The sequence below is a fragment of the Coffea eugenioides genome, chromosome 8, assembly GCF_003713205.1.
Source record: "Coffea eugenioides isolate CCC68of chromosome 8, Ceug_1.0, whole genome shotgun sequence".
Taxonomy (NCBI): Eukaryota; Viridiplantae; Streptophyta; class Magnoliopsida; order Gentianales; family Rubiaceae; genus Coffea; species Coffea eugenioides.
Genome location: NC_040042.1, coordinates 13,643,480 through 13,715,568, shown reverse-complemented (window position 1 = coordinate 13,715,568; position 72,089 = coordinate 13,643,480). Strand labels below are relative to the sequence as shown.

The window sequence follows — 72,089 nt, the reverse complement described above, 5'->3', positions numbered from 1 at the left end:
TTTGAAATACTTGTTTTTCATCTACAATGCTACAGTAATACACAAACAAAAACAACTCCAAAAATACTATATCCAAACAATATATCAAAAATAACTTCAAATATACAAAAATATTTTAATATATATATTTATATATAAATAATGTATACAAAAAAATATATTTTGTTTAATAATTATATATATATATAAATATTAATCCAAAAATTAATATTCATATTTTGTTTAAAATAAATATATATACTTATAAAATTAATAAAATATATACACAAAAAATAAATATATATTTATATATAAATATTAATATATTTTGTTCAAAATATATTTATATATATTTATAAATCTATTTACATATATATTTATGTAAATATATAAATATATTTATTTACATATATTTATATAAATTTATAAATATATTTTTTCAAAAAATAAAATTAATAAAATATATATACAAAATATAAAATTAATAAAATATATATACAAAATATAATTTTTTTTAAAAAATAAAATTAATAAAATATATATACAAAAAATTAAATATATATAATTATACATAAATATTAATATTTTGTTTAAAATATATTTTTATATATATTTTTGTATATATTTAAGTAAATATATATTTATTTATTTATATATATTTATATAAATTTATAAATTTATTATTTCAATTTTTTTATAATACGTATATTAATATATATTAATATGTATATTTCAATTATGTATATTACATTATATATATATAAATTATAGTAATATTAATATATTTCAATTATGTACATTAATATGTATATTATATATACTATATCAATTGAAATAAATATTATATATTTATATATAAATATAAATATTTTGTTAAAAATATATTTATATATAAATATATAAATATATTTATTTATATATATTTATATAAATAAATAATATATTTATTTCAATTTTGTTTTATAATATGTATGTTAATAGATATTAATGTGTATATTTCAATTATGTATATTATATTATATCAATTGAAATAAATATATATATTTATATATAAATATATATATTTTGTTTAAAATATATTTACATATTATTATAAATATATTAATATATATACATTTGTATAAATATATAAATATATAAATATATTTATTTATATATTTATATAAATATATATATTTCAATTTTGTTTTATAATATGTATATTAATATATATTTAATATGTATATTTATATTATATATATTAATATGCATATTATAAAATAAAATTGAAATAAAAAATATTATATTTATAAATAAATAAATATTAATATATAGAAACAGAGCCAGTGTATATTTAAAAAAAATTCCAAAAAATTGTAAATTATAAAAATACTCAGTATTTTTCATATATTTTAAAAATACCTCTAAAATCAATCCAAAAAACATCTACAGTAAATTTTTTTCATATACACAGCTATAGTAAAGTTTTTAAAAAATACGTCCGAAAACAGCTAATTCAAATGGGGGCCAAAGTTTTGATCACTTATGCTTGATAAAAAAAATTCTAAAATAATCTAGTTATTCCCCATATCACCAAAAATACAAATTTTGTACAGTTTTTGGTTTATTATCATTATTGTGATTTATTTTAATATGTATTAGTATATGACTTTATCATTTTTTGTGCATTTGTTACAACTACAAACATATTAAAAAATATACAAAAAAATATTAATCACACTCTACTTTTTATTAAGGGATAATATCAGAAACCTCCCTTCAGGTTTCTCTTAATATCACTTTACACCCTTGAAATTTTAGAAATATCACTTACCACCCCTAATAAATGTAAAAAGACTATATTAACCCTCATTTGACACATAATTCACAACATATCAAATAAATGGAACTCAAAAATTAAAAAAAAAGAAGCAAAAGTCGCTTTCTTATTTTTCCCTTTTCTCCCTCATTCTCTCTTACCCATTTTTTTGGATGACTATGCAATATTTTATTTGTAAATTATAATAAATTGAATTTTATTTATCTTTTATTTTTTGTGATTGTGATAAAATGAGGTATGATTTATTTCCTTATTTTGAGTTGATTTCTATAATGAATGGTACAGTTTAATCATTTGAGTAAGGGTTGAGAAGATGTTGAAAAAAATATAAGTTCATAAGAATGGATTTTGAGCATATAAAGTTAAATTGATGCAAGTGCATTTCTTTTCAAATATATTTTTTTTCAAATTTATATTTTTATGGGTTATAGCATTATGATGTGATAATACTATAAGAGATTGTTTTTGGGGTGGTGGTTTTCTTGAAGTGAATAAAATGATTTAGGAATATTTTTATTTAGCAAGTGAAAAGGGTAGTTTAAGAATTTAAAAATTTTGTGAAACAAATAACAAAAGTAAGGGAGGTAAGTGATATTTTTAAAATTTTAGGGGTGCCAAGTGCTATTAAAAGAAACCTCAGGGGAGGTTACTAATATTATCTCTTTTATTAATCGCATTCCTACTATCATTTTTATTATATAATTTTCAGGTACTAGATTACTATATAGTAAAATAAATGACTAGTGCGATTAACTTTTCCCATAATATAACTTTTAGGTACGATATGTAGACACCAGATTTTTCTTAATCTCAAGTCTACTATTATTTTTTTGTTTTTACTTATAAATTTCTTAATTAATCATATTAACTTTGTTTTTAGGTTTGTGCAGAAAAAAATGGAAAAAAATGGAAAAAGAAAAAAAATGAAAGTTCAAAATTAAGAAATAGTAGAGGTTTGTTTTCTTTTCTTTTCTTTTGCTTCTAACCCAATAGAAACCCCAACAATAAACCCAACACTAAATCCACTCAAAACCCAATTCCTAAATGAACTCACTCGAAACACAACAAAAGCCCACCCGAAACCTAGCAAAAACCTGGAAAGAAACCCATTTTTTCCCCTTCCCTCAATAAATAAATAAAAAGAGTGCAACTCTTCATGTGCACGCGCGCCACTTCTTCTTCACGTTGCAAACGAGAGACCAGTACAAGCTTGGTGCGGGAATTTGCTTTCTTGGTAAGAATTTTTTCCTTTCTTTGTCCTTTCTTTTTTCCCAAGTTTGTTGGTACAAATACAGCTCTTCATATCCAAATCCTATCTTTTAACACCTAACAAAATTTGATCAAAGGGTAAAAAAAGGGACACATCATCCCACTTCATCCTAACCCTCATTTCTAGGTTTTAGGGTTTTTGTTTCACATAAATATGTAATAACAAAGGTTTGGGGTTTCTAGAGAGGGGATTTTAGTGAAATAAGCAGCCACACAAGATTTGTGATGGAAAGCAAAAGAAAAAGAGCAAGAAAGAAAAGAATTTTTTCTGGAAAAAAGAAGACATAGGGCTAATGAACCAACCCTGCTCATCCCTATTTTTCTACTTCATTTGAGGTCTTTGGAATGACATTTCTTTTTCTACATTTTCTAAGATCATGGTAGAATGATTTTTGTTTTGAGAGGTTTCAGGGAAAGCAGCTCTAAGGCCTTCAAATTGCGGCTTGAAGTCACCCTCCTCATAACTCTTGACATCAATATTAGTCACTTGGATTTGCTCCACTTCAAAACTTGTATGTTTTTCCTAGGAGTTTCCACGCTCGATCTGATTCCATAAGCATCAGTGGTAACTGTGAGGACTTGTAAAATCCCTCATATTTTCTTAAAATTCCCTTTTATTTTGAATCAATTACTTTATGATAGTTTTACAACTCATTTACTCCCTCAATAGTTGGAATAAAGAATAGAATTAAGAGTTTCCCCTTTACTTTCATCGTTAGGGTAAATTAGGGTTTTTGCGTCTTTTGGTAGTGTGATTAATCGGTGCAGAGTGTGTACTAAAATTGGTGGTTAAGAGTGAGTTTTAGATAAGAAAAAGTGTGTGATTAGAAGTGATAATAATAAGTTAGTGAATCATAAGTTACAATACTAGTACGGGCGAGTTAAGGAAAATCGGTTTGAACCGACATGTATCGGTTGTTACTGATTGAATACACCACTTGAACACTACTTTATTACCTTAATCTCCTTGCTATTATTTCAGAAATATCAGCCCTTCATTAGCTTTAAGTGGCCGAAAATGTTGACCAAGAAAAGAGGAAAAAGAAGAAAATTTTGAGCTTTAATCTCGCGGTGACACTTGGCAACCATCCATCCAACTTTGACCAAACAAATTCCTATTTTCTTATCTTTCTCTTGGCTTTATTTCTTCTCCATTTCCTTCATGTTGGCCGAGCTTGAGGAGAGAAAAACAACAAGAGAGAAAACTCCAACTTTCACCTTGAATCCATCCTTATTTGAGTGAAAACAACCAAACTAAACCGATTAAACTTCTCTTTTGGTGGTTGGAAAATTTTGTGTGGTAAAAGTTTTGGAAGAAAGGGGTGTGATTTTCACTTACAAGCAATTATTGGAAGGTATCATGACTGCCTTTCCTTTTCTCTTCCTTAATTTTGTTTAAATTTGGATAGAAACTTATGTTCTTGGCTTATTATGGTTAATGATTCAGTTTTGGATGATATAATGGAAGGGTTAGCTAGGGTTTACATTTTTAGCCTTGATTATGATTGTCTACCTAGTAATTGATGGTATTGAACTAGTAATTGATGGTTTTGATGATATCGAACTTGATAGTAATGAGCTAGAATATGAATTTTTAGAGTAGAAGTGAATTTCCAGCTTTGATGATGAATCTGCCCTGTTTCTGACTTGCATATTCGTCCATGATAGAGGCTGAATCAGGTCTTTCTCAAAACATGAAAGTTGTAGGGAATGGAGTTAACTATCTTCCTGTAAAATTTCAGCTCAATCAGAGTACTATATCTTATGAAATAACTAAAATACCTCTGACTGCCAAAAGCCTTATTTCACCGGCAGCTTTCTGTTTTCACTGAGATGTCACATTTTGACCATGAAAAAGCACGAACTAGGTGTTGATGTTTTCATAAGAAATGTATCTCTCTATCTTAGTTTCGAAACGTCATAAAATATACCCCAATTCGATAAGTGTAGCTTCAGCTGTGACCAAAACGCCAGAAGGTGTCAAACCTGTTACTTAGTTATTCTTCTTTAATACTAGTTTCCAACTTTGATTTTAGGATTACATTGCTAGAATTGCTTTGTATTTGGATGACATTGAGCCTAGTTGAAGGGATATTGTGTTAAAATTGTTTATGTGTGAGTTTGGGTTGAGTTGAGGAAAATAATGAAGTCATAAATGGCTGAAAAATAGATAAATATAAAGGGCATGCCACCCAAATTTTCACTCGAGAGTTTGGCATGTGTACTCGCGACTTGAGCGAAGATTTGAGGTCGAGTTGAACTTAGACACTCTAAGGTATTCGAATCTTCTTTCGTAGAGGTATATAAACTAAAATTCGGCCAAAACTCATACCCTTGCAAAAGTGAAAATAGCGACCACTCGGAATATGTTTTCCTCGTCCTTTAGCCCACTTTTCGAACTTAAACGTTTTAACCGCTTCCTTACCAAAACTAAAAGAGCAAGCATGAGTTTTCTAGAGTGTGATAAGTAATATGAATATTACCCAAATGAGTTTCAGTTACTTGATTTTCGTTAAACGAAACGTTTAAGTTTCGAACCTTAGTTGATTTCAAAGTTCTTAAACAATGTTATATCGCAGATTTGGACTCCAAACAAGGAGTAATGCGTGAACGTGATCCGAAAAAGCACTAAATCTTTGGTAAGTGCTTCCAATTACATGATTGAATTTGACACTTGTTTTCAATACTTGACCAATGTGATCGAATGATATTTAATTGGTATGGTAGGGCAAGGGTGTACTTTAAAGCATTTGCCCTAATGTGATATATTGTTGTTCATTGATTGCAATTGAATCGATATACATGTATATGATTCGTATCTTGTCTGAAATTCCAGAAGCCCTGTGGCTAGTTAATCGAGTCGAGCCGGTAAGGGTTTAGTCGATTAGATAACGAACCCTGGGTCTTTAGTTTTGTCGAGTGGAATGTTATCTTTTCGACTAATCGGTATACTCGAGTATTACCACCAATGTTTATCTTGGACTTCGGCCCGACAAGGGGTTTGGTCGGTGGACGGAGATTGGAGTTAAGTGGTGTACTATTGAACTAGTTACCTTACTTGAAAGTTGACAGAGTGTCAACTACTACTTGATCAAGCTATGGTGAAGCTAGTTAGCAAAAGCAGCTGTATCTTTTTAATTGAAATGTTGAATACTTAATGTTTGGCCATTCGAAGCGTTATTGCTCATTTTCTTGACTTGTGATGCTCGTTACTTTGCCACTTTGATACTTTTACTTTAAATTAATGGTCAATTTGCTATTTAGAACCTCACTGAAGTTTAGCTCACTCTATTAGTTTTATTTTTCTTACAGGGGGTACGAGTTAGGAGTGAGACTGGTACTGGCTAACGTAGCCTAGTTTTGAAAATTTTGTAATTGTACTCGCACTAGTTGCTCGATTAGTGTTGAATGTATTTAGAACTCAAATCTTTTGATGTATATGGGATTGTATGGAAGTTTGAGACAGAAATGAATGTATTTGTACGTTCCAAACTTGAAAATTGTTGTTTCATTTATGTTCGAGGTTGTGAATTGTTTTATCCAAAATAAGTGAGAGAGTTCTGGCGAGAGTTGGACAGACGGTCCGCTAAACTCTGGGGTACGCCCTAGGGAGAGGTGGGGTCGTCACAGGTGATATCAGAGCCTAGATTTGAATTGATTTGGGTAGATTGAACAATTTATACCTGATATAACTTGGTTATGATAGTCTAGGGTTTCACACTCGAGAATAGGTGTGTAGCCTCTATTTATTTATCTAACTTGCTCATTCTTGCGATGTTACTTGTAATATAGGTTATGGAGGGTAAAGATGCAAGTGGGGGTACTAGGCCATCTCAGCCTGTACCTACCGGTCAGGAGCACCTTGAGGGGCCAATATGTCGTGTACTTACTTATCAGGAGCATTTCGGTGGGCCGTATGTCGGTGGCCTCCAGCACGTAAGATCCGACACTGCGACTGCTGGAAGATTTATTCCTACCCTGATAGGGTCGTACTCGCGATTGCCGATGAGAGAAGACGATTTGATAGCGCCAATCGTAGGTGCCAGACGGAGATAGAGCGGCTACAGGCAGTCCTCCGAGTCCAGGGTGCCAGGATCCGAGAGCTTGAGATTTCGGTTTTTGAGGAGCAGGAACGGACTAATGCCTTCAGAAAGCAGGCTCAAGCGGCTAATGATCGCCTTGTTCAGGTAGTTAGAGACGTGAGAGACCGGACCGACCATATCTTGACAGAGTGCGGGGCCTCAGTAGAGGATGTGGTGCAGAACTTGGCCGAGGAGGGTCAAGGGAACGTGGTTCCCAGTGATCTCGAGGAGGAGCCGGCTACACCCGCGGAGGAGGCAGAGTCGGTTGGGTAAGTGATTGACTAGACTAGGGATCTAGGATTTGAGGGATTTTGTGAGGTAGTTAGGGACATAGTGGGATGACCGTCACCTTTTGTTTTTGAATTTGACGTGTCCAAATTGATGTATATAGGGTTTGCTTTTGTTTTATGTCCCTTGGTTTGTACAGTACTTTCTAACTTGTTATGTGACTTATTTTGCTATGTATATGAAGGGAATGTTTATTTGAAATGTATTTTAGTGTCCTTCCTTTATGATTGGGAAATATTTTATTTGAGTTTAATGGCTACTTTATACTCATTTTATATTTATATAGTCTATTATTCAAGAAGCATGGAAGATAGAAGAAGTCAGGATAGTGGGACTACCCGAGAGCGTGGTTCTAGCCGTGGCCGTGGGGTAGACAGGCACAGGAATCAGTGCGAGAATTGAGAGAGGAAAGAGGTGCAATGGTTGAGCCGCAACCTGGACTCCGAGTGGAAGGGGGGATCAGGTGGCAACGACAATTCAACAAATGACTAATATTCTTACTCGACTAGTAGAGCAGCAGGGTCAATCCCCTATTAATCAACCCAAGAATCCTGAAATGGGACAAGATAGGGACCTAGATAGATTCCAAAAATTTCTCCTCCTAAATTTCTGGGAGGGGCGGATCTTGAGGTAGCTGAAAAGTGGTTAGAAACAATGATCAATATATTCGCTGCTTTAAACTATGCGGAGCATAGATAGGTGCATTTTGCTACCTTTCAGTTTGAGGGACCAGCCAAAACCTGGTGGAATGTAATTAGAGTTAAGTGGGAGAGAAAGGGAACTGCATGGACTTGGTTGAATTTCGTGCGGGAATTTAACGAGAAATATTTTTCACCGATAGTCCAGAAGAAGAGGGAAGATGATTTTATTAAATTTCTTCAGGGAGCCCTAAGTGTAGCTGAGTATGAGACTTAGTTTACGAAACTATCCAAATTTGCTTCCGAATTGATAGCTACGGAGCAAAGAAGGGTAAGGAGGTTTGTACAGGGACTCAATGTGAAAATACAGGAGGCCTTAGCGGCGACCCAAATTAACACTTTTACGGAGGTTTTGGAGAAGGCCCAGAAAATAGAAATTGCCAGGGCACAAGTTAGAACTTTCCATGCAAAACAGAGAGGGACGCCTGGTGGGAATCAAGGGCCGGCACATAGTGATCGGAACATGCCACCTCCTAAAGCCGATCAAGGAGTTGGAGGTGGAAGGTTTACGGGTACATCGAGAGGAGGTACTCCGAGGGGAGCCCCAAGTGGAAGGGGACAGGGGAGAGGTGTCTCGTAGGAAGGCCAGACATCCGTCCCCCGAGTATCGTGTGGGTACTGTGGGAAATCTAACCATACCGAGAATAATTGTTGGAGAAAGGCTCAAAAGTGCTTAAGGTGTGGAAGTATTGAGTACCAGATCGTCAATTACCCACTGATTGGTGATGCCCAGTCGGCTGGCAAATTAAACCCTAAATCAACCAATGTAGGAGGGACCAGGTCAAGGGTGCCAACCAGAGTGTAATTTTTGGACCAGTAATCGGTACTTGAACCATCGGAGGTAGTGAAAGGTACGATTCCTGTTTTTCATCGTTTAGCCAAAATTTTAATAGACCCTGGTACAACCCAATTTTTTGTTAGCCCCGCATTTATGTTTGAAATTGATGTGAAAGCCGAAAGACTACCATATGACCAAGAAGTGAAAACCCCTACGGGTAACCAATCTTTACTTGCCAATGAGGTGTATAGAAACTGTGATATTTGGGTTGGTAAGCAGAAATTAGTAGTTGACCTTATAAGTCTAGCCATTAAGGGGTACGATGTTATTCTATGAATGGATTGACTAGCTCATTATCATGCTCGGATAGATTGTCGTATGAAAGTGGTTGAATTTTACATATCGGGTGAGGCAACTTTAAAACTAGACGTGAGAGGTATTCTAGGTTCATCTGCTCTTATTTCGAGAATTAGGGTTAGGAAATTGTTAAGTAATGGGACACGGGGATATCTGGCGTTTCTAGTTAACACCCCAAGAGAAAAGTGTAAACTAGAAGAGATGCCGGTGATAAATGAGTATTCAATGTGTTTCCAGATGAGTTGGTGTCTTTGCCACCCGAAAGAGAAATTAAATTTAAAATTGATTTAATACCTGGAACTAATCCCATTTCAAAAATTCCTTATCGAATGGTGCCCGCCGAACTTAAGGAGCTAAAATTTCAATTGCAAGACTTGTTAGAACGAAAATTTATACATGAGAGCGAGTCACCTTACGGCGCTCCAGTGCTATTTGTCAAAAAGAAGGATGGGAGTTTAAGGTTATGCATTGATTATCGAGAGTTGAATGCAATAACCATTAAGAATAAATATCCTTTGCCAAAAATCACTTTTAACACTTGATATGGGCATTTCGAGTTTGCGGTAATGCCGTTTGGCTTAACCAATGCCCTAGCGGCATTCATGGATTTAATGCATCGAGTGTTGAAACCCTATTTGGATAGGTTTGGGGTGGTATTTATTGATGATATCTTGGTGTACTCTAAGACAAGGGATGAGCATGAGCAACACTTGAGAATAATATTGCAAATCTTGAGAGAGCGCCAGTTGTTTGTTAAGTTTAGCAAGTGTGAATTTTGGCTAGAGAAAGTGGCGTTCCTAGGCCATATAATTTCAAAAGATGAACTTACTGTAGACCGAGCTAAAGTGGAAGCTGTTGCCAAATGGAAACGGCCGGAGAATCCTACTGAAATTCGAAACTTTTTGGGTCTAGCGGGGTACTACCACTGGTTTATAAAGAATTTCTCAAGAATTGCGGGACCCCTAACTAACTTGACAAAGAAACAAGGAAAATATATTTGAGATGCTAAATGTGAAAATAGTTTTCAATAGCTTAAGAGGCAATTGACCATGGCTCCAGTGTTAACTTTGCCAAATGGAAAGGATAGCTATACAGTTTATACCGATGCTTCGAGAGAAGGATTAGGGTGTGTCTTAATGCAAAATAGGAATGTGATTGCCTACGCTTCTAGGAAGTTAAAGTCTCATGAACAAAACTATCCAACCCATGGCTTAGAACTTGCAGCAGTTGTGTTTGTTATGAAGAAATGGTGGCATTATTTATACGGGGTGACCTTTGAGGTATATACAGACCATAAGAGTTTTAAGTACTTATATTCTCAGAAAGAGCTAAATCTGAGACAACGTCGGTGGGTGGAGTTCTTAGAAGACTATGATTGTACCATTAATTATCATCCAGAAAAGGTCAATATTGTAGCTGATGCTTTAAGTCGAAAAGCTCAATTAGCAGGTTTAATAGTGAGAGAGTGGAGCTTGTTAGAGGATATCTGTGAATGGAAGCCCCATCTTGAACCAAACAAAGTGATTTTTGAAAATATTGAGGTAAAGTCGATGATGTTGGACAGAATTAAAGAGGGCAAAACAAAAGAGCCAACGGTACAAAAGTGGGTGGAAAGAGTAAAGAAAGGAGAATTGTCTGATTTTAACCTAAGTCTTGATGGGATTCTAAGGTTTCGAAATCGCGTCGTTGTATCCAATGATGAAGAACTGAAAAGGGAGATTTTGGAGGAATCTCACCGTTCTAGGTACACGGTGCATCCAAATAGTGGCAAAATGTACCAGGATCTCAAAAGTCTATATTAGTGGGATAATATGAAGGTAGAGATTGCTCGATTTGTACAAAAGTGCCTTACATGTCAACAAGTGAAAGTTGAGCATAAAAAATCGTCAGGTCTATTATACCTTTTAAAGATATCTGAATGGAAGTGGGAGCACATAACGATGGATTTCGTATCAGGGTTGCCACGAACTCAAAAAGGTCATGATGCGATTTGGGTAATAGTGGACCGATTAACTAAAACTGCACATTTTCTGCCAGTTAATATGAAATACTCCTTGGAGAAATTTGCCAAACTCTATATGAACGAAGTCCTGAGATTACACGGGGTACCAGTAAGTATAGTATCCTATAGAGATCCTAGGTTTGTATCTCAATTCTGGCAGAAGTTGCAAGAGGCTCTAGGAACTAAGTTGAGCTATAGTACAGCGTATCATCCTCAAACCGGTGGACAGTTTAAGAGAATCATTCAAACTCTTGAGAATATGTTGAGAGCCTGTATAGTAGATTTTGGAGGGAGTTGGAACCAATATCTAATCCTGGTTGAGTTCGCGTATAATAATAGTTGTCACTCTTCTATTCAAATGGCTCCATATGAAGCATTGTATGAACAAAAGTGTCGATCACCTATTTATTGGGATGAAGTAGGAGAGAGGAAGATCACAGATCCGGCCACAATAGCATGGGTTGAGGAAGCCTATGAAAGGGTAAAAGTAATTCGTCAGAGGCTTCAAACGGCCCAAAGTCGACAAAAGAGCTACGCTGATCATCAGAGGAAGGATTTGGAGTTTGAGATAGGAAATAAGGTGTTTCTTAGGGTTACTCCATTGAAAGGAAAGATTAAAACAGGAAAGGGGAAAAAATTGCAACCATGATACATAGGACCTTTTAATATACTCCAGCGGATAGGAAATGTGGCTTATCAATTAGAGTTAACCGCTAGTTTATTTCGGATCCATGATATTTTTCATGTTTCTTTGTTTAAGAAATATCACCCGGATCTGACTCACATTTTGCCACCAGAAGATATTGAACTGGACGAGTCTTTAACCTATGAGGAACGACCCATTCGAGTACTGGATAGGAATGTAAAGGACTTGAGAAATAAGCAAATTTCACTGGTTAAGGTTCTATGGAAACACCATGAGGTGGAGGAAATAACCTGGGAGCTGGAAAAAGACATGCAAGAGAAGTATCCTGAACTGTTTACGACTAAAGGTATGAATTTCGAGGTCGAAATTCTTTTAAGGGGGAGAGAGTGTGAGAACTTGTAAAATTTCTCATATTTTCTTAAAATTCCCTTTTATTTTGAATCAATTACTTTATGATAGTTTTACAACTCATTTACTCCCTCAATAGTTGGAATAAAGAAAAGAATTAAGAGTTTCCCCTTTACTTTCATCATTAGGGTAAATTAGGGTTTTTGCGTCTTTTGGTAGTGTGATTAATCGGTGCGGAGTGTGTACTAAATTTGGTGGTTAAGGGTGAGTTTTAGATAAGAAAAAGTGTGTGATTAGAAGTGATAATAATAAGTTAGTGAATCATAAGTTACAACACTAATATGGGCGAGTTAAGAAAAATTGGATTCAAGCGACGTGCACCGGTTGTTACTGATTGAATACACCACTTGAACACTACTTTATTACCTTAATCTCCTTGCTATTATTTCAGAAATATCAGCCCTTCATTAGCTTTAAGTGACCGCAAATGTTAACCAAGAAAAGAGGAAAAAGAAGAAAATTTTGAGCTTTAATCTCGCGGTGACACTTGGCGACCATCCATCCAACTTTGACCAAACAAATTCCTATTTTCTTATCTTTCTCTTGGCTTTATTTCTTCTCCATTTTCTTTATGTTGGCCGAGCTTGAGGAGAGAAAAACAACAAGAGAGAAAACTCCAACTTTCACCTTGAATCCATCCTTGTTTGAGTAAAAACAACTAAACTAAACCGATTAAACTTCTCTTTTGGTGGTTGGAAAGTTTTGTGTGGTAAAAGTTTTGGAAGAAAAGGGTGTGGTTTTCACTTACAAGCAATTATTGGAAGGTATCATGACTACCTTTCCTTTTCTCTTCCTTAATCTTGTTTAAATTTGGATAGAAGCTTATGTTCTTGGTTTATTATGGTTAATGATTCAATTTTGGATGATATAATGGAAGGGTTAGCTAGGGTTTACATTTTCAGCCTTGATTATGGTTGTCTACCTAATAATTGATGGTATTGAACTAGTAATTAATGGTTTTGATGATATAGTACTTGATAGTAATGAGTTAGAATATGAATTTTTAGAGTAGAAGTGAATTTCCAGCTTTGATGATGAATCTGCCCTGTTTCTGAATTGCATATTCGTCCATGATAGAGGCTGAATCAGGTCTTTCTCAAAACATGAAAGTTGTAGGGAATGGAGTTAACTATCTTCCTATAAAATTTCATCCCAATCCGAGCACTATATCTTATGAAATGACTAAAATACCCCTTACTGCCAAAAGGCCTATTTCACAGGCAGCTTTCTGTTTTCTCTGAGATGTCACATTTTGACCTTGAAAATGCACGAACTGGGTGTTGATGCCTTCATACGAAATGTATATTTCTATTTTAGTTTTGAAACGCCATAAAATGTACCCCAATTCGATAAGCGTAGATTCAGCTGTGACCAAAATGCCAGAAGGTGTCAAACCTGTTACTTAGTTATTCTTCTTTAATACTAGTTTCCAACTTTGATTTAGGATTACATTGCTAGAATTGCTTTGTATTTGAATGACATTGAGCCTAGTTGAAGGGCTATTGTGTTAAGATTATTTATGTGTGAATTTGGGCTGAGTTGAGGAAAATAATGAAGCCATAAATGGCTGGAAAATAGCTAAATACAAAGAGCATGCCGCCCAAATTTTCACTCGAAGGTTAGGCGTGTGTACTCGCGACTTGAGCGAAAATTTGAGGTCGAGTTGAATTTAGACACTCTAAGGTAGTCGAGTCTTCTTTCATAGAGGTATATAAACTGAAATTCGGCCGAAACTCGTACCCTTGGAAAAGTGAAAGTAGCGACCAGTCGGAATATATTTTTCTCGTCCTTGAGCCCACTTTTCGAACTTAAACGTTTTAACCGCTTCCTTACCAAAACTAAAAGAGCGAGCATGAGTTTTCTAGGGTATGATAAGTAATATGAATATTACCCAAATGAGTTTCAGTCACTTGATTTTCATTAAACGAAACGCTTAAGTTTCGAACCTTAGTTGATTTCAAAGCTCTTAAACGATGTTATATCGCAAATTTGGACTCCAAACAAGGAGTAATACCTGAACGTGATCCGAAGAAGCACTAAATCTTTGGTGAGTGCTTCCAAATATCTGATTGAACTTGACACTTGTTTTTAATACTTGACCAATGTGATCTAATGATATTTGATTGGTATGGTCGGACAAGGGTGTACTTTATCGCATTTGCTCTAATATGATATATTCTTGTTCATTGATTGCAATTGAATCGATATACATGTATATGATTCGTATCTTGTCTGGAATTTCAGAAACCCTGTGGCTAGTTAATCGAGTTGAGCCGGCAAGGGGTTGGTTGATTAGATAACGAACTCTGGGTCTTTAGTTTTATCGAGTGGAGTGTTATCTCCTCGACTAATCGGTATACTCGAGTATTACCACCAGTGTTTATCTTGGAGTTCAGGCCCGGCAAGGGGTTTGGTCAGTGGACGGAGACTGGAGTTAAGTGGTGTACTATTGGACTAGTTACCTTACTTGAAAATTAACGGAGTGTCAACTACTACTTGATCAAGTTATGGTGGAGCTAGTTTGCAAAAGCAACTGTATCCTTTTAATTGAAATGTTGAATACTTAATGTTTGGCCATACGAAGCGTTATTGCTCATTTTCTTGACTTGTGATGCTCGCTACTTTGCCACTTTGATACTTTTATTTTTAATTAATGGTCAATTTGCTATTTGGAACCTCACTGAGGCTTAGCTCACTCTATTAGTTTTGTTTTCCTTACAGGGGGTACGAGTGAGGCGTGAGACTGGTATTGGCTAGCGTAGCCTAGTTTTTGAAAATTTTGTAATTGTACTTGCACTAGTCGCTTGATTAGGGTTGAATGTATTTAGAACTCAAATCTTTTGATATATTTGGGATTGTATGGAAGTTTGAGACAGAAATGAATGTATTTGTACGTTCCAAACTTGAAAACTGTTGTTCCATTTACGTTCGAGGTTGTGAATTGTTTTATCCAAAGTAAGTGAGCGAATTCTGGTGAAAGTTGGGTAGGCGGTCTGCTCAACCCTGGGGTACGCCCTAGGGAGAGGTGGGGTCGTCACAGTAACTCTTACTTCTCTTCTCCTTTGATTCAAATTTGTATGAAAATCTAAGTCCATTATATAGGAGTTCTAAGTTCTTGCTTTTGACTAGGCTAGATGATCTATGTTATTCTCTTGTTGATGCCCACTTCATGATTACCAAAGCTTATAATGGCCTCTTTAGTCATCTGATGCATTTCATTTATACTAGGAAAATGCCAAAACTAGGAAATTGACTTTTCAAATCATAAACTAGGGATTTTCTTTGTTTTGCGAATTTGGGGCTGATTTCATGTTTTATGTTCCTCTTATATGAACGTTTTGGATCCAAATATTGACAAGTTTTGCTCCTTACCATCTCAGTAACCCAATCATGTAGTTTCCATTGACCTTTGTTTGGTTTTAAGAAATAACATGGGAGTGGAATCAATGTTGTGGTTTTGAAATTTAGATGTTATTTTGCATGTTTTATATTATCTCTAGATCTTGTTTGATGTTTCACATGCTTTCATGAAGTTGTAAGGATCATGTTCATGCCAAAATTTAACCTTAGAAGTCTTTGACAAATTTTTCGGCGAGAATTCCAGCCAAGTGCCCGGAAATTTTCCAGTTTTCGATAGAACATTTCTTTTTTTTTCATTTAGTTATTGCCTGTCCTTTTAAATTTTTTCCATTTTGTCTTTCTTGTTTTGATCTTCCAAAATTACTTAGTTGCTTATGGATCTTGTTTGAAGTAAAGAAATAGGCCAATGTTAAAAATGGGGCCAAGCTTTATACCATTTTAAATTAGGCTTGTTGATAATATATCATTGGGTTTGAATTCTTTGTGAGCCAAAGTGTGGTTCTTTAGTTTGGGTTTACTTTCATCTTTGAACTAGGCTCTCCATTGAATTTTTGCCTGGGCTAAGACACTAAAGCCTAGACATCTGGCCTAGTTAATATGTGATGGTTTGGAAGTTGGCTTATTTTATTGTTGGCCTTTTCTCATTAAACCATTTTCTAGGATTTTCTTTCAAAAAAAAAAAAAAGGAAAAGCAAATGAAGAGGATACTGTTCATTCATGTTGTTGTAAAATTTTAGTTGTTTTTATTTTGAATCGGTCACAAGAAATTTGCATTTTGGCCTCCTAACTTTTGAATAATTATACTAAAGCCCAAAAAATTGTGAAAATGAATAAATTTCTTCCTTTTAAAGTCTCGATCTCTTTTATATATTTTATGCATGTTTTGGGTGAATTAATTCTGTTTTTAAGTATAATTAGGGTTTAAATAAAATTTGTTAAATTTAGATTTTCAATTTGGCAACTTTAGAAATTAATGCAAATAGTTTTGGTTTGATGGCTCCAAAATAATTTTTGGTGGTTAATTAGCTCAAATCTTATTATATTATGAATAATAGGATAGTAAAAATTATTTTTGCAAAATTTGCATTATAGCCCCTAATTTTTAATAAATTAATACTTTTACCCCAAAAATTTTTAATTTTTTCATTTTAGTCCATAAGAATATTTGTTGCTTTTATTATTAAGATTCCCTTGGTTCTTTGATTCTTCATGCATTGCTTGGAGTGTTAATTTATTAGATTAAATTTTTTATTTTTAATAATTAATTGTCAATTAAATTGGTACATTGACTTGTTTGTTGATTTTAAAAAATAAACAACTCTCCCTTTCCCTCACTTAGCTACTACTTTAAAAGGGAGGTACCACTAATATCCTTTAAATTTCTTTTATATGTTCCTATATGCTCCTATGTGTTTATATATTTCATGTGTTTTTCTTTTATTTATTTATTTTAAGCTTTTATTCATTTTTATGTTTGTTAAATTTAAGTCTTATGATTACTTGGAGGGTATTTAAATGCCCAAATTGTAATTGATAGGTTGTATCCTCTTGTGCAAATGTAATGAGATAGGCAATCTAATAGGTAGGTTTTATTTTTGCAAAAAATATAATTAGCAAGATAAATATAATAGGTAGGTTAGATAGGTTTATTATCTTATATTTCCCCTTTTAGATTGTAGTTAGCACTCCCAATGTAATAGTTAGATCTTATGTGCTTGTGTGCTTATATGCTTATGTGCTTATGTGTTTTATTTGCTTTTCCTATGGTTTTGCATTTAGATATTATGTCTACGTGTTATATGTTCTACATGCTCTATGTACTTATTTGTTTTAATTATACTCCATATGCTTTATTTATTTATAATGAGTGCATGATGTCACCACACTAGTCCAATGCTAGTTGTGGCTTTTTTTCTCGATTTTTCACTAGTCCAACGCTAGTGAGAACTTGTAGAAATAGGCTAATCCAATACTAGATCCTTAAGCCATCTATACATTAAATTCATACTTTGGTGTGATATTTATTGCATTTCATGCATTTTTTTCATTTTTATGTTATTTTCATTTGCGTGATATGTCCTCTTATATTCCCTTATCCCTATATGCGCAAACCATATCATTTAAACTTGCATTTCATTTAGCTAATTAGAAAATAAGTTAATCCATTTGTTTTTCTAGATTAGAAAAGTCACCCTTCAAATATGGAAAATGGGTGAGTATAGCTTCTTAGTCTTAGCATGTTATTACCTCCTTTATGAGAAAGGAAAATTGTGTCATAAATTTTTGTCTCCCGAACCCATTATATTGCATTCCTTTCTTTTATACCATGTTTGTTTATCTATATATCATAATTTTCTTTTCTTCGAATTTTATGTTTTGCATTTTCGTGACCTTTTCAAGGAACCATTCTTGAGCTTCACAATTAATGTGATTGATACTAATTAAACTTTGAAAAGACATCTCATTCCTCCTGATATCTATAGGTATAGGTTTGCATCCATATAGAAGTATTCAAATGTGATAAGTTTAGATATTAGATTAGGAAAATTTTTGACTAAATCTCGTATCTAGCTCTGTTTAGGTTGAAAAAATACCTTAAATTTGAGTCAATCAAATCTTTGCCTTTCTTTTTTTCAACCATCAACCATGACTCCTAAACCCTTTTCTCTCATTTTAAAAAATCTGGAGTCGTCTAAAAAGGTTTTATTTATTTTCAATTGTTTAATATTTTTTTGGGTGACTTGATACGCGTAAATTTGATACCAAGTGACAACTCTCCTTTTCTAAAAACTTTTTTAGACTATTACTTTAGGGCCAAACGTTTGCATTTTCTAAATCTCATTTTAGACCCTTTTTTATTTTCTAAAATTAAAAACTCATTTTTTAATACCTTTCCTTTTATTTCAAAAGACGAGGTGTGGCACGATGCATTATGCTTTACACTTTTAGTATTTCAAATGTATTTTTTATCTCTTTTTTCTTTGAAAAAGTTCACGAAATCATGTGCCTTGCACATGATTAATTTAGCCTAAATTTGGGCTCCGCCCAATTGTATCAAATTGAAATGGTTGTTATAGCATAAGAATAAATTGGTTCAATCAAATATCCATCGGGGCAATATGCAAAAAAAAAAATATTTTTTAATAGAGTTTATTGGAATTAACCAAGTAATCTATTGTCAATCTTTTGTGCTCAAACCTTGGCAATTTACTTGCCTTCAAGAAAAGAATAGGGTTAATTACAAAACACACCCTTGACAATGACATAAATTTTACTTTACCTCTATGCAGTGTCCAATTGGATAATTTTGCACCTTAGACCTTTTCAGTTTTGCCACAGTTATATGGTGAACCCAGCAAACCCTCAAATAGAATCCAACTTTAGCATCTTAATATGCATATTTTACATAGATGCATATGTGTCCTCAATGAAGGGAATAATTTGGCAAAAAATGTGATCCCAAATGTACAAAAATGAGAGGGAAAAAAAACCTTCAAAAAAAAAGATTAGAATCATGATTGGAAATAAAGTAGCTGTCGAGCTTATATTTTTGCTCAAATATACAAATTCTTGACTTGATTGAAGGTGTTTTGCATTCTCTTTTCTCAAATATACAAATTCTTGATTTGATTGAAGGTGTTTTGTATTATCTTTGCAAAATGTGCACCTTGCATGACAAGATCAAATTTAATTTATGGTTGTATGCATTGTGAATAAACTTTGGTAGAAGGTATAGATTTACCTGCTTTCCTCAAAGTTAATTGTAGGCATATCAATGGATCGGGTCTTACCTACATCCAACCCAGATCCAATACATTTGGGTAGGGTTTGGATTTAATTTTCAAATCCAGACCATTCTCAGACCCAGACCCTGTGAAAGAGTCATGAGTTTGGATAGGATCTTGTTTTTTAAAATCCATATTCAAACCCAAACCCATATCAAACCCTACCCAGATCCAGGTATACTTAATTAAATAATAAATATTAGTAAATTTATAAAATAATCTAATATTCTATGGCTATTGGATGTAAGACTTCATGACCGTTAGATTAAATGATTCGCTCTTAACCTAATAAAATACTAATTAGTTCCCCCTATGCCTATCTATTGTGTGCCTCCATTGTCTTTCTCTACCTCTCTATTTCGTTTCTTTAGAAATCTTGCAAACTATTTCTTTTGCCCTACCATATCTCAGTTTGTCTTTATTGTTTTACTCTACTAAGTTCAAAGATTGGTAAGTTCAAAAAATATTTCATATGAATATATTATGTAATTTGGTAGTAACGAATCTATTGTAATGTTCTCAATTCGTCTATGTACACATTAAATAGTTTGTGCACGATATGTTAAAGTAATAATAAATGCATGATATTATAAAGCATTGGTTCGTTTTGCTTTATGAAATAATAGTCATCTACTGATTACTTTATTCATAGTACTTGCAAATTAAGGTATATTACTTTTATAGGCATTGAATCATGTTAATAACCAATCTATTATTTTTCTAGAAAATGGCAACGGATCCCACTCTTAATATTGGAGATGAAAATAAAGTGGTCATCTTGGGAGATGAAGAAAAACACATGCCTGTTGAAGGGAAGAAAAAATTAAATTCAAAGGTATGGGATGATTTCGATAGAAGTAATGGTGTTGCAACATGCAAGCATTGTAAGCAAAAATTTGCAGCAAAAACTACTTCTGGTACTAGCCACTTAAAAAAGCATATTGAAACTGTTTTGCTAGGAAGAGAAAAAACCAATCGTTACTTTTTACAGCAAAGAATGTTAATGATGGGACTGTAAAACTTGAGCCTTACAGATTTGATCAAGAAACTAGTAGAAGAGACATGGCCACGATGATAATTAAGCATAATTATCCATTTAATATGTGTGACCGTGAATTTTTTGACATATTTTGCAATGGTTTAAACCCAAATTTCAAGGTTGTCAGTCGAAATACTTTAAGGGTAGATGTGATTAATTTGCATAAAGAGGAAAAGAAAAGGTTGTACAACCACTTGGATGACATCGATCTCTTCTAAAGTTACTTGTACTACTAATATTTGGACATCAGACCACTCAAATATTGGGTATTGTTGCTTGACTGCATGTTATATAACTGAGGATTAGGAATTGAAGAAGAAAATTATTGCATATCCCCATGGTGGTGAAAAGATTGTTTAAATAATCTCTGATTTGATAATAGAGTGGAATTTGGAGAAGAAAATTTTTTCAGTAGTAGTTGACAATGCAACTTCAAATGACTATGGTCAAATACTTGAAATCTTGGCTTGTTGACAAGTCTATGCTATCTTTGGAAGGGGAACTACTGCATGTTTGATGTAGTGCACATATATTAAATTTGATTGTCCAAGATGGATTGGCTGAAATTGGAGGACTGCTTAGCAAGATTCGAGGAACAGTAAAATATTTGAAAAAGTCTGCTTATGTAAATCAAAAATTTGAAAATGCAATTAACCAATTTAAGTTGAAAGGTAAAAGGAAAGTGGGTTTGGATGTTCACAATAGGTGGAATTCTCGCTTCACAATGCTTGATACTGCATTACCACTAAGGGAAGCTTTTGATCGTTTAGACCAAATAAATAAGAACTATAAGTATAATCCATCTCAAAAGGAGTGGGAAGTTGATGTTGTTGTTCATGGTTGTCTAAAACACTTTTATAATGCAACTCATCATTTTAGTGGTACCAAATTTCCAACAGCAAATGTGTTTTTTCCTGATATTTGTAGCATTCAACTTCAATTGATGCAATGGGAACAAAGTGAACATGACTTTCTTAGACATATGGCTGCTCCAATGAAAGAGAAGTTTGAAAATATTGGGAAGAGTGTAGTTTGGTGTTAGCAATAGCTGTAGTGCTTGATCCAAGGTTTAAGATGGATTTGGTGGATTATTATTATAGACAAATTCATGGACATAACGCTGAAAAATACATTCAACGGGTTCGTAGTACTTTTGTTGATTTGTATATGGATTATGGAGGTGAACTTTTACCATCATTAGATCTTTGGAACAGTGAAAGTGTTGAGAAAAGTAGTTCAAGTAATGATGCATTGAGTGACTTTGATAAATGGTACTTCGAGTCTTGCTCATCTAGCCTTCATGCAAATCAAAATTCAGAATTCGATCAATACTTGGAAGAGCAAAAGTTTCCAAGAAAGGACAATTTTGATATTTTAGAATGGTGGAAAGCTAATTGTCCAAAATTCCCTATTTTGGCAAAAATGGTAAGTGATATATTCGCTGTTCTGGCCACTATAGTTGCATCAGAATCTGCATGTAGTGTTGGTGGTAGAGTGATTGATGAGACTCGTGCCAAATTACTTCCAGATGTGGTTGAAACATTAGTGACTATTGATGATTGGATTGAATCAAAGAAAAAAAATGAGTAAGTATATATAAATATTCTTATTCTATTATTTATTTGCTATCGGTTTTTAGTCAAATGACTTTTGTCTCATTCACTATTTTAGGGCTCGATTGCGAGACATCTACCAATATTGAGGCTTAAATAAGAAAAAGAGGTACAAAATTACATTTTTTCAATAAGGTTGAATATTTATATATGTTATGATTGTTTTCTTTTTTAAAAACTAATCGTAGTTGTAATTGGTGTAGACTTTTTCAGGAAAAGGAAAAAAAGGTAAAAGCAAACAAATGACAGATTGGATGTAGATGCTATTAAATCTTTGAACATATACACAAGTAGTCAATTATAGTTCTTTCTTTAACGTCATAATATTGCATTCAACTTGTTAAATGTTATTTTTATTATTCGAAAACAAAAATTGGATGATATTTATATTATTTATGACCTCGATACATTTTTAATATATTTTTACTTTAGTATGTTCAAAAAAATATTTATGGATACCCAGATCCATGAGGGTTTGGATATGGATTTACTTTTTCAGATCCAAAAATGTTTGGATCTAGATGGGTCTAACTAAATTAAATGGGTTTGGATTTAAATCAAAGGAATCTAACCCAAACCCTACCCATTGACATGTCTAGTTAACTACACATAAGGTATAAATGACATAGTAAATGTAAAAAAAAAAAAAAGACAAAGTAAATATAATATATTTTCTATTACTAGACACTTGCTCCACCAGAATGTAAAGTGCAATATTTTCTCCCCATTCACTTTCTCTTTTTTAGGTCTGATTAAATAGACAACCAAAGAGTCTCAAGATGGTTTCTCAGCAACTGTCATGGACAGGAAATTTTAGAAACGTGACAAAACTCATGGAGAAACATTATATATGTGTTCATTTTTACATTTATAGAGTTAATATTCACATATATTATTTCAAAATTGTAATTGCTGAGATTGTCCCATCTGTCCCAACTTATGTACAAAAAAGTTTTGAAGTAAACATGGGGTTAACTGCACTAATCCTCAGTCAACTATGCGTTGAATTGCAGTTTACTCATTGAACTTTATTGCACTTAACACTATTTTTTGATTTGTGCAAACAAAAGTACTCCTACTATCTTAGCTATTTTCCCTTTTTTTCCCCAATTTTTTCCTCTTTTAATCTCATTTTCTACCTTTTCCTTTTCTTTATGTACCATTGTCTCACGCTACTAGCTATTTCCACCTTTCTGCAAGACACTTTTTTTTTCCTTTTGCAAACTTACAATATTTACTTAAGTCATTCTTTTTTATCTTTGCAATTCTTTTTTGGGTTAATGTCAAACTCTATATTAAAATAAGATATATGGTTCATATATTGCAAACCATATCCAACTAAAATTAAATTATTTAAATACATAAAAGGTAACTAAAGCCTGCAATTAATCAACTATTAATGATCACATGTAACCAATAAACATATGAAATATGATTTTTATCCATGTTATAATTAAGCTTTATTTTTATTACAATGCATGTATATGGTACTTTTACTATTTATTTATTTTTCTTTAGCAAAATGTAATTACTATTTTCTTTTAACTTTTATATGTGCTTAAGTAATTTAATTGTCAGACAAAGTGTAAGAAACATATTCTTGTTTGGACTTACATATTTTAGTGACCTATTAATAGTGCAAAATCAACAAATTACTAAACTAAAACACAATTTGAAGAATGATTTGAAAACTTAAAATTGTTCTGAGCATATAAATCATAACAGCACAAGGAAGGAACGTGCTGTTGGTTTGCAGGAAGGAAAGAACAAAGAAAAAGTAAAGGAAGAAGGAGAAAGGGAAAAAAATGGGAAAAAGGAACACACTAAGAAAAGAAAAGAAAAGAAAACCAAAGCAATTAAGATATTAATTTCTTTGTAAAGAAGGGGTTAAGATGCTAATTAAGATAGTGGGGCTAACGTTATCCCAAGATACTTATAAAGAAGGGGTCAAATGCTTATAAAAACTGGTCAAGAGGGGAAAACTCCAGTGTATAATATAGGGGCTTGTAGTGCAATTAAACCCCAAAGGTCAATTGCACGAGATAAGGCCACCCCCGGCTATTTTCCTGGCTCTTTTTCTTCTCCCTCTGACTTGCTGTAAGATTTTCATTGTTCTTTCTTCCATTTTTCTGAAGCAAAAGAAAGAAAAAAATCCCATCCTGGTTTTGCAAAGTCTTCCAAATTTCCATCTGCATTCTTTGCTACAGTGTTCCAACTGCCATTTTATTATCTAAAACCATCATTCTTCAACTTCACGTCACTGTTTTTCTGTCTTTTACGGCAGTTCATTCATGGTTTTTTTTTTTTTATTGTCTTATTGTTTCTGCAGGGGCTAAGATGATGAATTCAACATTTTTGAATTCGCCTTGCAATGCTGGACCGATCAAGTTTGACTGTGTCGGTATCTCATTCACTCCAGCTGGCTTAGCGGACTGCAGTTTCTCCTGTTTAAGGCCATCTTCATCAGTTAGACTAAGACGTCGAAGCTATAAAATCAGAGCAAGTGATGCAGAATATGAAACTGCTGTTGTGGCAGGAAACATGCCCGAGGCATCCCAGGTCTCACCCAAATTTTGTATTTTATCCCTTTTCTTTTACTTTTTCCCAGAAGGGTTTTAAACTATAATGTGCTGCATGAATTGTTCTTATGAATGCTTGGTCATTGCTGTTTCAATGTTCTGTTGAATTTCTGAATTTTTCTACTCTTATATTATGGCAAGAGACTTGATATTAGCAGCTACATCTCCACTTAAGTTGTAAACTTGTAACTGCAATAAATAGAAAAGGGAAGTGCCATTAACAATTACAGCAGTGTGTGTCAATATCAGCTCCCTTTAGATTAATTTGCTAGAAATTGATGCCATGTAGAAAGTTGAATTGAATAGAATTGAGTTGGGATGAATAAGTATTTGGTAAAATTATGCGAGGATGATGTTGCCTGATGAAAGTGGTAGCTGAGGAGGAGAAATGTTGAGATTAGTATGATGAATCGAGGTTTCTGATACAAGATGGATTGAGAAGGTTTGTTTAATTATTTTAAACACAAATATAAATAACTAGTAATGGGCGATTAATCACGTCCCAGGGATTTTTTGTAAATTATAGGTGAAAAGGATGGAATTTTCTCTTTTGAAAATGAAAATTAGTAAATTACTGTTAATGGAGCAATGTGATGAAAATGAATCTGGTTTGCCTTTTCCAAGAGAAAATTCTACACCAGGTGAATTTGGAGCGATTGCGTTGAAATTGCTTTGGATTACTAGTTTCTGCCTCCAAACAAGGCAACAGGTAAAGGAGGACTAGCAGTGGAATTTAGAAAATGGTTCTAATAACGGTATAGAGTGGAAAAACTTTAATTTACCACAAATACCAAATCATTTTCAGCATCTAGTTCATTTTGCAAATCTTTTCTGCTTGGGATGGAAAAGTAAGAGATGTGATGCTGTTTTTCTAAGGGCAACCTCATGCTATCTAAACTTTTTGGACAATGGTTTAAGGGAAAGAAACAACTCTATTTCTCAATAGTTGGGAGTTACAAAATGCAAATTATGCACCTTAATTGAATTAAAAATGCAGTTTGTGAGCTTCTGTCAATCATCAGAGAACAAACTATTAACTAATTAACCAACTAAAGAGATATATGGCAACTGACAACGGCAAAATATTATGCGATTCACGTAGGGATTGAGGAAATCGTTTAACAAGAAGTAAGCTGTGTTTCAGAACTTACAGACTAATTAGTGACTCTTGATGAATATCAAGGTTGTCCACTTTGAATCTAGTCTGTCCAGTTCCCCGTAGTAGGGACTGAAACCACTTCTAGTAGTGCTTCTTTTTGAGTTTTAGCATAATCTGTAGGAAAATGCTTTCAGCGTTAAGTTCTTTTAATTGAAAAGCTAGCTTTTAGTATATGACTGGCAATATCCCCATAATAGACTAACTATCAAGGAAATTCAAATCTGTAGGAAAATGCTTTCAGCGTTAAGTTCTTTTAATTGAAAAGCTAGCTTTTAGTATATGACTGGCAATATCCCCATAATAGACTAACTATCAAGGAAATTCAAATTAAAAAGCAGATAAACATAATTCTTGTCCAATTCACCAAATTAAGTATACCATATTGAGGAGCAAAGTCACTTGAGATCATCAGTGGAAGGCCCGTAGTCCATTATGAACTAATTGTGAAATTTCCTTTGAACTTGATTATATCTTAAGGCTGTGAGATATTGCATTACTGTGCATCCTTTCAGCTGAAGGGTTTTCCTGGTCTTCTTACAACTAGTTTCTGTACAAGGGAGAGATGAAAAGATGTATAATCCCCAGCAAGGTCCCCATTTTGTTGTCTTAACTACAATGCAAGCGAGATCTACGAGGGGCTTGAAGTATAGCTTGACAAATTTTTAATCCTTGATCCATTCTTCATCCTTCATACTTGTATACCTAATTACCATGGATGTCCTTTAAGTGCTGTGGTTATCCTACAGCTGATCCAAGTAGTCTCAAAGTAGAAGATGAGAGCAGTGGATAAAAAATGGCTCAGTAACTATACCTGAGAGCAAATGGACTATGATTAATGTGACTTATTGTTTTGAACAAGGCTCTTTCATTCATTCATTTTGAGGATAATATTTGGGTTTGTAGGTAATAGAATGCCAGATTTCAACATTGTATGCTCAAAACTTTCTGATGTAAGCATGAAATTTTCCCGAATATTAACCTAGACTACAACCTACCAGGGGAACTAGAGGATATTGAATTAGAGTACTCAATACAAATTTGTAACTTGAGTTATAGCTTCAGTATAAGACAAAAATCTATAATAAATTTAGAAGGATAAGCAGATTTTCAGAGATTATGAACCCTCTTCAGTCTAACATTTTCAATTATTTATTTATTTGGTTTGTGAAAGGGGAAGGGGCAGGAAGAAACTTTTATTAGGTGGTAACCTAAATCAATAAAAAAGAAGTTTACGGCTGTAATGTCATTCTTTAGTTCAGGTTCATTGGTCCACTTCTGTGTCATTGTGCCTTTTTCTGCTTCAAGCCAACCTGGTAACTGCCTGAACTTGGATTTCTTGTTTATTCTGCTTTAGGGTTTTCGCAGAAATAAAGATGCTTTTAGACTTTTAGAAAGTTTAGCAAGGTGAAGCAGAAGCTTTACTAACCTTACAGCCCTAAAGTTCAAATTTAGTTCCATTAGTGAAGTATATTGAATCCAGCATGTCACTTCAAAGAATTGGGAGACAGAAAATTAAGCTGGTTAATACTTTTTCAACTAGTGTATTAATACCTGCTGCTGAGCTTCCTTGATCTAATTTAGAAATGTAAAAGGAGATTTCAAGTGTAGAAAAGGTGATTACTTTGGCTAAAGTAACATGCAAAATGGCATGGAATTGAATGAACATGATGTAGGCTTCTGCAAGGGGAAAGAGGTGAGGAGACTTCCTGGTGGTTTCCCACAGGGTAGGCAGTAGCGAGGAACAAAAATGTCCTCGAGACCTTTTCTCTTGGCAAGTAAAGTTTTCATACTAATAGGTAAGCTAAGGTTTTAAAAGCATATAGTTTAATATGTATACATGCAACCAATTTTTTGTGGGACGTCAAACTATTTCCAAAAAATCCACTGTCATTCAGTGGGGTACGAGCCAAATCAACCATCTAAGATATCATTCTATATGTGCACCTCTTTTCTTAATATTTTGTCCTTTTGAAAGCTAAACTGTTGAGCAACATGTTGAGTTTGTATTCCTTGTAATGAGGAACATGAGTAAAGAACAGTCTAAGATGTTCTATCCTGGCTGTATCTCTTTCTCTACACACAAAGATTCTTGGCCACAAAACCAGCTACTATGTAAAGTAAATATTAGCTGCATTCACATGATGGTGTGGACATTTGAAAGGAGATACTTTTTAAGCAGACTTCTTGCTTCTTTGAGGATCTGAACTGGTTGTGTTTTTTCCCATCCTTTAACTTAATGATACTGTAAATTTCAGTTTTGCTGCATTTTTCAGCTACAACTTAACTCTTTACTTGTTTCATTTATCTAATAGGATGAGAGGGGAATTATGTGTGAACCTTGCGGGGGCAGAGGATGGTTAGTTTGTGATTTCTGTAAAGGACAGAAGACTAATGTCAAAGCGGAAAATAGGAGGATATATCGGCGATGTCCATCTTGTAGAGCTGTGAGTGCTTCCATTCCCAATATCTCGTTTCTTGCACCTTAATTTTTCTGCTTCAGAAGAAAACAAAGTTAATTAGGTCATGAACTTAAAGATAATAATACAATGGCATCAAATTTGATAGTGGGAAGTAGATTTACTTCTGCAATCATTTGAGTCAAAGGTTTCGAGTATTAATTTTGTACATGTCAGTTCTTAGTATTCAAGTTCATAGATTGTTATTTTGACAAAAAAAAAAAAAGTTCATAGATTGTTATAGGTCCCTTAACTTTGCATGCAGCCATTGCATCAATAAAGCTGTGGAAGTTCTGTGTTGAGGGGTTATTGTTCAGTTGACGGTCGAACCTTTTTTCCTCTCATTGAGGTTCAAATTCACAGGTTCAAGCAGATTCAAATTCATGATACTCTGATTATCTGCTGAGTATATTTACATTTTTCACAGGTTGGATACATCCTCTGTTCGAAATGCAAAGTTTTCAAGTGTGTCACATTTCCAGATGCTAGTGATGGTGTGGATCTAGTTCTGTGACCCTAAAGTTCATTCCAATTTGCTGGTGCCATTTGGCATACTTTTCCAGTTAGATTCATTTAGAGTCATATTCAAGAACCACAGATTCCACTTTAATTCTCTTTTACCACCTCACTTCAGAAATTTTTGGCTACCTCTATTTCTAGTCCTTTATAAGTGGTTTGAGGGATTTTTGGGTGGGATATTATGTATATTGGTAGCAATGTCTTGTTAAAACATATTGCAACTATTGTATAGTCTTTGGGTTCTCTGCAGTTGTGCAGATAAGCCATGATAGACTCCTGATCTCCTGACTACATTAGTTTTACAAGTAATTAGCATTTGGTCTTTTTGATAGATGGCTTGCTCTCAAAAAGAAACACAACTCTCTCTAGTTTGCCTGATATTTATCTGTTTACTGCACTTATCTTCTATGGTAATGAATTCATGATTTATGAGAAGTATTGTATCATTAGAAGAAAATTTTGAAGTTAATTTATTTACTTACTAGTTTGAAATAAACATGATCTGTGGCCAATTGCAAAAAGATTGCCATAAAGAGAAAGAAGAGTAAAGAAAACTTCAAAACTGGTATATGTATGTACAACTGTCACTTGGGCCTTTTGGACCAAATAGGAAACCCCAATTCCCCGGGTCCAGTCACCGATTCATCTACCAAGTTTGTCATCTTATACCTTCGGGCTGGGGTTGATGGGGCTGAACTCAAGTTTTTTATGTTTGTCATGCTTTTAAAGGACAACTTACTCATAGTAAAATAATACAACTAATTAGAACAAAAGTTTAAGCTTTGTTTATTTTGAAGGAATAGGAGGAGAAGGAAAAGAAAGGAGAGGAAATGGAGAGATAAGATTTTTTAATGTTGGATTGTTCTTTGAGAGGGGAAAAAAAATAGAGAAGGAAAGGAGGAATAAAATTTAGTTATTTTTCATTCGGTTTGTCTAACGGGTGCCCACATGGCACTCATTAAGATATATTTCAGGTGTTAGATGTTTAGAAATATAAGATTAATTAAGAAAAGTATATAAATTCAAGGGAATTAATTAGAAAAAATGTATAAATGCAAGAGAAAATAATAATTGCTAGTGTGCATATATACATGGTAGGTTAGGTGGAATGTAGGTGTGTTAACGTGTGCCCATAGGATATTCGTTAGAAAAATTCTTCATTCCATCTAAAAGTGGGTAGAAATGGAGGGAAAGAATACTTAAATTAATGAAATTTTTAAAATTTTCTAATACATCTATTTTTTTAAAATTTAGACTTTTCAATTATGGATAAAAACTTAACTAACACTTAATATTTTCCCTTCCTTCCCTAATCCAAACAACAATAGAGAGTGTGTTTGGAGAAACTTTTTTGTGATTCATTTGTAATAAAAAAAGATGGTTGAGAAGATGAAAAAAAAAAAGTGGATTGAAAAATATAGGGAAAATTGTTCAAAATGTTCCTCACATTTCGCCAAATGAATTTTTTTGTCCTTCACCTTTAAAATAGTAACTTTATGTTAAAATTAAGTCGGTAAAATTTAGTTCCAACCTAAAATTTTATCTTTCGTACATAAAAATGACTACATATGGATTACATAGTGATTTCAAATTAAAAAGTTATCTGACTTAAATTGGGACAAATTTTACTAACTTGAATTCGTAAGGGACGTAAAATGAATATTTTAAATGTAAAGAAAGAAAAAAATTATTTGACAAAATGTAAGAGACATTTTGAACAATATTTCCAAAAATATATTTCTAGTGCAATCAAATAAGCATTCATCTCAAATAAACACTCATCTCAATTCTCAAAAGGAAATGATTTGAGAATCAGGGGAAAAAAAACTTCATGTTCACCTTACAAAAATAAATAAATAAATAAATATTTGCAAATAAACACTCATCCCAAAAGGAATGATTTGAGAATCAGGGGAAGAAAAAAAAACTTCATGTTCACCTTACAAAATAGGGATAATTTCAAAAACCTCCACTGAGGTTTCTGACATTTTCACTGGCCTCCCTTGAGGTTTTAAAAATTACACTAATCTCCCTTGAATTTAAAGTTTTGGTAACAAATCAGTCCAATTCAGAAAAAGTACTATTAAAAAGTATTTTGAGGAGTGAGATGATAATTTTCTTCCATATATGCCCTTTTCTAATTGTCCTCAAGTTGTATTAGTAAAGAATAAAATAATTAATATAAGTCAAGGGATATACGTAAAATTTGGAAAGATGTAGCAACAATAGTCTCTGCACATAGCTAGTGCAAATTGTAATGGCCATAACTTTTTGTCATTGGCAACTACATATAAAAGACACAACTAACTCTATAATGCTATTAAATTATTAGTATAAGCATCCAAATTTGGGTAAAAAAATAATCTTTTTATTTTAGTTGACGAGGTAAAAGTAAAAGTATTGGTGCAAAAAAAAAAAGTCTTAGTCAACAAATCAACAACAAAAGGCATGAATAGTTTTGTCTTAACACAAGATTCAACAAAATAAGTCAATCAGAAAATTCTTTTATTTTTCTTGCTCATAAGATCTATCTGTGCAGATTATATAAGGTTGTCTGTCCTGCCCATTGTCAAGTGATATTAATCACTAAAATAGCACCATCTTATAAGGATGGGATAATTTCATAAACATCCCCTGAGATTTCTAACAATTTCACCAGCCTCTCTTGAGGTTTGCAAAATTACATAAACCTTCCCTGAACTTAATGTTTTAGTAACAAAATTAGTCCAAATCAGAAAAAGTGACATTAAAAAGGTATTTTAAGAAGAGAGATGAAACTTTTATCCCATAACTACCCCTTATACATGTATATAAGTTGTATTAGTAAAAAAATAAAAATAATTAAAAATTAGAAACAATTAACACACACGCATTTCATTACTTATAAAGTTCATATTCAATACATTAGATAATACAAATAAGTAATAAAACTACACTAATGATCATAAGATTCAGTAAAATAGACCAATCATTGCTCTTAACATTAGTTTGCTATGATTCTTGTGATTTTGAACATAAAAATTTTTTGACTTTTGCTTTTCTTTTCCCTTCTTTCTCCTTTACTTCCACAAAATTACTTTACAACTATTATAATTTTAAGAGTTTCAAAGAAAAATTTCTCATGAACAATCTTCTTTTGCCATGTGTTTTTTCTTTTACTAAAGTTCTTCCTCTCATATTGTGTACAACTGGTTTCTGATCGTTATCAAGTTTTATCAATCATAAAATAGTGCCATTTTGTATATCAATTGGTCTTATTTTATAATTGCAAGTCACCGTTCATCATCAAAGATATTCTCAATAGTTATTTTCGTTAATTAGTTATTAATAGTTAATTAGTACTCTAATTACTCAATTGTTATACATTACTTTCTATAAGACATAATGTCCTAGGGTATATGAGTAATTTCTCCCCATATGGTGTAAGTAATTGGGCCCACAATTCTACCAAAAGAGGTAAGTGTAATTTTATAAATATTAGGGGAGGCTAGTGAAATTATCAAAAACCTCAGAAAGAGGTTTCTGAAATTATCCCTCTTAGGACAGCAATTGATGCCCTTTTTTTATTGTAATTATCGTTGCTAATTTGAGATGAAATAATCATTTTTTGGTTTAATTAGTTTATCTTATTTATTTAGTGCCCTAACCTTTTTTTTGTCAAATATCTATTTGTAATAATGCATAATGTCTTAGGGCAAAGCAGTACTTTCACTATATCTTAGATAAGTAACAGGTGGGTAACTTTAGAAACCTCCCTTGAGGTTTTTGACAATTTTATTCAGCTCCCCTAAGGTTTCAATAATTACATAGACCTCCCTTGGTCTAATCAAATGACTAAAATATCCTCCACTTAATAGTTAATTCATAAAGGGACATTTAAAATCGAAAATAATCCTTATATTCTACTTGTCATTTCCTAATCTCAAAAAACAATCTCCATCAATTTCTAATTTTCATCTCTTCCTCCCTCCCCCTTTCATATTATTCTCTCTTTTTCTCCTACGATCGCTTCTCCCTCTCACCAAATATCGCGCTCCATTATTACCAACCACACCACTATCAATTTTTTACCATCTCTAAAATTTATTTGTATTTTTTTATCTTCCTGTCTCTTTATTATTATATAAATTTTAGACCCTTTCTTTTTTTTTTTCCCAACAGTTTTACTCTTTACAAATGTTAGCCAATTGAAGTTACCAAATTAGCAAGGTGCAAACTATGGATTTTATTGTCAAACTAGGGAAAGATGAAAAAGGTGACAGTGATATAGGGAAAAAAATGAAATTGAAAGTTGGAACATAAAGAAGTGACTACTATGTTTGTTAAGCAAAAAAGTTCAGCAATTACTCATTGGTTCTCTCTTTTATTTATTTATTAATTGTGATTTTACTATAAATGTAGAATTTTGTCTCTATATCTAAGAGTGCTAGAGCAATGATGAATTATGTTCTTAGGGACATGGGGCATTTTTTAGTTGGATTAATCTTTTATACATTGACAGTATATATTATCACCATTGGATGCATGACAACTTATCTGAATTTAAATTTAAAATCCAAATTTTACTCACGTGTCATGCATCCAACCGTGATAGTGTATACACTATCAGTGTATATAAAATTTACTCTTCTTGGTTTAGTATTGGTAGTGGTGGTAGTAATTGCATAAAGCAAGAATTAGCAAGTAATGAATTTTGAGATGAGTTGGAGCGACTGGATTTTGTTTGTTTTAGTAAGTATGACACGTACATGAAATTAAAGATTAAAACCTTATTTTGTTGTGTCTTGTTCTCTGAAGAAGGGTATTTTAGGATATTTAAGAAAAATTATAGGCTATTGGATCTATATTGTTATGTAAATCTTAAAAGCGAGGGAGGTAAGTATAATTTTTGAAACTTGAGAGAAGATCTCTGTAATTGTTGAAAATCTCAAGGAAGGTTTATGAAATTATCCCAAGTAATGGATCCAAATTTCTAAGAAGGAAAGTTAGTGTAATTTTTAAATCCTTAGGAAAGGTCGTAAAAGTGTTAGAAACGTCGGGAAGGTTTTTGAAATTATCCCTAGAAAATAAATACAAATGTACCTAGTAGCGTAGTAGCAGTGTAAGACTCCAAAACGTAAATGAACATTCTTAGCTCATCTTAAACGAGTTCAAGACTTTCATTTGTCGGCACAACTCTGACTCCGGATTCCCATATCCGGATCCATAAAACCAAAAAAAAAACAAACCCCCAGTCTGAAGAGTCCTCAGGACTCAGGAGCTGTCGGTGGAATTACTGAATTAGTTAGTGGGTCACTCCCTCACCATCTCCCCTTTGCTTGATTCCAAATCCAGCCTGGTACACGTTCACCATCCACCCTCCATTCCCCAACCCAAACCCCATCTCGACCGTCCATCTCTCCATCCCCAGAAAACGACACCGCATCTAACCACCGCTTTCCTTACCTTGCATCACACTCTCTATAGTCCAAGGCCCCTTTCCAACATCATTCCAGCTCTTCTTTCCCTTTCATTTCTTCAATTTTATAGCTCCAAAAATCCCAGCAGAAAAAACCGACCGTTTTAATCCCTGCTGCATTGTAAAGAAATGTTGAATTTCAAGATGTTTTTGCCGGTTATTTGTCTAATTTTGATTCTTTCACCGGCGATTTCCTACGCCGACGAGTCGGCGGTGCCGTCGAAAGTGGTGAAGGTTGTGAAGGGGAAGAAGTACTGTACAAAGGGGTGGGAATGTTCGACCCCATCTGTTTACTGTTGTAATCTGACGATCTCGGACTATTTTCAGACTTACCAGTTTGAGAATCTGTTCTCCAAGAGGAATTCGCCGGTGGCTCATGCCGTTGGGTTTTGGGATTACGAATCTTTCATTCACGCAGCTGCTCTTTTCCAGCCTTTGGGATTTGGTACCACTGGAAACAAGACTGCCCAGATGTTGGAGCTTTCCGCATTTCTTGGTCATGTCGGTGCCAAAACTTCTTGTAAGTTCCTCTCCTTTTTTTTGATGGATTTAAAGTTTTGTTTGTTTTTATATATATGCATAAGAATTTACCATCCATTTTACCTTTTTTTTTTGGTTGTCGGTTTCGAAGGGGTTAATTCAAAAATGGATGGCTAGTACTTAATATCAAATATAGTATCATGTTTGAAAAGGTAAGGAGATGATATGGAATTATAGCGTGTTTTCCCTAATTTAGTTGAGTTGCGTTTGGTTCTTCATGAGATTTGGAAATGGAAATTTGTTGTGTTTTTTAGAAACTCTATTCTTAATTTAGAGAATATGACTCCATCTTTCATTTCATTGATTCCATTTCTTTCAAAGAACAATACACGAGCTTGTAGGGATGCTGTCTAGGTTGGACATGTTTGTCGGTGGATGTAGATTTGTGGCTAGAATTATTGGTTTTAAGAGACTTAGTGTATCGTGTGGAATTACTCAGATTCTTACTGATCTTGGAATGCGTATTACCTAGATTGAGTGTATGGATAGAAGTTCTTTCTTTTTTGGGGCCAGAATTGAGATCTGACATGATAGTTTGTGATTTAGTGCTGTTTTGAACTGATTTATTTGGATCTAAAAGTTTCATTATAGGAGGTTTATATCTGTTGTTTTCTTTGCATATAAGCAAAAGATGGATGTGATGGTACAATCACTGTAGTTTTCTTTTCGCTGTGAACATTCTTTTGAACGAGTTCTAGTCAAAATAAAAAAGAATCTCAGATTAGTTTAGTCATTTCTTATTCAGGTACATTTAAGACTCGTAAAGTAGCATGAAAACAGAGTATGCAAGTGTTACCATATTTTGTGTATGTGATGCAAATTATTTTCAGCATTGTTACTGAGCACAAGAAAATTTTTTAATTCTTGATTTTCATTCTCCTATATATGTAATGTGTCGTGACTTTCAAGGAAATATATTTCTTTTAGAATTGTAAGATTTAGTGCTGAAATCCCCCCCCCCCCTTTTTTTTCTCTTTCTTTCCATCCCCATTTCTTAAATCCCATCCTCTCCCTTGCTAAAAAGGAAAAAAAAATTAAAAAAGGAAGTGCAAAATTTAGTTAGCATTGCCCATTTTTTAACACTTTCATTGCTCGCCTATTCTTAGCATTGCCCATTCTTAGCTCGCCTATTCTTGCATTTAATGCTCCTATATCTCACCTTCTTTGCAAGTACTATGTGTGTATATATGATTAGTATCTCTATCTATAATACTATTATAACTAAGTCCTACTGTTATGTGGATATTTTTTTTACCATCCCTACTGTTTGCTAGTATCTGTGAAGACAGACTTAGAAAATGAGTAACAATGAATAAAGTTGGAAGTGTGGTGAAACAAATAAATCCTTAGGCAAATTTGTCTATCTAAACTTATGAGATAAATTTCTCCAATCAGCATCCAACTAAATGGTGCCTTGAAGCTGAAATTGAGATTTGAGGAAGTTGCTCACGAGGGAGAAATTTTCTTTGATTTTTGGTTGCATTGACTTCATTTTCTTGCTTAAGTCCATTTAAAGTTGATGCTTCTGATAATGGTGCAGGTGGTTATGGGGTAGCCACAGGGGGGCCCTTGGCTTGGGGTCTATGCTACAACAAGGAAATGAGTCCTAGCTCAATATACTGTGATGATTACTTCAAGTTAACCTATCCATGTGCTCCTGGAGTTAGTTACCATGGTCGTGGTGCACTACCTCTTTATTGGTATGTGGTGGTGTTCTTTCTTCCCTTACTTGATTGTTACTTTTTACAGGCTAAGTGAGGTCTTTGACATGATCAGAGAGAGAGACAGTGAGAGGGAAGAAAAAAGCAGTACCAGTGATTTAGATATGCTATTTATGCCTCGAAATTTCAGTTGGATGTGGAACTAAATGCCATTTGCTTTCTGCAAGCTTTGTTGATTGTTTTATGGAAATAGTCCTTAATTATCATCTGCCATAATTTAGTTCACTGATTCCTACTGAATCAAGCTTTCTTAACAAAGACTACACAAAGTTAATTTGTTTTCCATTCTAACTGTCCCTGTTTCTTAGAATTGTAAAGTCTGTAATGCTCGCATGATGATTATAGATATTGAAGGGCTCCATGCTTAGAATTTTTTTTTTGTGCGGGTTTGTTTTTTGGTCGGGCCGCCCGGGGGGGGGGGGGGGTTTGGTAGTTTAACTCTGTTACATTTTAGTAATTGCTTCAGTCATGCATATTTTTCTGACTGCATCCGTGTATGTTGTCTTAGGAACTACAACTACGGGCCTGTTGGTGAAGGCCTCAAGCAAGATCTTTTGAACCATCCTGAATACCTTGAACAAAACGCGACTCTGGCTTTCCAGGCTGCAATATATCAATGGATGAAACCCCAGAAAAAGGGACTACCTTCTGCTCATGATGCATTTGTTGGCAACTGGAAGCCCAACAAAAATGATACTGAAGCAAAACGAGTTCCTGGTTTTGGGACAACCATGAACCTCCTCTATGGAGATTCTGTTTGTGGTCAAGGTGATATTGACAGTATGAATATCATTATCTCCCATTATCTAAACTACCTTGACCTTTTGGGAATTGGGCGAGAAGAGGCAGGGCCTAATGAAGTACTCAGCTGTGCTGAACAGAAAGTGTTCAATCCTTCCTATACCCCCTCAACTTCTTCTTGAAATGTAATGAATCTTAGCAGCCAGTGTCATTTTGTGGACCAAATTATCTCTGGCAAAGAACCATATAATAAAAAGAACAATTATGATTTGCCTTGATTGTGTGAAGATCAGTTAGTTGGAAACACAGCATGTTAAAAGCTGTTTGATGTGTTCTTTATATAGACTTTTGGCATAATTTTTGTCCTGTAATATTTGTTAGTATAAGAGATTTGTTGAATTCATGTACTGTATCATGTATACTGTAATATAATCATGAAAGTTTGTGAAAGTTGTGAAAGTTTCAGTTATTTTCCGTCTCTAGCTTTGCCTGTTGTGCAGAAATATGATGTACCTAGGAAAGAGCTCTGCAATTAGTTTTGATAGGAATTTCCCATTATTAATTTTTTCCCTACTATTTGTCAATTCTGCAATGCAGAAAATCAATCACCACTCATAATATAAGCACTTATCATTATGTAATATCAATACTATCCTTGTTGAGTACCGAAGTTTACCCTAATTTTAACCCCTATTCTTAGCTCTCGTTATATCCCATCCATTTCCAACTCCTTGAACCGATGGGAGTATTTCTTGGGGACGTCAAAATCGCCTTTCTGAACAGCAGCTCCCAAGGGTGAAATTTTTGTGGACTTAACAGCCGTAGTCCTACTTCCTCTTGCCAACCCGGGGCAGCTCTCGTCGTTCAGGATTTGTCTAGCGCGTTATACCTCTCTGTGTGGTTAACAAGTTATTGTATGGATGGAATTTATCCAGTGTGTACTCTTGGGTAGCGGCTACGAATTTCCTTGTCAACCAAAAAACAAAATAAATAACGGTCACCTCTATCCGTTGCATTTGGCAGAAATCGAATTATCTTCGTCAATGACATAGTTATTCCTTACATATGGAGCAAAGGCAGATGTTAGAACCAAAGATGGTTTCCTGCCGCTTGAGTTGGCTCTTGAGTCCTTAGCAGAAGCGTTTCTTGGAATATTCATGAAGAATCAATTTATACTCTGCTGTTTGATATTTGTGGACTTAGATTGCATGCTTGGAGTGTTAAAGCTTGTTCGTAGGCTTGTAAACTGTTCATCTGCCGCTGAGTTTTCTGATTTCATAAGCCGTTAAGGAATGAAAGGGGAAGACAATTGAGTTGGCCACTTTGCTTGTTATAGCGCCTAAAAAGTCTCTTTGGATTGAGAATGTGCACGTACCCTCTGATTCGGCTGCTAACCTCTTCAAGAAGACGATATGACATTATGTTCTTGATCATATTTTATCACTTGCAAATGAGGAGCAATTATTAGGGCTTCGAATCCTCTTGCAAATGACCAGATCATGTATGATCAACAAGACTCTTTTTTGTTAAAAGGAAAATAAAAAAAAATTTTTGAGTTATCTGTTTTAATTGATTTTGAATAAACTTATAAACCGATTATTATCGGTTTATTTAAATTTGGGTTAATAAAATGCTAGAGACACGTGGTGGCTATACAAATAAGGGACAGTGGGAAGAGACTACTTTGGGGACAGGGGATTCGAAGCCAATTATTAGGGGGCAGAGGACCTGGCCGGCTAAGCACAATTATAGTAAGAAACTGCTGCAGACTACAATGTTATTGGCTTGTTGCTTGAAATTTTTCCCAGGATAGGGGCTGATGATACTTTCATTGTCAAGGCTGTGGTGCAATTGCTTCTTCTTGCAATATTATTTTAAGAATTAGCTTTTTATATACCATCAGTGATTTTTTTACGCTAGAAGTTTGAATGTTTTTAGAGTATATTATATGTGCATGAGTTGAATTTTAAATTTAAATTTATACTATATGACATAATCTAAATGTGTTAATCTAATTATACCCTCATGATATATAAAAAGGTTATCCCTGTTTTAAACCAACAATAATTCTGTAGAATGGTATATTGGCTTGTACCAACCCATTGTTTTGGAAGAAGCACGTGAGCAATAAATTTTACAGTGAACACTTGTCCGGCGGCAGGATGCTGGCCCCCCAGGAGCCAGGAGACGTTCAATGACACCCTCACACCCAGCTCCCGGTTGCCTTGCTATTACAGCTAAAAGAGACGTAGAAGGAGTTGCTCCCGACATACAAGTATCCTGTGTTTTTGTTTAATGAATTGTTATCGTTGGGATAGCTTCAGGAACCTCCCTTGAGGATTTTAACAATTTTATTTAGCTCTCTCGAGATTTTTTAAATTACGCATATTTTACTTGTTATTTAAAATGATAATATTACTTTTAAATATTTTAATAAAATTCTCTTGTTTGATATTCTTATATTTAGAATGACTTTTAAAATTATTTTTTCATTCTTTTTCCTTCTCATTCCTTTTTATTTTAATTTTTTGACCAATAAAACTGTAGAACTTTTACTATTATCTCTAATTTCTATTATAATCAAATGTCGAACTAGTGATTTTTTGATGAGTTGACTTTATATGTAATCCAATGTTTTTTTTTTTTTTTGCTAATCTTTGTTTTCTATTTTTTGGTATTAAAATTAACAATAAATCAAAAAGAAATGACCCAAAATCACTACTAAATTTTGATAATCCCACTATTCGAAAAATTCATAAACTCTAAATCAATTATTTTAAAATTTTCTTTTCTATCTTATAAATCTAGATCTATAATAAAATACCTTCAAAAGTATCCTATCATAGTGATAAAATTATTATTATTATAATTGTTTATCAAATAGTAGGTATGAACATGAAAAATTCGACACTTTTTTCTTATATTTACACTGGATAATCTTATAATTGTATAGGAAAGTAAATTAAAACTCATTACACAAGGGCATTTTTGGATATTCATTTAAAAATTTGACTAAGTCATTATTATTTTAAAGCTTTATTACTAAAACTATCAAATCACAGGAGGTGGATGTAGTTTTTTAAACTTTAAGAGAGTTCCGTGGTACTGTTAGAAACCTTAGTGGAGGTTTAGGTTTCTTAAATTATCCCAAAAAAAAAAAAAAGGCACGTTGCTCAATAATCATAATAAAACCTTCCCGTGAGGACAAAATTTGGTCACGAAGTATCTATTGGCGTTTTGTTAAAGTTCAAAGCCACAGAAACCTCTTTAAAGTTAAATATGTGGTCCGTTTTGCACAATCAGGAGGGGACGAAATTAACACTGTGGCAATCTACATACTGACTACAGTACCTCTTTAGCCTCTTTTTCATACAGTATATAAATGGCGTCTCTCGCCTTCACTTCTCACTCGTTAGTCTACCCATCTTCTTCTTCATCAATCTTCTCTCAAATTCTGCCATCAAAAGGTAATCATTCCTTCTTTGACAATCTATATTATTTTGTGATGCGAAGCTGGTGAAGATCCCAATTCGCGATTCCAGTCAACGGAGAATGTCCGTGGAAGAATAGGGAGGAGGAATTGTACTATATTGAGAATCAAGGAGAGTTACAGGAAATGTTTGCTTTCTTAATTGCCTTCCCTTGCTGTTACTTATCCTATCAATTACTAATTAAGAAGTAACCGCAATTTTGACCACCTTGCCACCTCGGCGATGCTTAGTAATTAACTACTATCATAACTAACTAACTATTACAATCAATTAGCTGCTGCTAGATGTGACTGACTGACTATTATACAATCAATTAGCTGGTAAATGATCACAGCTTAGCATTATTGAACGGTTAATATCTCATCAATCAATCCAGTCATTTCCTTGCAACTGCATCAGTTTGCTTCTTTTCACAGTTTGTTTATGATTGTTTGCTGCTTGATGATTTTGATTTAGGTTTTTTTTTTTCTGTAATTTATGGATTCCACCCCTAAATTAAGGAATTAGGTGCCGAATTTAGGGTTGAGGGATTACAGCTTTTTTTTTTGGCTAGCAATTCCGATTATTTATCTTTTGGTATCCCCCGCCCCGCCCCCCCAACGGATGCAGATGTCCGTGAAAGCTCTGACACTCAAGGTTGGGATCCCTGACGCTGGTGAGCCAATTACCCTCGAGGTTGAAAGCTTTGACACTATTGACACTATCAAGGCTAAGATTCACGCCAAGCAGGGTATTTCCCCAGACAACCAGATGCTGTTTTTTGCTGGCAAACAGCTTGAAGATGGGCGGACCCTTGCCGATTACGATATTCAAAAGGAGTCTATCCCTCATTTGGAGCTCAAGGTATGTTTGCTTTCTTAATTGCCTTCCCTTGCTGTTACTTATCCTATCAATTATTAATTAAGAAGTAACCCCCTTTTTTACCACCTTGCCACCTCAGCGATGCTTAGTAATTAATTACTATCATAACCAACTAACTTGCTAACTATTACAATCAATTAGCTGCTGCTAAATGTGACTGACTGACTATTATACAATCAATTAGCTGGTAAATGACCACAGCTTAGCATTATTGAACGGTTAATATCTCTGCAACGGATCTTTTGTCCCATATCCTGTGTCACTCTCTGTACCACTTTTTATTATATTGCTATTTTTCCTTCATAAACATCATGTTTTAGTTCTTTTTTGTTTTCTTAAAATCCAATAACTATTAATTCAGTAAAAAATAAATACAACAGTTTCAAAAAAGCAATATATAATAGAAAATTAAAAAATGCAGCAGAAAATTCATAAAAAATCTTTATGTAACAGTTTCATAAAAAGCAATATATAACAGTTTCATTTTTTATGTATTTTGATTTTTTGAGTTTGTTAATCCAGTCATTTCCTTGCAACTGCATCAGTTTGCTTCTTTTCACAGTTTGTTTATGATTGTTTGCTGCTTGATGCTTTGATTGATTTTAGTATTTTTTTAAAAATTTTCCGGTAGTTGACGGATCTATTGGGATTATTTGGTTGAACGAGAAGACTTTCCATTTTTATATTTTTAATATAATTAATCCAATTTAGGCTGGAATAAAAAAAAAGAAGAAAGAAGGAAAAGATTTTGATTTAGGTTTCTTTGTCTCTGTAATTTATGGATTCCACCCCTAAATTAAGGAATTAGGTGCCGAATTTAGGGTTCGGGGATTACAGTTTTTTTTTTTGGGCTAGCAATTCCCATTATTTATCTTTTGGTATTTTTGCTAGCAATTTTGAGTTTAAAGATTTGAATTTGATTAGATTTGATCGAATTTGCTAGCATCCCACTGTTTCTCCACTATCATTAGTTCATTTAAAAAATATTTGCTATCCAACATGATACTAGGGCATACTTATCTAAACATCTTTACCTATATCTACTTTTCATGAGCCACTTTGCTTACCTTTTCTCTTGCTATGTGTCTCAGTTTATCTGAAAGTGATCACCCATAAATACCTGGTAATAGTATGTACACCATAAGGTTTGATTGTTTACCCAAAAAAATAGAACCTTTTAAAATTTTCTGTTCTTTTACTTGCCTAAACCTCCTCACTTATTGTGGAAAGTTTCTCATATAGTTCGTATAATGAATACACCGTTCTTTTTATTCTGGAAACTCATGGCTCCTGATTATCTTCTACCAGCAATTCCTTCCAATAATTGGTTGGACAGCTATCATTTACTTTCTCATGAACACTTGTTGTGCAAAATTTTCTTCCACTTTCCTCCAACATATCTAACTCAAACCATTCATACAGATTTTCAGAACAAACTTTCTATTTTATTTTTTTTATAGCATTTCAATCGTGTGCCTAAAACAAGTACAAGTAAAATTGTTCCACACCATTGTTAAAATATGCAAATTATGTGATAAGCTTGCAATATTATTACTTGGGTATGTCTTAGCTCAGTCTTTGCCCCGGATCCCCCTATCTCCCACTTTACAATTCGGATTCATCTTCCCTAAGCTTTTTTAGATTTCACACTTCCAAGACTACCACTATTTCTTCCTTCTCCTCATTATAATTTCTGTAAGGTGACAGCATATTTTCACCATTTTTCTTCTTTGCCCACTTTTCTATTCTGCTATGTTATTTTGCCATATGCCATCTCGCCCTATTTTCTAGAGTTATGGATAAATGAATATTGGCAATTATTTTGGAGGGAATGCAAGGGACTTTGATTTAAAAAAAAAAGAAGAAGAAGAAGGAATAGATTTTGATTTAGGTTTTTTTTTCTCTGTAATTTATGGATTCCACCCCTAAATTAAGGAATTAGGTGCCGAATTTAGGGTTGAGGGATTACAGTTTTTTGTTTGGCTAGCAATTCCGATTATTTATCTTTTGGTATTTGTGCTGGCAATTTTGGGTTGAGGGATTGGAATTTGATTAGATCTGATCGGATTTGGCTTTTTTTTTTTGGTTTTTTTCCCCCTAACAGATGCCGATCTTCGTGAAAGGTCTGACAGTCGAGGTTGAGAGCTTTGACATTGGTAAGCCAATTACCCTTGAGGTTGAAAGCTTTGACACTGTTGACACTGTCAAGGCTAAGATTCACGCCAAGCAGGGTTTTTCCGCAGACAAGCAGAGGCCGTTTTTAGCTCGCAAACAGCTTGAAGATGGGCGGACCCTTGCCGATTACAATATTCAAAAGAAGTCTATCCCTGATTTGGTGCTCAAGGTTGGTGGCGGAATGAAAATTTTCGTGAAAACTGCTACTGGAAAGACCTTAACTCTGGAGGTGGAGAGTTCTGATACCATCCAAAACGTGAAGGCAAAAGTTCTGTCTATGGAGGGAATCACACCGGAAGAGCAAAGCTTGGTTTTTGCTGGTGGGCCGCTTGAGGATGGTCGCACTCTTGCATACTATAACATTCTTCACGAGTCCACTCTTGACTGGGTGTTCTCTACTCGCGGTGCTTAGGAGGCTAACTTTCACGTGGTGGCTTCTAAACGACAATACGCTGATTGTCTTGATTTTAGGAATTCTGTTTGCTTTGCTCGTGTGTCTTTGCTATCATGTTGAAGACAATCTTGGTTTCAAGACACTCTTGAATTGGGCTGTTTGTAGTTCTTGTTTTTTTGGGATTGGCTTTCCTCGTGTACCGAGAGAACTTATGAGGAATAAACCCAGTCTTGTTTTAAGACTGTTTTGATTAAGAATAAACTAGTCTTGTTTAAGAATAAACCTAGCCTTGATTGGGCTGTTTGTAGTTCTTGTTTTTTGGGATTGGCTTTGCTCGTGTGTGAGAGAACTACGAGGAATAAACTGCAGCATGCCCAACTAGGCATAAATTATTCAAACCTGCAGCATGGCTTTATATGTATCGAAGTAATTGCATAAATGGTAGGAGAGCAAATAGAAGTAATAAAGTTTGTAATGTTAACAAAAAGGGATAATTTGAGAAACCTCCCCTGAGGTTTTTGATAATTTCACTGAGCTTTCCTAAGGTTTGAAAAATTACACTTACCTCCCTTGTTTTGATAGTTTTAGTAACAAAACCTTAAAATAATATTGATTTCGATAATTTTTTAAATGAATACCCAAAAATGCTCTTTTGGAATGAGTTTTAATTTATTTCCCGATACAATTATAAGATTATTTAGTATAATTATAAGAAAAATGTACCAAAATTTTCATGTCCATATCTGCTATTTGATAAACAACTATAATAATAATAATTTTATTACTATGATACGAGATTTTTTATGGTATTTTATTATGGATTCAAATTTATAAGATAGAAAAGAAAATGTTGAAATAATTCATTTAGAGTTTATAAATTTTTGGAGTAATGGGATTATCATAATTTTAGTAGTGCTTTTGGGTCATTTCTAAGTATAAGCATACCGAATAAGAGAATTTCATTAAAATATTTAAGGGTAAAATTATCATTTTAAATGACAGAGGAGGTATATATAATTTTTCAAATCTCAAGAGAGTTCAATGGAATTGTCAGAAACCTTAGGGGAGGTTTTTGAAATTATCCCTAAAAAAATTAAAATAAGCTTTAGAATGACCGCTATGTACAAATCTTCATTTTGACATTTATTTTGAACAGTGATGAACCATATTGAGAGCACAAGAAAAATTTTCTTGTTCAAGAGAGATATATATGTTTTCATTGTGCATGATTTTGTTATAATAGAAGGATTGTAAATAACTATCCAAACACAAATCCTTTTATCTAGCGTTATTTTGTTAAATTAGCAAGCATTAGGTTAAATAAGGATTTCAACATGTTCATATGTCATTACATAAAATTTTTTTCTGAACTCACTACAAGAACTATAGCAAAGAGGATCTAATAAATTCAATAACGAATTGTCCTATACTAATTGCACTGATAAATAAGAAAGCATTGAAAAGTAAAATACATCTTTCCCCCATCCAGAAGCAAATTTTGTTTATGCTGCCCATGGCCAAAATTGCTAAGTTCTCCCGTGACAACTTGACCTTGAAATTATAACCATAAAATCTTAGTATACATTCCATTGAAGTTAGTAATGGGACTTGACACCTATACATGGAAATTAGAAATGGGTCAGGCGACATTGATTGATCCCATAACAAACAAGATAACTGGACTAACCTCAAAACTTGTAATATTCGTACAAAACCTTAATCCCTAGGACCTTTTTCCCTCTTAATATTCATATATGAAAATTCTGACTTTTTACTTGAAATTAATACATGGAAATGTTCCTTTTCTAAATTTATAACGGATGTATAGCCAAATTTAAGTGTAATTTCAAATTCTTAAGAATTTTAATGACACTCCATTTTTGCTATTAATGACAGTGTATACACTTCAAAATTTGATTTTGAGATTCAACTTTTGCACACATGTCATGAATCAAACGGTGATAGTGTATACACTGTCAGTATATATAAGATTTACTCTTATTATTATTCACATTTTTCTTAACCCTTGCCCTATGTAGTACTTTCTTTTGCCTTCGCCAAAACAAGCTTGACATACAAAACCGGCAAACACATCTATTTCGTGTTCTTCTCTTTTACAAATTATAATTTCAAATTTGTTAAAATATATACTACCAATTAGCTTATTTACACAAAAAGGAAAAAAAATTTAAAAAAAAGAGGAAAATCGAAAAATCAGATCGCTTTCACTGCTTACCAGGGAGTACAATGATGTACAGTATGTAATCGGACGACCCTTGTGAGCCTATCTCTGCCTTTTTGAAACATGATGAATCAAGTTGCTGATTGAGTCGAATATCTAATCAAGCATCACACTGATTTAATTTCTTTTTCTTTTTGAAACAAAGGATCAATCTTGATTAGATCCAGTAAGAGTACAGTCCAATCTAATCCAAGCCAAACAGTTCAATAGAGCACATCTATTCCACTATGGTCAAGTGTTGTACAGCTTCATAGTTGAAACTCTTCGTTCATCAGTCTCTTCCCTTGTTTTTTTTGCCTAAAACCCCTCAAAACTATAAGAACAACTAACTTCAATTTCATCCTAAGGTGGCAACAACAATAGCAGCAAACCCAACCTTTTTCTTGCTCAAACTAAACTTACTCTAACCGGTTCCAACTTTTCTTAATTCTCACAAAATCCCACCTCCAGTTTTCTTCCTTCAAACACATAGTAGTGACAAATTCTCCTCTAACATCATTCTCCTTGATGCCTATGGCCAAGATCAGTGCAAGTGCAACACAACCATCAAGTTTAAAAGAGATGATGATGGCAAAGATCAGTGCAAGTGCAACACAACAATCAAGTTAGCTTAAAAGAGATGATGATGGAATGCCATCATCATCATCAATGGAAATCCAAGAAAAAACAAGCCGACTAATGGAAAAACTTGCTTTTGTCATCTTGTCTAATGCCCTCGAAACTAGAGTGCAAAGATTAATTCTTATTTAATACAAAACTTCCTCATTCTGTTTAATATAATTTATTGCTATCATTGTTTCAACAAAATCATCATTAAGGATGACCTTGTTGATAAGGAAACTTAATTTAAGACTAGATAATCAAGAAAAAAGTAGAAACAAAAAGGAAATACGCTACAACTATATAATTCTATAAATGACACTGATCGAATAACAAGTTTAATTATTACTTACAAGTTTTTTTCCCAACCTAAAAATTCTGGCTTCAAATTAGTAATGACTTTTACCCATTGCCCTGTTTGGGACATTCTTTATTCATTTAACGACCCAATCCAATTTATATTGGTATTTGCTATCAGCTCCTTAAGATGATAACAGCCTTTGCCAGTTACCTTCTCTCAATTGCGCCGCAAAAATATGGACAAAAATGCTCATGCTGAGTTGTACTTCTAATAGACCTTCTACCTAATATACCTTCTAATAGAACTTCTAGAATAGTTGGCCATTAAAAGAGTTCTAAAACTCTACTTGAGAGTTAGGTCAAGGAGTGGTGGTTCATTTTCTTCTGAATTTTTCTTGGGTCTCTTCAGTCCCTTCTTCCTCTAGTATAGAGTAAGAGTAGGTCTATCATATCCGAAAAAAAATAAGGGAAGTTCATCCCACTTTCCATCCCACATCGATAGAAGTAGATAAATAGGAATTAATTCTAACTCCCACATAATGAAAAAAAGTAAAAGGTCCCAAGAGGAAAATAATCCTATTTGAGCACTGTACATTGCTAACATCAGGAAATTAAATCATTGAGAATCCTGTAACCGGCCAAGCTGCTAAAGTCATTAAAGTGGTGATGAATCCCGTTAGTAAAATAGGTCCCATAGAAAGTCCGTCTGTTCCTAATCTCCAATCGAAAGATGAAACATAAATCATGGATCAAACAAACCCTATTAGGGATTTTCTTAATTTAAAAAGGAACCTCATATAAATACCATGGAATAGGGGTTGATCCTATTCATGGAGATTCCCTAAATATTTCATTCCAAAAATAGAAAGTTCGACACAATTGTGATTTTTTTTTTTGGAAAAAAAAGTGGAAGTTCATGCCACTTTCCATCGAAGAAGCAACCGTAGTTCTAATAGGCTTTCTGGCTGCGGTGGGAAGTTCATCTCACTCTCCACCTTAGAAGCAACCCCCAAGCTTCCATTGTTGTTTTGCTAAAAGTTCAAAACAACTGATTTAAGGGCTGTGATCGTTGAAGGTGTACATGAATGGAAATGTTTCATTTGTGTTCTTCATCGGTAGGAAGTTCATCCCACTTTCCACCCACCGCACAAGCAACCCCGGAGTAGTTTCCATTGCACATACCATCGGATTGCTTCATTGCGCATACCACTGCATTGCGTGTTGGTTTTGCGTAATGAAAAGGGGACGAAATTAACACTCTGACAATCAACAGTGCTGACTACAGTATCTCTTTAGCCTCTTTTTAATATACTAGTATAACGATAGTTACTATACCATTTTCCCGGATGTTAAAACTGAACACTTGGATACTAAATTTATATATGTATATAAATATAATGAAGGCTTGAATCCTTTTGTGTTTCGAGTTGCCGCGGAACTACTATGTTTACCTCCACTTTTCCTTCTTCGAAATTATTATCCCCGCACGTATGAGATTTACATTTATTATTTGTTAAAATTTTGATACCTTCTACGCGCACATTTTCCTCGAATACCAAAATGGGAGAAGTGAAGACAAAAGTTAATTAAATTCAAATGAAGAATTGCACGTACAGTTGCTGTGGTGTAGAATTTTTCTCAGGCCTGGCGAGTACTCCTTGCCAAGCGCGTGGTCTGTGCTTCTTAGTCCAAATGGTTTTGGACCACAAACAATTCCACCATGGCTAGACCATGATGTGTAGGAACGGTCAATGCGTTCCTACCATAAATATAGGTATCCGAGCTTTAACACATACACTATGAGGTCAACGACGGAATGTCAGAAAGAAAATATTGTAGCCGCTTTTGATTTGTATACTTCTTCTTCATCAATCCTCTCTGAAAATTCTGCCACGTTCTAGAAAAATTGTTCGCGGTAGCCTCCCTCCCCAAACGCAACCACTTGCTTAATGTGGAAGTAGACGTCTTCTGTTTTTTCTCTATATATGGGCGTCTCTCACCTTCATTTCTCACTCGTTAATCTACCCATCTTCTTCTTCATCAATCTTCTCTCAAATTCTGCCATCAAAAGGTAATCCTTCCTTCTTTGACAATCTATATTATTTTGTGATGCAAAGGTGGTGAAGATCCCAATTCCCGATTCCAGTCAACGGAGAATGTCCGTTGAGGAATATGAAGGAGGAATGGTACTATATTGATAATCAAGGAGAGTTACAGGAAAGGTTACAATAATAAAGGGGAGATAAGTTCACTAGCTTTCTTAATTGTCTTCCCTTGCTGTTACTTATTCTATCAATTATTAATTAAGAAGTAACCGCAATTTTGACCACCTCAGCGATGCTTAGTAATTAACTACTATCATAACTAACTAACTATTACAATCAATTAGCTGCTGCTACATGTGACTGCCTGACTATTATACATCCAATTGGCGGGTATATGATCACAGCTTAGCATTATCTAATGGTTAACATTGATTGGGGTTGAGGGATTACAGTTTTTTGTTTGGCTAGCAATTCCGATTATTTATCTTTTGGTATTTGTGCTGGCAATTTTGGGTTGAGGGATTGGAATTTGATTAGATCTGATCGGATTTGGCTTGTTTTTTGGTTTTTTCCCCCTAACAGATGCCGATCTTCGTGAAAGGTCTCACAGTCGAGGTTGAGAGCTTTGACACTGGTAAGCCAATCAGCCTTGAGGTTGAAAGCTCTGACACTATTGACAATGTCAAGGCTAAGATTCAAGACAAGGAAGGTATTCCCCCAGACCAGCAGAGGCTGTTTTTGGCTGGCAAACAGCTTGAAGATGGGCGGACCATTGCCGATTACGATGTTCAAAAGGAGTCCAGACGTCATCTGGTGCTCAGGCTTGGTGATGGAATGCAAATTTTCGTGAAAACTCCTACTGGAAAGCCCATAGCTCTGGAGGTGGAGAGTTCTGATACCATCGACAATGTCAAGGCAAAAATTCAAGATAAGAAAGGGATCCCACTGGCTGACCAGAGGCTGATTTTTGCTGGTAAACAGCTTGAGGATGGCCGGACTCTTGCAGATTATTACATCCAGGAGGAGTCAACCCTTCACTTGGTGATGAGGTGGAGGGGAAGAATGGAAATATCTGTGGAAACTTTGAGAGGGAACACCTTAACTCTGGAGGTGGAGAGTTCTGATACCATCGAGAACGTGAAGGCAAAAGTTCTGTCTAGGGAAGGAATCCCACCGAACGAGCAAAGGTTGGTTTTTGCTGGTACGCATCTTGAGGATGGTCGCACTCTTGAAGACTATGAAATTCCTCACAAGTCGACTCTTCACTTGGTGTTCTCTACTCGCGGTGCTTAGGAGGCTAACATTCACGTGGTGGCTTCTAAACGACAATACGCTGATTGTCTTGACTTTGGGAATTCTGTTTGCTTTGCTCGTGTGTCTTTGCCATCATGTTTAAGACAGTCTTGGTTTCAAGACTCTCTTGAATTGGGCTGTTTGTAGTTCTTGTTTTTTTGGGATTGGCTTTCCTCGTGTGCAGAGAGAACTTAGGAGGAATAAACCCAGTCTTGTTTTAAGACTGTTTTGATTAAGAATAAACTAGTCTTGTTTAAGAATGAATAAACCTAGCCTTGAATTGGGCTGTTTGTAGTTCTTGTTTTTTGGGATTGGCTTTGCTCGTGTGAGAGAGAACTACGAGGAATAAACTGCAGCATGCCCAACTAGGCATAAATTATTTAAACCTGCAGCATAGCCTTATATGTATCGAAGTAATTGCATAAATGGTAGGAGCAAATAGAAGTAATAAAGTTTCTAATGTTAAAAAAAAAGGGATAATTTGAGAAACCTCCCCTGAGGTTTTTGATAATTTTACTGAGCTCTCATAAGATTTGAAAAATTATACTTACATCCTTTGATTTGATAGTTTTAATAACAAAATTTTAAAATAATATTGATTTGGATAATTTTTTAAATGAATACCCAAAAATGCTCTTATGGAATGAGTTTTAATTTATTTCCCTACACAATTAGAAGATTATTTAGTATAATTATAAGAAAATGTACCAAATTTTTCATGTCCATATTTACTATTTGATAAACAACTATAATAATAATAATTTTATTACTATGATATGATATTTTTTATGATATTTTATTATGGATTTAAATTTATATGATAGAAAAGAAAATGTTGAAATAATTCATTTATAGTTTATAAATTTTTGGCGTAATGGGATTATCATAATTTTAGTAGTGCTTTTGGGTAATTTCTAAGTATAAGCATACCAAATAAGAGAATTTCATTAAAACATTTAAGGGTAAAATTATCATTTTAAATGATAGGGGAGGTATGTGTAATTTTTCAAATATCAGGGGAGCTCAGTGAAATTGTCAAAAACCTCAGGGTAGGTTTTTGAAATTATCCCTAAAAAAAATAAAAATAAGCTTTAGAATGACCGCTGTGCACAAATCTTCATTTTGACATTTATTTTGATCAGTGAGTGATGAACGACATTGAGAGCACAAGAAAAATTTTCTTGTTCAAGAGAGATCTATATGTTTTCATTGTGCATGATTTTGTTATAATAGAAGGATCATAAATTACTATCCAGACACAAATCCTTTTATCTAGCGTTATTTTGTTAAATTAGCAAGCATTAGGTTAAATAAGGATTTCAACATGTTGATATGTCGTTACATAAAATTTTTTTCTGAACTCACTACAAGAACTATAACAAAGAGGGTCTAATAAATTCAATAACGAATTGTCCTATCCTAATTACACTGATAAATAAGAAAGCAATGCAGCATGGAGCTTGAAAAGTAGAATACGTCTTTCCCCCATCCAGAAGCAAATTTTGTTTATGCTGCCCATGGCCAAATTTGCTAAGTTCTCCCGTGACAACTTGACCTTGAAATTATAACCATAAAATCTTAGTGTATATTCCATTGTAGTTAGTAATGGGACTTGACACCTATACATGGAAATTAGAAATGGGCCAGGCGACATTGATTGATCCCATAACAAACAAGATAACTGGACTAACCTCAAAACTTATAATATTCGTACAAAACCTTAATCCCTAGGACCTTTTTCCCTTTTAATATTCATACTAGGCATTGTGCCCCGCGAGTTTCGCGGAGTGCTCATTATTGACTGTTTAAGAGTAATGTAAGATTTATTTAATAATTAATGTTTAGAGTGTTTTATATGATAGTAGGGTTGGAATAATAAATAGAGAAACAATATATTAGATTAATATATTTATAAATAGATATAGTAATATTGTTGTGATTTGTATTTAATTTTTTAAGAGTAACAGGATGTAAATATTATTTAAATTAATGGAATGTAAATCATTTGTTAAGAGTTGAGATAAATTAATAATTCGAAATAATTTCGATATGTTTATTTTTATATTGTTAAATATAAGTGTAAGTAGAATAAAGAAAAATTAGGAAACAGATAATTGCTTTGTGCAAGAAGCTGTAGTGGACACGTTTAATTATGATTGTTGGATAAAGTCTCTGCTGATGAGCTACAAATGATAATTGTTTTCATTGAGCAGGATGAACAGGATGACACTTCCTTCATGTAAGAAGTGTTTTTGTGTGAATATTGGTCAACCTTCTGTTATTTCTATTTCTTCTAGCTGAAAGATCCATCGAGTTTTAGCATGATAGCAATTGATGACTCTTATGTTGTCTGTTAGTATATGCGAGGGTATATCATCAATGAGTATCTGAGATAGAAAATAGGGAAAAAATGTAGTTGTATTATGAAATGAGAGTAGCAATGTAGTGTATGAATTATATTGATTGGAATGTAATTTGTATGAAAATCACCAAAGATTCAAAATCGTGTGTTAGATAATGGAAGAGTTTAGTATTAGAAAAACTAAAAGAAAAGAAATATAGTGAAGAATATAAATTCATAAATATAATATATACAAATTAAGGATTTTTAACAATTTGAAATTATAAATTTAGAATCATATATTTGTATTTATTGATCGAATAATTGTTTTTTGAATCAATAAATATTATTTATTTTTAAGTTTATATATATTAGATACATGTCAAGTACATATGATTTTCATTCATTTGTATTAATACGAAATAGCATAATCAATTTATATATTTGATTGGATACACATGGAATTTGTATTCATTTGCATATATTAGATGCACGCAGAATTTTTAGCGATTTGCATTTTTTTTCATATTTAATATTTTTGCTAATATATACATTTTGGAGAAAATTAATTAAATTTATATACATTAGATACATGTTAAGTACATGTGATTTTCATTGATTTGTATGAATACGAAACAGCATAATTGATTTATATATATTGATTGGATATACATAGAATTTTTATTCATTTGCATATATTAGATGTACCTAGGATTTTTAAGAATTTGCATTTTTTTCATATTTAATATTTTTACTAATATATATGTTGGAGAAAATTAATAAATAAGCAAAAAAAAACATAAAAAGAAGGCTATTGTATGTATTAGATGTGCATAGTATTTTTAGAGATTTGTGTATTTTTTTAATAGTTAATATTTTTTTGTCAATATACATACTTTTGACAAAATTAATAAATAAGCGAGTTAATAAATAAGCGGATAAATATAAAGAAGGAGAGAAAATTATAAATATAGAAATAGTCTCGAAATTATAATTATTTGGCATAAATAACACTTAATTATATGTTAATACAAGCCAGTATTATTAATTTATATATATTAGATATAGGTTAAACATATATAATTTTCATTGATCTGCATTAATACAAAACAGCATAATCGATTTATATATATTGATTAGATACATATAGAATTTTTATTCGTTAGTATGTATTAGATATACAAAGGATTTTTAGTGACCTGCGTAATTTTTTGATATTTAATATTTTTTTCAATACACACACTTTTGACAAAGTTAATAAGCGGATAAATATAAAGAAGGACGGAAAATTATAAACATAGAAATAGTGTCGAATTATAATTATTTCACATAAATAACACTTATTATATGTTAATACAAAGTAGTATTATTAATTTATATATATTAGATGCATGCTAATCATATATGATTTTCATTGATCTGCATTAATACAAAACACCATAATCAATTTGTATATATTGATTAGATACATATAGAATTTTTATTTGTTTGTATGTATTAGATGTACATAGGATTTTTAGCGACTTGCATATTTTTTTGATATTTAATACGAAACATCATAATTGATTTATATATACTAATTGGATACACATAGAATTTTTATTCATTTGCATATATTAGATGTACCTAGGATTTTTAAGAATTTGCATTTTTTTCATATTTAATACTTTTGCTAATATATATTTTGGAGAAAACTAATAAATAAGCGAATAAACATAAAAAGAACGCTATTTTATGTATTAGATGTGCATAGCATTTTTAGTGATTTGCATTTTTTTAATAGTTAATATTTTTGTCAATATACACACTTTCGACAAAATTAATTAATAAGCGAGTTAATAAATAAGCGGATAAATATAAAGAAGGAGAGAAAATTATAAATATAGAAATAGTCTCGAAATTATAATTATTTGATAAAAAACACTTATTATATGTTAATACAAGGCACTATTATTAATTATATACATTAGATATAGGTTAAACACATATAATTTTCATTGATCTGCATTAATATAGAACAACATAATCGATTTATATATATTGATTAGATACATATAGAATTTTTATTCGTTAGTATGTATTAGATATACATAGGATTTTTAGTGACCTGCGTAATTTTTTGATATTTAATATTTTTTTAGTCTCGAAAAATAGTCTCGAAAATGCGAAAGCTTTAAATTAATAATTTAGTAGTTAACAAATATTATGGAATTTATATTTTTGAAATAGAGGGAAATTATCCTATATTTTTAAAAACAATTGGTCGTATTAATGGAAGCTAATACAAAGTGGCACAATTGATTTATATTTATTAGATACACACAAAATTTAAAAAATCATTATTTTTGTCGACATATATATTTTGGAGAAAATGAACATATATATATATATATATATATATATATATATATAAAGGCACACAAATAGGATGCAAGAATATATATAGATTTGGATAGCCCAAAAAAATCGCGTCTACATTAAGGAATGGAAGGTAGCAGCTGCACAACTGCAACAAACAAAAGTAAAGAAACAATAATTAAGAGAGAATATCATCGAAGCAACATCTTTATTATTCAATGTGTGTATCTTGTTTCTTGTATATAAATTAACAATGTGATATCGAAGCAACATATATAAATTAAAGATTTTTAACAATGTGATATTAGAAATTAAGAAATCATATATTTGTATTTATTAATCGAATAATCATTTTTGTATTCTATGAGTATTAGATCGATTGATTTGTAAATAAATGTTGCTGGAAAGAATAGTACTTGCATTAATTTTTTGGGAATTAATAAGATTCTAAAATTTAAAGATAACACAATTTTAAAGAGTCTGTTAGTTTATTGATATTGAAAATTAATAATGCTTGATTGAATAACATATATGAAAAAATATTTATTTAATCATGAAGTAATTTATTTATTGATCAATCAATATCTTACTCAATTTTTTTGGGAATTAATAAGATTCTAAAATTTAAAGATAACACAATTTTGAAGAGTTCGTTAGTTCATTGATATCGAAAATTAATAATGTTTGATTGAATAGCATATATGAATAAATATTTATTTAATCATGAAGCAATTTATTTATTGATGAATTAATATCTCATTCAAAATCAATGAATAGATAATGTACCACATAGAATTTATATTGTTCTGCATAAATTAGATGCACACAGAATTTTTATTGATTTGTATATTTTTTAGAAAATTAATATCTTTGCTAATATATATATTTTGGAGAACGTTAATAAATATAAAAGAGCAGAGGAAAGTATATTTTGAAGAAGGAGAAAGTTAAAGAAGGAAGTTAATAAATCAAATCGATAAATTAATATATTTTTGTCAATAAAGTTAGATAACAATTGCAGCAGCGGAAGATGCACAAGAAACAAAAGGACAAAACTATTAGATAACAATTGCAGCAGCAGCCGAAGGATGGACAGCAAACAAAAGGACCAAATTGAGCATAAAATTACAAAGAAACCAGGACAAGGGCACAATTGGAAGAAGGGAACAAAAGCAGAAATGAGCAAAAAGGGACCAGCAGCCAAAGGGCCTGCACGGAAGCTTGAAAAGGACCAAAAAGGACGAAATCAGCTGGAGAATCACATTGAAACCAAGACAATCAACCGTAGCTGGAGCTTCCCCGCTTTATGTAGTTTAAGATAAGATAAGATAAGATAAGATATGAAAATTCTGACTTTTTACTTGAAATTAATACATGGAAATGTTCCTTTTCTAAATTTATAACGGATGTATAGCCAAATTTAAGTGTAATTTCAAATTCTTAAGAATTTTAATGACACTCCATTTTTGTTATTAATGATAGTGTATACACTTCAAAATTTAATTTTGAAATTCAATTTTTGCACACATGTCGTGAATCAAACGGTGATAGTGTATACACTATCAGTGCATATAAGATTTACTCTTATTATTATTCGCATTTTTCTTAACCCTTGCCCTATGTAGTACTTTCTTTTGCCTTCACCAAAACAAGCTTGACATACAAAACCGGCAAACACATCTATTTCATGTTCTTCTCTTTTACAAATTATAATTTCAAATTTGTTAAAATATATACTACCAATTAGTTTATTTACACAAAAAGGAAATTTTTTTTTCAAAAAAGAGGAAAATCAAATAATCAAATCGCTTTCACTGCTTACCAGGGAGTACAATGATGTACAGGATGTAATCGGACGACTCTTGTAAGCCTATCTTTGCTTCTTATGAAGAATCAAGTTGCCGATTGAGTCGAATATCTAATCAAGCATCACACTGATTTAATTTCTTTTTCTTTTTGAAACAAAGGATCAATCTTGATTACATCCAGTAAGAGTACGGTCCAATCTAATCCAAGCCAAATAGTTCAATAGAGCACATCTATTCCACTATGGTCAAGTATTGTACAGCTACATAGTTGAAACTCTTCGTTCATCAGCCTCTTCCCTTGTCTTTTTGCCTAAAACCCCTCAAAACTACAAGAACAACTAACTTCAATTTCATACTATGGTGGCAACAACAATAGCAGCAAACCCAACCTTTTTCTTGCTCAAACTAAACTTTATCCTCTCAACCGGTTCCAACTTTTCTTAATTCCCACAAAATCCCACCTCTAGTTTTCTTCCTTCAAACACATAATTGTGACAAATTCTCCTCTAACATCATTCTCCTTGATGCCTATGGCAAAGATCAGTGCAAGTGCAACACAACAATCAAGTTTAAAAGAGATGATGATGGAATGCCATCATCATCATCAATGGAAATCCAAGAAAAAACAAGCCGACTAATGGAAAAACTTGCTTTTGTCATCTTGTCTCTAAAGCCCTTGAAACTAGAGTGCAAAGATTAATTCTTATTTAATACAAAACTTCCTCATTCTGTTTAATATAATTTATTGCTATCATTGTTTCAACAAAATCATCATTAAGGATGACCTTGTTGATAAAGAAACTTAATTTAAGACTAGATAATCAAGAAAAAACTAGAAACAAAAAGGAAATACGCTACAACTATATAATTCTATAAATGACACTCATCGAATAACAAGTTTATTACTTACAAGTTTTTTTCCCAACCTAAAAATTCTGGCTTCAAATTAATAATGACTTTTACCCATTGCCCTGTTTGGGACATTCTTTATTCATTTAACGACCCAATCCAGTTTATATTGGTATTTGCTAAGCTCCTTAAGATGATAACGGCCTTTGCCAGTTACCTTCTCTCAATTGGGCCCAAAAATATGGGCACAAATGCTCATGCTGAGTTGTACTTCTAAAAGGCTTTCTGCCTACCGTGGGAAGTTTATCCTAACCAACTACTCCTAGAGTAGTTAGCTACTAAAAGAGTTTTAAAACTCTATTTGGGATTTAGGTGAATGAGTGGTGATTGAGTTCCTTCCGAATTTTTCTTAGATCTCTTTAGGTCCCCCATTTCCTTCTTAGATCTCTTTAGGTCCCCAATTTCCTTAATATAGAGTAAGAGTAGGTCTATCATGTCTTAAAAAAAAAAGGGAAAGTTCATCCCACTTTCCATCCCACATAGATAGAAGTAGATAAACAGGAATTAATTCTAACTCCCACATGATGGAAAAAAAGTAAAAGGTTCCGAGAAGAAAATAATCTTATCTGAGGACTGTACATCGCTAACATTAGGAAATTAAATCATCGAGAATCCCGTAAATGGCCAAGTTGCTAAAGTCGTTAAAGTGGTGATGAATCCCGTTAATAAAATAGGTCCTATAGAAAGTCCGTATATTTCTAGTTTCCAATCGAAAGATGAAACATAAATCATGGATCAATTAAACCCTATCGAGGACTTTCTTAATTTAAAGAGGAACCTCATGTAAATCCCATGGAGTAGGGGTTGATCCTATTCATGGAGATTTTGTAAATATTTCATTCCAAAAATGGAAAGTTTGACACAACTGAGACTTTTTTTTGGAAAAAAAGTGGAAGTTCATGCCACTTTCCATCGAAGAAGCAACTGTACTTCTAATAGGCTTTCGGCCGACGGTGGGAAGTTCATCCCACTTTCCACCTTAGAACTAACCCTGAAGTTTCCATTGTTGTTTTGCTAAAAGTTCAAAACCACTGATTTAAGGGCTGTGATCGTTGAAGGTGTAAATGAATGGATATGCTTCGTTTGTGTGCTACATTCGTGGGAAGTTCATCCCACTTTCCACCCCACCGTAGGAGCAACCGAAGTTAACTGTACTTCTAATTGGCTTTCTGCCTACGGTGGGAAGTTCATCCCACTTTCCACCTTAGAAGCAAACCGAAGTTTCCATTGTTGTTTTGCTACAAGTTCAAAACCACTGATTTAAGGGCTGTGATCGTTGAAGGTGTACATGAATGGAAATGCTTCATTTGTGTTTCTTCATCGGTAGCAAGTTCATCCCACTTTCCACCCACCGCACAAGCAACGCCGGAGTAGTTTCCATTGCACATACCACCGCGTTGCGTGTTGGTTTTGCGTAATGAAAAGGGGACGAAATTAACACTCTGACAATCAACAGTGCTGACAACAGTACCTCTTTAGCCTCTTTTTAATATACTAGCATATCCGTATGGGCGTCTCTCATCATCAATCTTCTCTCAAATTCAGCCATCAAAAGGTAATCTTTAATCTAAATTGTTTTGTGATGCAAAGGTAGTGAAGATCCCAATTCCCAATTCCAGTTAACGGAGAATGTCCGTCGAGGAATAGGGAGGAGGAATTGTACTATATTGATAATCAAGGAGAGTTATAGGAAAGGTTACAATAATAAAGGGGAGATAAGTGATGTTTCTTTTTCACTAGCTTTCTTAATTGCCTTCCCTTGCTGTTACTTATTTTATCAATGAATTAAGAAGTAACCGCCTTTAACCACCTTGCCACCTCAGCGATGCTAAGTAATTAACTACTATCATAACCAACTAACTATCTACTTATTACAATCAATTAGCTGCTGCTAAATGTGACTGACTATTATACATTCAATTAGCAGGTATATGATCACAGCTTAGAATTATCTAATGGTTAATACTGATTCGGGTTGAGGGATTACAGTTTTTTGTTTGGCTAGCAATTCCAATTATTTATCTTTTGGTATTTGTGCTGGCAATTTTGGGTTGTGGGATTTGAATTTGATTAGATCTGATCGGATTTGGCTTTTTTGGTTTCATTTTTCCCCCTTAACAGATGAAGATCTCCGCGAAAGCTGAGAGCTCTGACACTAGCAAGCCAATCAGCCTTGAGGTTGAAAGCTCTGACGCTATAGACAATGTCAAGGCTAAGATTCAACACAAGGATGGTGTTCCCCCAGACCAGCAGAGGCTGTTTTTGGGTGGCAAACAGCTTGAAGATGGGCGGACCATTGCCGATTACGATGTTCAAAAGGAGTCCAGCCGTCATCTGGTGCTCAGGCTTGGTGGTGGAATGCAAATTTTCGTGAAAACTCCTACTGGAAAGACCATAACTCTGGAGGTGGAGAGTTCTGATACCATTGACAATGTCAAGGCGAAAATTCAAGATAAGGAAGGGATCCCACTGGCTGACCAGAGATTGATTTTGGCTGGTAAACAGCTTGAGGATGGTCGGACTCTTGCAGATTATTACATCCAGGAGGAGTCAACCCTTCAGTTGGTGATTGAGGTGGAGGGGAGGAATGGAAATATCTGTGGAAACTTTGAGAGGGAATACCATTACTCTGGTGTTGGAGGGTTCTGCTACCATCGAGAACGTGAAGGAAGAAATTCTGTCTAGGGAAGGAATCCCACCGAACGAGCAAAGGTTGGTTTTTGCTGGTACGCATCTTGAGGATGGTCGCACTCTTGAAGACTATGAAATTCCTCACAAGTCTACTCTTCACTTGGTGTTCTCTACTCGTGGTGCTTAGAAGGCTAACATTCACGTGGTGGCTTCCACTGATTGTCGTGTTTAACACTGTCTCGATTTTGGATTGAGTAGAGGATTTTATGATAGTAATTGTTTTGCCGATAGAGTAATTTGTTTTTAGTGTTATGATAATAGTGGAGTTTTTATTTCGACTGTAATGTTCTGATTTTTTTTTTTTTTTTTTAATGTAAGGAGATTATGACTTAGTTTGTTTTATTTAGATTTTTTTTTATTATAAGTGTTTGTTTTATTGCAAAATACAGCTGTTTGCGTCTATATGTGAGACAAAGTTGTGAATGAAAGTTTTTTTTGGCCGTTTGTAGCATTGATGAATAGCAGTTTTGTTTATATTATGTTTTTTTATTTGCTTAGGAATTTTAAAAGTTTGGTAAGAACAGTGGTACTATCTTGCTTGTGATATGTTACCCCATCAGTTTTGTTTTTTGTTTTTTTTTTTTTTTTGGTCAAATAGGGGCATCAGTATGATTTTTTTTTTTTCTGACACAGACGTATTCTGATTTACGCCAGACTAATCCCCTGCAGTAATGCAAAGGGCATTAGTATAATAGCTAGGTAACTTTGTTTGAATTATTGGATGGTTGCCTTATCAGTATATGTGAGGGTTTGCTTTTCTATTCTTATATGCATTTCTTTTTTTATCAGTACTTGCTTGGGTCTGACTGTGCTACGCATGCACCAGCTTGCCCACTAATATCAGTAATTAAATTGTGGGTCAAAAATTTTTTATTATCTATTTAAGTCTTTTGTTTTTTGGGTCTACTGTAATAATGAGAATAATTTGCTCAAAGTTCATAATGTATTGTTGGTTCAGGAGGTAAATAATATGCAAATCACAAACATAGGTTACATAATCCAAGTCATTCATGTTTTAGCAGGACATGTACCTCAGTGCTGGCCAATACATATTAGGAGCTCTAAGTTTCATTGCCTGTGGAAGTAGCATTGTTGACTAAGCTATTAATAGTTATATTAGGATCCATTATTTCTTGAGTGAAAAGAATAATGGATCCTAATATAATTCAAAACAAATTTGGTGTGTTTGGATATCAAGAATTTAAAAAAAAAAAAATTCAAACTTTGTTTTTTTTACATCATACACACAATTTTCAATCACTTTTTTATCTCATATATATCACAATACAAATTTTAAATAAATATTTCAAATAATCTTCTATCCAAACAAACTCAAATACCTCCTATTTCAAATTCAAACTAGTCTTGTTTAAGACTATTTGATTGGGCTATTTGTAGTTCTTGTTTTTTGGGATTGGCTTTGCTCGTGTGAGAGAGAACTAGGAGGAATAAACCGCGCACGCATGCCCAACTAGGCATAAATTATTTAACATGTAGTATGGCTTTATATCTATTGAAGTAATTGCATAAATGGAAGATCTAAGAGTTGGAGTCATTCTATTTGATATTTTAAAGATCAGATTGTACGTCACTGAAAGTTCCTTCTCCTTCATCAAAAGGGAAGGTAACTGTGTAGCTCACCAATTGACAAAGTTTGCCATTAACTTGGTAGATGAAAATGTGTGGCAGGAATCATTTCCTCAATGGCTAAATAGCTTAGCCAGTAAAGACGTAGGAGCAAGTGCTCCAGTTTTGTAACTATTGCATTTGATTAATGAAATTGTTATCGTTTGAGAAAAAAAAAAGTAATAATAAGTCTCTTGAGTTGGCCAAAAGGTAGAGTTTGTGTCATGTCTTTCTGCCAATTCGGATTCGAACATTTTTTGGGATATCTGTTTGTTGCACAGGGATTGCCTAGTGTGTTTTAGCCCTACATGTGATTGATGGCTATTGTACGGGGTAGAATTTACTCAATACGCACTCTCGAGTAGTAGCTATAGGTTCCCTTGTAAAAAAAAATAGAAGTAATAAAGTTCTAATGCTAAAAAAGATAAAATAAGCATCAGAATGACAACCATATACAAATCTTCATTTTGGTATTTATTTTGATTAGTGATGAACGATATTGAGAGCACAAGAAAAATTTTCTTGTTCAAGAGAGACCTATTTGTTTTCATTGTGCATGATTTTGTTATAATAGAAGGATTAGAAATAACTATCCAAACACAAGTTCTTTTATCTAGCATTATTTTGTTAAATTAGCAAGCATTAGGTTAAATAAGCATTTCAACTTGTCCATGTGCCATTGCATAAAAATTTTTCTGAACTCACTACAAGAACTATAACAAAGACAGTTGTATGAGAATGGAAGGAAGAAGTTGGTGTTTGTTGTATGGTAATTGACAATTAATTTTTTTGATTGGTTTGAATAGCTCTGTCTATTAGTTTGTTAACAAGGCAAAGGTGGGGAAGGAAGAAATTAAAGAAAAGCCCTTAATCTTTGAGATATAATGGTCATTATGAAGCAATTGTATGAGATTGATTAATTAGTTGAAATACATGGCATAAAGAGCTAGATGACATTGAATAGAATAGGAAATTAAACTAAGGGAAGGTAATGTCTTAGCGAAATAGTTTCAATTATGCAGTCTAACTTGCTAGCTCATTGGAAACAAACAAATTAATTAAAGGCACAAGAATAATGAATGGGATATTGAACTAGAAATAATGGCCAATAGCCTTTTTTTAGTGTAGGCAACAAAATCTCACTATTTATTTCTCAAGAACCTGACCTCACAATTTAGTGGGGGCCGTGACTAGATCTAGTCGCGATTGCCACTATATGGGGAAATGAGGTTGCAGGGAATGTGACGACCCCACCTCCCCCTAAGGCGTACCAGAGAGTTCGGCGGACCGCCTGCCCAACTCTCGCCAGGACTCACTCACTCGAATCACGTGCACACAACCATGAACCATAAATAATATCCACAATTCAAGCTTATAATTTACATTGATAGAAATCAGGGTACAAGTCTCAATATACCCAAACTAGTTCAAAGTATATACACTCCCATAACAAAACATTCTATTCGAGGAATAGTGCGAGTACAAGTCAAAAGTCAAAATAACTAGACTACACTATTCTTTATACGTCTCACGCGCCTCTCGTACCCCTGTAAGGAAAACAAAACTAATAGGGTGAGCTAAAGCTCAGTGATGTTCCAAATATCAAATTGTCCAGCAAACAAGATAATAACCATGGAATAGTGAAATAGCGAGCAAACAAGTTCAAGTAAAGAGATAAAACTTCAAGTAGTCAAGAATTGTGTGGATCATGTTCACAAGTAAGGATACAGTTTTCTTATGTCTCGGCTCCATCCCAACTTGATCGAATAGGAGTTGAGACTCCGTCAACTTTCAGGTAATAACTAGTCCAGAAATAAAAATTCCACTTCTCGCCATTCTCCGTCTACCAATCAACCCCCTTTTCCGGACCCGCACGTCACACGAAACACGGGTGGTAATACTCGAGTATACCGGGTTGCCGAGGAGATAACACTCCACTCGACTTTACTAGTGACCCAGGGTTTGTTATCTAATCGACCATGCCCTTGCCGACTCGACTGGATTAACTAGCCACAGGGTTTCTGGAATTCCAGGCATAATATAATTCATGTGCATGTAGAGCAAGTCAGGTAAAGTCGATAAACAAGAACAAATTTGGATAGGGCAAGTGTGATAAAGTACACCCTTGCTCTATCAAATCACATATCTATCACGTATTCACGTTGATCAAAGATAATTGGCAAATATCGAGTTCAATCTGATATTTGGAAGCACTCACCAAAATAGTGCCTCTAGTGCTCGTGTCTGGGTGGTACTCCGGGTTTGGAGTCCAAATCTGCGATAAAACTTAACTTGAGAACTTTGAAAATCAACTAAAGTTCGAAACTTAAGCGTTTCGTTCAATAAGAATCAAGAAAGTGAAATTCACTTGAGAAATAGCTGTGAAATAGTTGCTCGCTTTTCAAACTGAAAAATTTGATAACATGTTTGCTTGGAGATGATTTTTGAGTCAAAAGTGCAAGTGAAACGGTTTCATAGTGATTCATATCATTTTTCTAGGAGTACGAGTTCGGCCAAGTCCTAACGTATGACCCTTGATAAACAAAGTAGCAAAGGTCCTTGCTAGTTCAAGTGATAATCAGTTAACCTTTACTCAAGTTGCAAGTATAGTTTTCTAGTTCTCGAGCGTAAATTCGGGCAGCATGTCCTTTGTGTTTACCAAATTTTCCAGTCATTTAGGCTTCATTATTTTTCCTCAGCCAAAATCCAAAGTCACACATATCATGAATTCAAGTCAATAGCCGTTCCATAGGCTCATAACATCATAAAAATAAGGATCAAAGTAATAACAAGTGCGGAAATACAATCTAGCAAAAGACAGATTCGACGTGTGGTTGCGGAAATAACACATCCGAGGCTACGCTTATCGTATTGAGGCATAACTTATGCCGTTTCGAAGTTAAGACACAGGGCTACAATGTTCATGAAGATCACTTAGTCCAGTTTCCGTTGCAACTTAGTCAAATCCTCAATTTACAGAACCAAAATACAACTAGTCTGTTATTTAACCGCACTGCACTGGAATGGTCATATCTCAGGTTACCAAGGTCCGATTAAGATGTTCTTGGAGGCGTTTAAAAGCTAAGACAGAATACTAAAACTTTCATGTTTTGGTAAAAAGCTAATCAGTACGGATCCTAGTGAATAAACGTGATAAACTGGATCGACTGACCAAACGGATTACTGGGAAAAACTTTAAAACAGTAAGGTTATTTTGGTCTTTTCACGGGCTACGTTGCTCTGATTGAGCTGAAATTTTGTAGGCACCTATAAAATACCATTCTCTACCATTTTCATGTTTTACCCTATGGCCAATTCGGCCTCTAACATGCAGTAACAAAACCGGGCAGAAAGAGGGGAAATTTTCCAGAAATCTGGAATTTTCAGTTTTCAATGCAACCTTCCTTGATTTCTTACTTCCAGCACTACCAAAACCCCTTATATAACCTTAAATACAACCTATATGAATCATACATCAAATTTGGCAGCAAGTCCTCAAACCCTAGTTCATATAACCAAAAGGGGAAAAACCCTCAAAACATGATAGCATCCATGATTCACCATACATTTGAGTTACCAAACTAATTTACACAAGATTGAAAGTAAGAATTAGGGAATTCATCATCTTTACCTTGATTAGTGTCCACCAAGTGTAGCCTTAGCTTTCCCCTTCACAATCTCACCGACACTTCACTAACTAAACACTCAAAGGTGAGTTTAATCGGTTTATTTCCTTTATTTTCTCACTTTGTGGTTGGATTCAAGAAGAAATGGAGAAATCTTCTCTTGGTGTTTTTCCCTTCTTTCTCTCGGCCAAGGAGTAGCAGAAATGGAGAGGAAAGTGCAAAAATTGGAGATAAATAGAAAGACCAACTCTTGGTCAAGAAACTCTAGGGAGTGTCGCCACCACCACCACCACCTTTCATTTTTCTCTTTCTTTTCCTTGCTATTTTAAGCCTTAATTTTCGGTCAAAGCAGCAGCCAATTAAGAAGATATTTTGCTCAAAAGTCAATAAGCTTGTATGGTACGAAAATGGTGGTCAAGTGGTGCGTTCAATCGGTAGTGCGCGGTACCCGCCGGTTCGCGCCGTTTTTCTTAAAAACACACGTACTAGGGTTTCTGCTTTCCATTCACTAACCTTATATCATTGCTCCTAATCACATATTATTTCTCACTTAAAAGTCACTTTTAATCTCCAAATTTAATCCTTACCTGTACCGAAAATTCATCCGGTGAAAAATCGCGAAAACCCTAATTTTGCTCCGATCTTGAAACCAAAAGTGAAACCCTACTTTCTAGGTTTATTTGCACTTATTGTGGAAAGATTGGGTGGTAGGGCTTTAATAAAATATAATTTCCAAATAAAAGGGTATTTTTTAAGAAAAATATAAGAAATTTGCGAGTCCTCACACTCTCTCCCCCTTAAAAGAATTTCGACCTCGAAATTCATACCTTTTGTCGTGAACAGGTCGGGATATTTCTCTTGCATGTCCTTTTCTAGCTCCCAAGTTGCTTCTTCCACTTCATGATACTTCCATAGAACATTTACTAAAGGAATTTGCTTGTTTCTCAAGTCCTTCACCTTCCGATCTAATATTTGAATAGGTCGTTCTTCATAGGTTAAGGACTCGTCAAGTTCAACATCTTCGGGTGGCAAAATGTGAGTCGGATCCGGATGGTATTTCTTAAGCAAAGAAACATGGAAAACATCATGGATCCTAGACAAACTAGCTGGTAGCTCAAGTCGATAAACCACCTTTCCGATTCGTTGAAATACATTGAAAGGTCCTATATATCGTGGTTGCAACTTTTTCCCTTTTCCTGCTCTAATCTTTCCCTTCAATGGGGTAATCCGAAGAAACACTTTATCCCCTATCTCAAACTCCAAATCCTTCCTCCGATGATCGGCATAACTTTTCTGTCGGCTTTGGGCTGTTTGAAGTCTCTGGCGGATCACCTTTACCTTTTCATAAGCTTCCTCAACCCATGGTATTGTAGCCGGATCTATAATTTTTCTTTCTCCTACTTTCTCCCAATGGATTAGAGATCGACATCTTCGTCCATACAATGCTTCATATGGGGCCATTTGAATAGAGGAGTGATAACTATTGTTATACGCGAACTCAACCAAGGTTAAATATTGGCTCCAACTTCCTCTAAAATCCACAATACAGGCTCTCAGCATATCTTCAAGAGTTTGGATGGTTTTCTCAGATTGTCCATCAGTCTGAGGATGATACGCTGTACTATAGCTCAATTTAATCCCTAGAGCCTCTTACAATTTCTGCCAAAATCGAGATACAAACCTGGGGTCTCTATCCGATACAATACTCACTGGTACCCTATGTAGTCTTACTACCTCATCCATATAGAGTTTAGCAAGTTTCTCCAAAGGATATTTCATGTTTACTGGCAGAAAATGTGCAGTCTTAGTTAATCTGTCCACTATTACCCAAATTGCATCATGCCCCTTTTGTGTTCGTGGCAACCCTGATACAAAATCCATCGTTATGTGCTCCCATTTCCATTCAGGGATCTCTAAAGGTTGTAACAGACCTGATGGTTTCTGATGTTCAGCCTTCACTTGTTGGCACGTAAGACACTTTTGTACAAACTGGGCAATCTCCGCCTTCATATTTTCCCACCAATACAGATTTTTAAGATCTTGGTACATCTTATTATTCCCTGGGTGCACCGTATATCTAGAGCAGTGTGATTCCTCCAAAATCTCCCTCTTTAATTCCTCATCCTTAGGTACAACAACACGATTTCGGAATTTTAAGATTCCATCAGGACTTAGATTGAAATTAGGTAACCCCCCTTTTTTCACCTTTTCTACCCACTTTTGTACTATTGGGTCCTTTACTTGTCCCTCTTTAATTCGCTCCATCAGTGCCGACTTCACCTCAATATTTCCAAAAATCACCCTCTTCGGTTCCAAACGAGATTTCCATTCACAGACATCTTCCAACAGGCTCCACTCTCTCACTAAGGAACTTGCTAGTTGAGTTTTCCGGCTTAAAGCATCTGCTACAACGTTGGCCTTTCCAGGGTGGTAGTTAATTGTACAGTCATAATTCTCTAAGAACTCCACCCACCGACGTTGTCTTAGATTTAACTCCTTCTGAGAAAACAAATACTTAAGGCTCTTATGATTCGTATAAACCTCAAAAGTTACACCATAAAGGTAATGCCGCCATTTCTTCAAAGCGAATACTACAGCTGCAAGCTCCAAATCATGGGTCGGATAATTCTGTTCATGAGCTTTTAATTTCCGAGACGCATAGGCAATCACATTCCTATTCTGTATCAACACGCACCCTAGCCCTTCTTTTGATGCATCGGTATAAACCATATAACTATCACTCCCACTGGGCAAAGCTAAAACTGGAGCCATAATTAATTGTTTCTTAAGCTCTTGGAAACTACTTTCACACTTAACATCCCAAATATACTTTCCTTGTTTCTTGGTCAGGTTAGTCAAGGGTCCCGCAATTCTCGAGAAGTTCTTTATAAATCGGCGGTAGTACCCTGCTAAGCCTAGAAAACTTCGCACCTCTGTAGGATTTTCTGGCCGCTTCCATTTGGCCACAGCTTCCACTTTCGCCGAGTCTACAGCAAGGCCATCTTTTGAAATTATGTGACCTAGAAACGCCACACTTTTCAGCCAAAATTCACACTTACTGAACTTAGCGAACAGTTGGTGCTCTCTTAGGGTTTGTAGCACTATCCGCAAATTTGTTCATACTCCTCCCTTGACCTCGAATACACTAAGATATCATCAATAAACACCACTACAAACCCATCCAAGTAAGGTTTGAACACTCGATGCATCAGATCCATGAATGCCGTTGGGGCATTGGTTAAACCAAAAGGCATTACCGCAAGCTCAAAATGCCCATATCGAGTGTTAAACGCCGTTTTTGGCACATCCTCCTTCCTAATTCTCAATTGATAGTACCCTTGTCGCAGATCCAACTTAGAAAACACTACAGCCCCTTGTAACTGATCAAACAACTCATCGATGTGGGGCAAAGGATATTTATTCTTAATGGTTACTGCATTCAGCCCTCGATAGTCAATGCATAACCTTAAACTCCCGTCCTTCTTCTTAACAAATAGCACTGGAGCTCCCCACGGAGACTCGCTCTCATGAATAAACCCTCATTCTAGTAAGTCCTGCAATTGCACCTTCAACTCCTTAAGTTCAGCAGGTGCCATACGATAAGGGGTTTTCGAAATAGGAGTGGTTCCGGGTACTAAGTCAATCTTAAATTCAATCTCCCTTTCGGGTGGCAGAGACTCCAACTCCTCCGGAAATACGTCCGGGAATTCACTGATTACTGGCATGTCTTCCAACTTAATCTTTTCTCCCGGAGTGTTAATTAGAAAAGTTAGGTAACCACGTGCCCCACGACTAAGCATTTTCCTAGCTCTTATACCCGAAATAAGCGCAGAAGAGGCTATCATACCCCTTACGTCTAACTTTAGAGTTGCCTCCCCCGGTATACAAAATTCGACCACTTTCATCCTACAATCTACCCGAGCATGATAATGAGCTAGCCAATCCATACCTAGGATAACATCGTACCCCTTAATGGCTAGACCAATGAGGTCCACTACCAATTTCCGTTCACCAACCCAGATATCACAATTTCTATACATCTCATTCGCCAGTAAGATTTGATTACCCGTAGGTGTTCTTACCTCTAAGTCATAAGGTAACCTTTCAACTTTCAAATCAATTCCAAGCATAAATGCAGGATTAACAAAAGAGTGAGTAGCACCGGGATCTATCAAAATTTTGGCTAACCGGTGAAAAACAGGGATCGTACCTTCTACCAGCTCCGTTGGTTCAGGCACGGATTGTTGGTCCAGAGAATATACTCTGGCCGGAACCCTCGACCTAGCCCCTCCAGCATTGGTCGGCTTTGGGTTTGACCTGGCAGTCAACTGGGTATCACTGATCAACGGGCAGTTGACTATCTGGTGCTCCGTACTTCCACACCTTAGGCACTTCCGAGCCTTTCTCCAACATTCATCCTCAGTATGGTTCGATTTTCCACAATATCCGCATGTTACTCGGGGAGTAGAGGTCTGACCTCCCTGCGAAATTCCTCTACCTTGTCCTCTACCACTTTGGCCTCCCCTCTGGGCACCTCCCCTCTGAGTACCTCCTCTCGGAGCACCTCCCCTAGACGCACTCGAAAATCGTCCACCTCCAGCCCCACGACTAGACTTGGCAGGTGGTGCGTTTTGATCACTCCGCACAGGCCCTTGGGCTCCACTAGATCCCCCTTTTCGTTTAGCGTGGAAATTCCTCACGTGTGCCCTAGCAGTTTCTATCATTTGGGTCTTCTCCAGGACCTCCGTAAACGTATTAATCTGAGCTGCCACTAAGGCTTCTTGTAATTCCACATTTAACCCTTGCACAAACCTCCGTACTTTCCTTGGTTCCGTAGCAATCAGCTCAGGGGCAAATTTTGACAATTTCGTAAACTGGGTCTCATACTGAGTTACACTCAACATTCCCTGGCGGAGTTTAATGAAATCGTCCTCTCGCTTCTCTTGGACGATAGGAGGAAGATATTTCTGGTTAAAATCCCGTACAAAGTTTACCCAAGTCCATGCAGTTCCCTCTCTCTCCCATTTGGCCCTCACTACGTTCCACCAAGTCCTAGCTGGCCCCTCGAACTGGAAAACAGCGAATTGAACTTGCCGCTCCTCTGTATAGTTTAGGGCAGCAAAAATATTTATCATGGCCTCCAACCATTTCTCGGCCTCATCCGGGTCTGGCCCTCCTAAGAATTTGGGTGGAGAGAACTTCTGGAATCTCTCCAAGGCTCTATCATGCCCCAAATCGGGGTCCCTAGGTTGATTTACAGGGGCTTGACCCTGTTGTTCCACTAAACGGGCCAAAATATTGGTCATTTGTTGGATAGCAGTTGCCACTTGATCTCCCCCTGCAGCTTGGGGTTCAGGTTGTGGCTCAACCGTTGCCTCTCTCTCCTTTCTCGGTTCTTGCACAGGTTCTTGTGCGCGTCTACCCCCACGGTCTCGACTAGGACCGCGTCCTCGGTTAGTTCCCCTGGTTTGACTTCTTCTACCCTCCATGTTTTGGATTTAGCCAACTATAGACATATAAACAAGGTAAGGGATAGCTCGTATAACACGTTGCAAAAGGCTAAATAAAGGCATTAAAACACATAATAAACAAGTACTTTATACACATAGCAAACAAGTCATATATACAGGCCAACAAGTCACATAGTCAGAGGCTATCACAGCCAAGGAATATAGAACAAAAGGTATTTACATCCACCATGACACGTCTAAACCAAAAACAAAATGAGACGTGTCGTCCCACTATGTTCCTAACTATCCCACAAAATCTCCTCAAACCCCGATCCTAACAAGGGGTCTGGCTAGACGCCGACCCAACCGACTCCGAGGATGCACCTCCTCTGGGTCCTACTCAGGATTCTCATCCGGATCCTCCTCAGGAGTACCAGGAGTGCCAGGAGCTACAGGCACTTGGCCTTCTTCGGCCAAGTCCTGAAGCACATCATCCACTAATGCCTCGCATTCGGTCAGGATGTGGCCAGTCCGGTCTCGTATATCTCCAACTACTCGCATCAGACGTCCAGTCGTCGCCTGA

At 34.4% G+C, this 72,089-nt stretch overlaps 2 protein-coding genes and 1 pseudogene across 2 annotated transcripts; all 3 read left to right on the top strand.

The window, feature by feature from the left end:
- The first annotated feature begins 24,167 nt into the window (after window positions 1–24,167).
- On the top strand, window positions 24,168–29,167 carry LOC113780943. The gene is made up of 4 exons (XM_027326732.1): window positions 24,168–24,220; window positions 24,453–24,682; window positions 28,174–28,305; window positions 28,745–29,167. Exons 2-4 carry the CDS (start codon window positions 24,461–24,463, stop codon window positions 28,829–28,831), a joined length of 441 nt encoding a protein of 146 aa, XP_027182533.1. The 5' UTR covers window positions 24,168–24,220; window positions 24,453–24,460; the 3' UTR covers window positions 28,832–29,167.
- Window positions 29,168–34,120: 4,953 nt separating this feature from the next.
- LOC113781544 (chitinase-like protein 2) lies at window positions 34,121–37,765 on the top strand. The gene is made up of 3 exons (XM_027327501.1): window positions 34,121–34,814; window positions 36,375–36,534; window positions 37,064–37,765. Exons 1-3 carry the CDS (start codon window positions 34,424–34,426, stop codon window positions 37,476–37,478), a joined length of 966 nt encoding a protein of 321 aa, XP_027183302.1. The 5' UTR covers window positions 34,121–34,423; the 3' UTR covers window positions 37,479–37,765.
- Window positions 37,766–40,675: 2,910 nt separating this feature from the next.
- Window positions 40,676–61,035, top strand: LOC113779019 (annotated as a pseudogene).
- Window positions 61,036–72,089: the final 11,054 nt, after the last annotated feature.

Coding starts and splice junctions, on each gene's coding strand:
- LOC113781544 (XM_027327501.1), top strand. CDS start 34,424: ATGTTGAATTTCAAGATGTTTTTGCCGGTTATTTGTCTAATTTTGATT. Junction 34,815..36,374: donor TGTCGGTGCCAAAACTTCTT/GTAAGTTCCTCT, acceptor ATAATGGTGCAG/GTGGTTATGGGGTAGCCACA. Junction 36,535..37,063: donor GGTGCACTACCTCTTTATTG/GTATGTGGTGGT, acceptor ATGTTGTCTTAG/GAACTACAACTACGGGCCTG.
- LOC113780943 (XM_027326732.1), top strand. CDS start 24,461: ATGATGAATTCAACATTTTTGAATTCGCCTTGCAATGCTGGACCGATC. Junction 24,683..28,173: donor ACATGCCCGAGGCATCCCAG/GTCTCACCCAAA, acceptor TTTATCTAATAG/GATGAGAGGGGAATTATGTG. Junction 28,306..28,744: donor GATGTCCATCTTGTAGAGCT/GTGAGTGCTTCC, acceptor CATTTTTCACAG/GTTGGATACATCCTCTGTTC.